This window comes from Coenobita brevimanus, chromosome 11 (assembly GCF_032717465.1).
Source record: "Coenobita brevimanus isolate Jiangsu-jjx chromosome 11, ASM3271746v2, whole genome shotgun sequence".
NCBI classification, from domain to species: Eukaryota; Metazoa; Arthropoda; class Malacostraca; order Decapoda; family Coenobitidae; genus Coenobita; species Coenobita brevimanus.
Window position 1 is genome coordinate 4,798,502 of NC_136964.1, and position 66,677 is coordinate 4,865,178.

General features: G+C 42.5%; 1 protein-coding gene across 1 annotated transcript; it reads left to right on the forward strand.

Annotated features, from left to right (window-relative positions):
• The first annotated feature begins 35,255 nt into the window (after positions 1–35,255).
• On the forward strand, positions 35,256–36,440 carry LOC145410750 (uncharacterized). The gene has a single exon (XM_080280856.1). The coding sequence runs from the start codon at positions 35,256–35,258 to the stop codon at positions 36,438–36,440; it is 1,185 nt and encodes a 394-aa protein (XP_080136982.1).
• Positions 36,441–66,677: the final 30,237 nt, after the last annotated feature.

Below are 66,677 nucleotides of genomic sequence, written 5' to 3' on the forward strand. Positions count from 1 at the left end.
AGGTATGTATATACGTATGTACGTACGTAAACAAAATATCTCATGAAGACAGGGCACAGTATCAATAAATGGCAGCATGTATAGTGCCCTTGGGTCTGATGTGATTCAGTTTGGATGAAGATCGATCAATGGTTAAAGACTGTCAAAGTACAGAAACCGGCAATTTCTCGTGAACGCGTGATTAATGTGGACCAAAATTGACACATACGTTGTGGATGAGTAGGGGAACAAGTGGCTAGATGTTAATGAGCAGTGATCAGAGGTCAAGGTCAAAGGTCATGGGTCAGGGTCAAAGTTCAGGGTGCGGTGTTATTTCTTGAATTTCAGGTTCATTTTGGATCAAAATACGTTCATGAATCATACAAAGCCGTCCATGCAATTTTAAAACTTCTATTTCCTCCAGGGAAAGAATTAGACAGGCTTGGCGAGCTGTTGGCATATTGAAATCTGTTTGGAATAATAATATGCTTTTTTTACATACTAAAGTGAAAATTTACAAGTCCATGGTTAGACCAATTTTAAATTATGGGCATGAGTCATGGTACAGTACAATTGCAACAGATCAGAAAGTATTAGGATTTGAGAATAAAATACTGAGAAGGATTCTTGGGGTAAAGTGGTTAGACAGAGTTACAAATGAAAGAGTAAGGGATATTAATAGAGTGGAACCAGTTAATGAATATGTGAGACTGTCTCGCTGGAAGTGGCTGGGGCACATGTACAGAAAAGAAGGCAGTTTAATACGGGATGTGACAGAATGGACTGCTAGAGGAAGAAGAGGTAGAGGTAGGCCGAGGGAAACCTGGTTGAGGACAATGAAAAGAGAACCAGGAGAGGAGTGTTGGTGGGACCTGAAGGAGATGGCAAGAGACAAATATTGGTGGAGTTCATCGAGGCCCTATGCATCCCGTGGGGTGCCACAGGAAATGATTGATTGATTGACTGATTGATTTCCTCCAGGAATGCCTGGCCAAAACACTGATATTATGGTACACAAGGGGTACAAATTATACCTACAGTACCCGAGCTCATCGCACCTATCATTCACCGTATCTTTGCATTCCCCTGTCCTAGCTCACCTTTCTAGCCACATACCTGGTACCTCCACCTCTGCCTCTCCCACCTCCCTACCGTAGCCCGTCCTGTCGTTAGTCCATCAACATACACAACAGCTCCCTCTTTATGGACACTCTGTATGCTGGTCCTGCCTCCGTCAAGAATTTAATATAGTGATGTAGCCCCGTCTGTCCCACTGGAGCCGGATAGGGACAGGTTATGCAGTAAGGAAATGACTAATATATCTCACAAGAATATGGTAGTTATATGTTTGAAATTATTGTTGTAATTTGTACACAGTGGTCATCGATGTGCAATATTTTTGAATTTATTATTACGGTCTGAAAGGCGACTTCGACACTCCAAATCCTATTTTATGTGCACTTTGAAACTTACACAATGAAAAAATAAAAGACTATAAGCAAGGACACTGATCCTTTTCTTTAACCAGAATTCTTAGAAAATAAAAAATCCATCTATCTATTCCCATACGCCTTAATCCCGAAAGGAGTGGCCACATAAAAATCACCTCCATGTAGCCCTGCTCCCCGACATTTCACTGCCCTCCCCAAGTTCACACACCTCTCTTTCATATACCTCTCCACAACATCCCTCCATCTCATCCTCGGCCTTCCCCTCCCTCTCCCCCCTCCACCTCACTCACATACACCCTTCTCGTTAATCTCTCGTACTCCATATTCTCTACATAGCCAAACCACCTCAGCATATTCTCTTAACGATTTCTATCACATCCATATCCACACCGCAACATTCCTTCTCTTCTTCATTTGTCAGTCGTCTCTCCATGTGACTCCACTTGCCCCTCTCAAATACTTATTTCCACTGCTCTCATTCTTGAATTGTGTTCATCCAACAAGGTCCAAGCTTCACTTCCAGACGTTAGAGTTGGTATCACAATACTGTCATGCAGCGACTTCTTTGCTTCCATTCTCACTTCCCTGTTTATCACTGCTTTCAAAGAACCAACAACCTTTCTTCCTTGTTGTACCCTTTCAAGCACTTCATCCTCCAAACTTCCATCCTTACTTATCACACTACCCAAGTACTTAAATGCACTCACTTTTTCCATTTCCTACTCATCCAACCTCACTGTACAGTGAGCAACAGTAGTCGTGTCGCGGTTTTGTCCGAAGATTAAATGTAACTCGTGAAACATTATGAACCGTCCGTATGACAGACAGTGGAATGTACCAGACGCTTAGCCCGTTAGCTTATGTTTTCGCCAAATTTCACGACACGATTATTGTTACTTACTGTACATTCGCTATCCTAGGCGCCCTCAAGTATGGCAGCCAACACCATCACCAGAGGATAGTTATACGCACTGACTCGCTTTCGGCTCTGCACGGCCTACGAGCGCGACACTTCACTGACTGTGAATCTGTTGACCTCAGTCATAACTGTGGCTGACTCCATTTCGCAGAGTGGAGGAGAGTTTTACCTCCACTGGCTGCCTGGCCACGTGGGAATCTCAGGCATCGCGCGAGCCGATGAAAACGCTTGTTCAGCAACCACCCTACCTGACATTACTTTCCCACTCAAGACGGGCCTCTCTCATCAAACACAGAGCAGGTGCCAGCATTTCCAGCCTCAGTCGATCAGAGAAAAGCGAGTTGCAGAGGGCTCACGCTCTGCAACATGGTATGCAAGAGCTACCACCTTCGAGCCCCTCTCCACCCCACCTTGCACACCGAACTCGCTCATCGTGCTCCTGTGTCACCTAAGGATGGGCTCACCTGCTTCTTTCAAATACTAGGGTGGAATCCTGAACCATGCCCCTGCTGTCACCAACTTGAAGAGTGGCCTCTCAATCTCTATTTGCTCCACTGCTCCGCCACAGTAGCCCTTCGCTCTGCTCTACGGGGCAGACTTGTCAGAAGAATCTCTCCCTTTGACACAGATGCCAAGATCGTAGCCCTATCCCCCATCTCAGCCCTCCTCGATGATGTTTCCCTTCCCCCTCGATAGCCATACCCCCCCCACCCCCCGCTAATTCAGCTATCATTCCACCCTGACAGGCTTCATTCTGCCCGTGTCCATACCAACAAACACAGATGGACGAATATAAACTGACTGTACATTCAGTGACTTCATTTCTCTCAAAGACCATAACTTTACTCTTCCCTACATTCACCTTCATATTCTGTTTCTTACACACTCTCCCAGACTCATTTACCACGCATTGCAGTTCCCTGTCGTCTTCACATACCAACACAGTATCATCTACAAACAACAGTACCGGGAGTTTCCAAACGCTGCCCTCTGTCATTAGGGCCGTTCCAACATCCACTGCCCTATCTTGTATCTTTTATAACCCCACCCACATAAAGACTAAACAGTCATTGGGACATGATACATTCCTGTCTCAACCCAATATTCATTTAGAAAAATTCACCCAGTTCACTATCCACACGCACTGCAGCCTTAGCACCTTCATATATATTCTTCACGGCATTCAACAACTTCCCATTTACTCCTTATATTCTTTTTTTTTCAATATTCCTTGTCTATCCATTCTGTCATGTGCTTTCTCCAAATCCATGAAGGCCGCATACAACTTCTTTCCCTTCTCTAGAAACTTTTCCACTAAAGACCTAAGGATAAGTATCTGATCTACACAACCTTTTCCGTTTCTAAAACCTCCCTGTTCTTCTCCAGCTAATTCCTCTGTTATTTTCCTAACTCTGTCAATAAGTATCCTACCATATACTTTTCCTATTACACTAAGAAGACAAATTTCCCTATAATTACCACGCACTTCATTTTCCCCTTTTCCTTTGTATAGGGAGATAAGTATACCTACCTTTCAGCCCTCCGGGACTCTACCTTCCTCCCAGGCAATTTGCACATCTTCCACATCCATTCTACTACTGTCTCTCTCCCATGCTTCAGCATTTCACCGCACACTCCATCAATTCTTGGGGCTTTCCTAATTTTGACTTTCTTCATTGCTGAACTACTTCCATCCTACTAATCACCTCCCTCCTTCTCCCAGCCATTCCCCAGCCACTTATACTTGCATTACTTTCATTCTCTATGTTTAACAGTCCTTAAAATGTTTTCCCCATCTGCTCACTTTTTCTCCCATCTCCACTGTCAATCTACCATTATTATCTTTCACTCCCCTATTAACTTCTTTATCACCCTGTCTAACTCTCTTTACCTCCTTCCAGAACATTTTCTTACATTCCTTCCACTTTACGCTCAAATTCCTTCCAAATTCCCTATCCACTCTCTTCTTACTCCCCTTTACTAATCTCTACCTCTCTCTTCCTCTCTACATATAACTCTCCCATCTCTCAACTTCTTCCATATCTTTGCTTCCCAACCATTCACTATATGCTCTCTCACTTTTTTTCTTTTTTTTTTATGCTACACCTTACCTCACCTCTTCAATCCACCATGCTGTTCCTTGCATCTGCTTACATCCTCTTTTAACTTATAAATTACTGCAGTTCATCGGACGGTCCCATCACCCTTTCCACCCTTCTGGGTGATGGGATATTGTTATGACTGATAAATTAATAGCTTTCTTGAGGGAGACCGGGATGATCACTGCGATGTGAGTTTTTTATTGTGCTTGTTATGGTTTTTATCAACTGAAAATATGTATGTAATGTATTATTTAATTGGGATTTACAGTTGACATATTTGAAATAGTTCTTGTTTCTGAAAGTTCTGTTTCTTATGTTGATGTCCCCCATATCAAACCATGTGCCTTGCCTGACGGTCACCAGCTGATGAGTGCAAGTGTGCAGTATAGAGAGGTACTGGGCACTTTCAATCGATGGTGTTTTGTTGAGTGAGGTATTCACTTTTTGTACATATTTACATGCTTTGCATCTCTTTGCATAAATTCTCTTTATTGGGCACTTTCAATCGATGGTGTTTTGTTGAGCGAGGTATTCACTTTTTGTACATACTGTATATACATGCTTTGCATCTCTTTGCATAAATTCTCTTAATTAGGTTCGATAGTTGATTACATGGAATAGTTCATGATCCCACTCGTTCCCTTCCATAATGTCCCCTATATTAATCCATGTGCTTCGGCTGACAGTCATCAGGTGATGAGTGCAAGTGTGTAATGACGGAAGGCATTACCCACCTGCAGTCGATGGTGTTCTGTTGGTTGAGCTCTGTTCTCCATTGGTGTAGGTTTAGCTGTTGGTATCTTGAGGCTTTAGTTTAGATTAACTGTTTGTTAAGATTATCGGTTTTTGGAGATTTTTAGTTTTTTTCCTTCATAAATTATCTGATATAAAAATATACAATAAATAATAAAATAAAAATGTTTTTAACAAATAATAAAATATCTATGTAGTAATTAAACTGAGAAAATAAATTTAAAAATTGTCTTAATGACCTGGGCTTTCGGCTCCAGTAGTCAATAGGCAAAAAGAAAGAAAGAAAAAAAAAAAAAGGTCAGGGTAGATTTAGTACAACTGCATTCTCATCCGGTGAACACAGTAGAATATTAAGTCGTGAAGGACGTGGCAAATCAGTGATTGCATACGTTTTAAATCCAAGAATGGTTATGAAACAGCCTTTGTGATTAGTGGTCAGAGTTGGCCTCCACGGTGCATAACGATGTATTGTGCAAATCCTACACAACTTATTTTTGAAATGGTGGGTGATAATAAAAATGAACAAGCTGGTATGCGACAATGGAGAAGTAGACTGTAGCACCAGTCGAGCAGGGCAGTACTCCCGAGGTGGATGGAAAGTTGATGGTAGGGAGTGCTGGAGCTCCCGTTTCATCAGCCCTCAGGACTAGTTCCTGACCATCCCCCTTTGCTGAACTTTTTCAGTGTCTCAGTTACACAGAGAGTAGGCCAGCATGCTCTCCAATACAAATTTCTCTATCTACACCAAACTACATGCACAGTACACACTACACTTCCTTTTCCAAAATTCAAAAAAATCATGGCGTCTCAACATTCAGCCTCGGAGTCCCCGGGGGGGGGGGACCATAAATGCCCCCACCTTCCGCCCCTCTCCCGGTGACAACTCGAAGTGCCTGGAACCACTGTCTGACTCTCTTCTTCTTCATTTCTGCAACATTCGCGGCCTTTCCTCTAACTTCGCTCTGTTGAGCACCACCTCTCCTTCTATAAACCTCACCTTCTTTTTCTAACTGAGACTCAGCTGTCTGAGGCAACTAACAGCAAACCCTTTTCTGTATCCTCCTACTTTCTCTATACTCATTTCAAAGCCAAAGGTGGCTGTTGTGTATATATATGCAACGACTTATCTTGCTCTCGTGTTCCTGAACTTGATTCTTCCGAATTCTCTACACTCTGGCTTCGGCTTTCCTGTCATTCTCAGACAAAATATATCTGTGCTGTTTACTTATCCCCTAATTCTACTGCCTATCAAAAATTCTTTGACTACCTTACTTCTACGATGAAACACATTCTATCCATTTCTCCTTTCTCTGAAATCTCCATTTTAGGAGATTTCAATGTTCACCACCACCTTTGGCTCTCCTCTCCTTTCACTTATCCACCTGGTGAACAAGCTTACATCTTTTCTATCCTTAATGACCTAGAGCAGCTTGTACAGCACCCTACCCGTATCCCAGACCGCCTTGGAGAGAGCTCCAACATACTTGATCTCTTCCTTACAACTAATCCTTCTGCTTACACTGTTAATCTTTTCTCTCCGATGGGCTCCTCCAATCACAACCTTATCACCTTAACCTGTCCTATCACTCCGGTACTGCCTGTGGACCCTCCAGGGAAACGCCGACCGTGGCATTTTGGAGCCGTGGGTTGGAAGGCCCTCAGGCAGTACTTCTTTAATTTTCCCTGCAATGATTATTGCTTCCATGGCCTGGAGCCATCTGAGTGTGCCTTGCGCATTACGGAGGTTATTCTCTCGGGCACGGAAGCATACATTCCTTTCTCATATCCTTTGACTAACGCAAGAAAGCCTTGATTTCATCACGCTTCTTCTAATGCTGTCCGCAGCAAGGAGAGGGCCTATAAAAGGTACCAGAGCCAACCCACCCCTGAATCACATCATCTTTACGTTTCTGCCCGGAATCATGCTAAGTCTGTTCTTCGCTCTGCTAAAAATAATTTCATCCATACTAAATGCTCTCAACTCTCCAACTCGAATTCTTTCCGCTCCTTCTGGCACCTTGCCAAAAATCTTTCTAACAACTTTACCTCATCATCCTTCCCCCCTCTTTTCTACTCTGATGGTTCTGTAGCTATTTCTTTTACTGATAAAGCAGATCTCTTCGCACAGATTCTCCAATTCCACCTTAGATGATTCCGGTGCTGTTCCTCCATCACTTCTCCCCTCTGACTTCCTCATGGCTGACATTAAAATTTCTTCAGCTGATGTATTTTCTGCCATCACTGGCCTCAATACTAACAAGGCATATGGGCCTGATGGAGTCCCTCCTGTTGTTATCAAGAACTGTGCTTCTGTGCTTACACTCTGCCTAGGCAAACTCTTTCGTCTTTGTCTGTCAACTTGTACCTTTCCTTCTTGCTGGATGTTTGCTCTCATTCAGCCAGTCCCAGAGAAGGGTGACCACTCACAACCCTCCAACTATCGTCCAATTGCTTTAACGTCCTGTATTTCAAAAGTTTTCGAGTCAATTCTCATTAGAAAAATTTTAAGGCATCTTTCCTATCACAACCTTCTTTCTGATCGTCAGTACTGGTTCCGTCAGGGACGCTCCACTGGCGATCTTCTCACCTACCTTTCAGACTCCTGGTTATCCTCCTTTCGGGACTTTGGCGAAACCTTTGCCATTGCATTTGATATCTCAAAGGCTTTCAATCGAGTCTGGCATAAATCGTTAATTTCCAAACTGCCCTCTTATGGTTTTTAACCTGCTATCTGTGCCTTCATCGCTAGCTTCCTTTCTGGTCGTTCTATAGCTGCTATTGTAGACGGCCATCGTTCTTCTTCTAGATCTATCAACAGTGGTGTTCCTCAGGGCTCTGTCCTATCACCAACTCTCTTCCTTTTATTCATCAGTGACCTTCTAAGATGTACATCTAACCCTATCCACTCATACACTGATGACCTCACCCTTCACCTTTCCATTCGGATCTCGCAACGTCCATATCAGCAGTTACTTCAACAAGCAAGAGATGAGGCTAAGGTACACCTAATGTCTGACTTGGCTCACATCTCTGACTGGGGTAAAAAATATTCTTGTTGTTTTTAATGCATCTAAAACTCAGTTCTTACACCTATCAACCCGTCAAAATCTTCCACAGGTATACCCATTAATGTTTAATAATACTCAGCTTAATCCGGCATCATCCTTGAACATGCTTGGGGTTTCATTCACTCGGGACTTATCTTGGAAAGATCCTATTACATCTCTTGTAAATCTGCTTCCAAGAGATTGGGTGTGCTAAGCCGACTCCGTTCTTTCTTTACCCCTACATAATTGTTGACTCTATACAAAGGTTTTATCCGCCCCTGTGTGGAGTACAACTCTCATGTGTGGGGAGGCTCCCCACATACAGCTCTTCTCAACAGGGTGGAGTCAAAGGCTTTTCGTCTCATTAACTCTCCTCTTCTTACTGACTCCCTTCAACCTCTGTCTCTTCACCGCACTGTTGCATCTTTATCTCTTTTCTATCGCTTCTTTAATGGTCACTGCTCCTCTGAACTGTCTGCATGCATTCCTCCACCTCTACGATGGGCGCGTAGCACCCGTCTAGCAGCAAACTCTCATCCCTTTTCTGTCCAACTCTCTAATGCAAGAGTTAACCGTTACTCCCAGTCCTTCATTTATGCAACAGGTCAACTCTGGAACTGTCTCCCTCTGTCTGTATTTCCTGCTGCCTATGATCTCCAGTCTTTCAAACGCAGTGTGTCCAGGCATCTCGAAATGAATGGATCTTGAATTTGGCTCTCTCTTGTATTTTGTTTTTCTCTTGGAGGGAACTGTTATTGCAGGCTCATGACCTTTAGTTCCTTCTTCCTCGCACACACAAAAAAAAATGCTGTAAGTGGTCCGTTGCAGCTCAACTTGTACACAAAAGGGAGGACCTTATCTAGTTAGAGTCTAAAAATACCTTCTCTTGCCTCTCTTTTGACACGAACTAAACCACCCACACAACAGAAATAACTCGAAACCTGCATAAACACAATGAACAAAAAACATAAATAAATAAATCATATGTTTTAAATGAAACCTCCCATATTATGTACTGATTTTGTTCGTAATACACACATTTAGTCATTTCAATCCATCTCAATACCTCGCCCCTCTGTGTTTTCACCGGCATGAAGACAGTCATTTTGCGAATTTTTTCGCTCTTCATTGCGAGGCACAGGATGGGTTTAGCAAACTAAAAGGTGAGGCAGATGTTCCTCTTCAATTTGGAAAGAAAAAGTCGATATTTGAAATTTGAATAAAGGATGCCGGGGCCGGCCAGTGTGTTCCAACAATTTCTGAACCCATGGCCACAGAAGGGCTAACTGGGACATTGCTAGCCAAAGAGTGCTTAGTTAGCACCAAAACCTTGCAGACACAACATAGGCTGGTCATTGTGTCCAAGTTTGATAGGAATAGGTTAATTCTGAAGGGTAGAAGTGTCTGCCACAATTAAAGAAGACTATTAGGGATGCTGAGGCCAATCTTCGCAGGATTGGCACTCGAAAACCAGATGAGAGAGGGGAAAAATGGATGGCACATTTCCTGTAGGGAATGACCTCAAGATAACGGCCAACGAAGTCAGAGCTTTCTACGCCCATCAGTAATGCTCAAAACGCGAAAAGTACGAAAAAGTGGGTTTTCGGCAATTGCTAGGCAACTACTCGTTGCCTAGCAACCAAAACTTTGCGGTCACAACTAAGACATAGGCTGGTCACTGTGTCCAAGTTTGGTCGGAATTGGTTAATTCTGATGGGTGCCTGCCACAATTACACAAGAATACAAGACTACAAGAAAGAAAACGGGACCGACAATAAGGGCAGCATGGAGCTGGCCAACTATACGTGACAGGCTGCATGAAGTGAATGAGAATGGAGATAGAGAATGGCGTAAAAGTCGTAGGATAAAGAATCATGATTATCATAGCCAATATAGTGTTATTATCCAACATAAAATATTTGCACTTTGAAAACATATTTTTTCATGTAAATGACTAATCACTAATGAGCGACGATTGTTGTGGACGTGACGAAGTCACGCAACATAACAACAGACAACTTCATTTGGTAACAGAAACATAAGGTATCTACTGGAACCCTGACTCTCAGAACATTTTATTTATTGTGCACAAAATGTAAAAGCACTCAATTAGGATAGATATTATGTGGTCTAAAACACACACACACACACACACACACACACACACACACACAACCTCGAAAGAGAGGTTGAATCTGTCCATGTTACAAGTAGCTCAGTTTCCAGACTACAGGTATTTGACGAATAAAATTGCTTGGCATTAACCACAATACACTTATCCCCCGATAATAATAGACTGATTGCTTTTGAAATCTTTAGTTTCATTTCAGTACTATTTGGCAGTAGCTATTACCAATTGATGAAACCATATCGCTGATACGAAGTTTGAAATAATATTCATGAACTTCAGTACTTTTATGAATATAAAAGGAATTAGTAAGTTTAACGAACAAATTTGCACATAAAAAACGTAAAACAAAATGATGAAAAGTTAATGAAATCTTTCATTACCATGCAGACATGAGTTTTGTTTCTACATGATGTAATTAGTATAACAGTGGTCGTGAGTGGAACTGGTCACAGAGAAAACATCAGTATTTTACTTATACAGTATATATATATATATATATATATATATATATATATATATATATATATATATATATATATATATAAGAATAGCTGAACATATAGGTATAAGAATAGCTGAATGTATAGGGAAGAGCTACAGAACAGGACGGTATTTGCACTCTTATAATGATTTTCAGGTGGTACTATTTTCAACAATGCAGTTGGAGGTTTACTGTGAGAAAAATTACTAACAGAATAGAAAAGTATAAACCTGAGTTTAATGTAGCCAATAATACTTAATGGATTCTTTGTTCGAACCTCTAGGTTGTTTTAGTTTGTTTGCTTCAGTTTGGAGTTTGGAGTTTAGTGTTCGAACAGACAGATTGTTGTTTTAGTTGTGGGTTTGAGTAGGTTGCTTTGGGTCTTCCCCGAGAGGTTCTTGGCATTTCTTTTTGAACTTTTATACGGGGAGGAGGGTTGTTTTTCATTTCTTTTCCTTAGTTTTATATTTTCAGTTAAGTCCTGCTTTCTTCTTTTTATCATGTCGGTGCTCACTATACCTGTAAAGGATAATTGTAGTACCTGATGATGGCCTGAGGAGCGCCGAAAATTCGAATTGATAATGTTTGGAAGAGTGTTCACCACATTCTTTTTATTACCGCTTTGGAAGTTGCGATGTCCAAGATCGCCTGCAGATGTCGTACTTGGTATATATATAAATACATGTAAATATATGTATATATGGAGAGAGAGAGAGAGAGAGAGAGACCCGATTTTGTGCATTTGTGTTATCCCATTCTTAGAAGTTTTTGCCAGTGTTTTTACTCAATGAGGTCGGAAATCCATGGCAATCCAAGTCATTTCCCCAACTGGCTATATACATCATAGGATAGGACAGAGCAATACTGTGAAACTACTGACAAACTGTAGATTTAATTGGATCATGCATCTGTTCACCTCTAAAGACCTATTTTACCCCAGGAATCTATTCTCACATTGATAAATTTTCCTCTATTTACCTACTTCCTCCTTGAACCTATCTAATCTCTATGAAGCCATTTTCCCATTGGTCTAATTTTGTTCATGGATTTCTCGTGGACCTATTCATCCCCTGGACCTAATTTCTCATGAAACTGTTTGCATACTGATATTGTTTCCTTTGAACATGTTCCTCTCTGCACGTACTTTTTCCATTGGATCGTATTCCCACATAGATCATCATACCCAATGAGCCTATTTTCACTGGGACAGATTTTCACCATGCACCTACTTTTGATGTCCTACGGAACTATATTCAGTCATGGACCCATTTTCTCTCTAAGAGGAAACACTGAACCTGCACATGGACCTACACTGTTCCCCTAACCTATTCTTACCAATTTAACCCATATTTCTATTAACCTATTTCCCCAGGGTTATAATCCCCATGAATCTCGTCCTACTACCCACCCATACAACCTACCCTGCCTGCTCACCCATCCATCTCACCCCATTCCCTGCACACCCACCTCACCCCAGCCACCTTGCTTGCCCTATTGGCCTTATCCTACCCATTCAGCCCACACCAACTGCCCACCAGCCCCATCCCTTCTGTCCACCCACTCCATCATTCCCGCCCAGCTACACACAATGCTGCCCCAGTTCACCCACCCATACCACTCACCTGCCTAGCCCACCCAAGCCACTAAACCAAACTCACTCTACCCACCCTGCCTTACCATACAACCAGCCCATCACCCCTGTGCACTGCGTCCAACCTAAAAACCCCATCCACCCCACCTATTCCAGAGGCTAATTACTTTTCAAACAAAGCTCTAGCAGTTAATTTATCTCAAGATTTTAGGTCGCTCCATTCAACTTTGTATTTCATAATTCACAGAGTTATCATCACACTATAACGCTGTGCAATTTGCAATAATTAGTGTTCTTGCTCGCTTGTAAAACGCAAAAAACGCGCTTCAAGCTGGTATGAGTTACATCAGGAAAATGTAAATCTGCCTATTCATCATCCAGTCCTTTTGTGCCGTACCAGGACCGAGGAAGTTTGGGGCGTGGTTACTCAGTTTACACAGTTAAGAGAAAAGTGAGGGAATAGGTGGTCAAGTGGTTGGAAATTAAGATAAAAGTTAGGAAATAAGTGGTTAAGTGGTTAGAAAAGATGGCTGCTGTTGTCACGGTTTTTTTTTATGAATATGCAATATTAAAGAATATTATTCAACAATACTTAAGAATAAGACAATGAATTGTCTTGTGAAAATCAAGCAATGATTACCCGGTACTTTATGCTACCTTACTTCGCCGATTCTCTAAGGACGAGAATTTATAAACTTTCTCAACAGTACACAGCAGAGACTAATTATTCACACGTGCTGTTTACTAGTACTGTTGGCCTCTGGAGAAAGTGACTCCACCTCTGACAATCAATAACTAATGCTATTAATGATAAGTTCTTGCTGATGCAATTAACTTCTAGTTGGCACAAAGGATTTGAGTTAATACAAAAGGACTGGCCTAAGTACCAGTTATGAATAATACAAAGCGTTTATGCAAGCTAGGAGCTGCAACTAGAATAAGCTTATGGAGAAATAAAACACGAGTTTACATTACATTAAGCTCAAGAAAAAGAACTGTTAAATTTATTGATTACAAAGAAATAAATTTATGTTGCATTTCAAAATGAATTCAAAATAAGGAGATCTCACTCACTCGCTCACTCAAGAGCTAACTCTAGGAAAACGAAAAGAAGTACTGGTCAGAAAAGTGGACAAAGAGGATGACTGGGCGTCGTTGATGAGGAAGGACGCTGCACACGCTGAGCCTCTCGCCAATCACGCTAGGTGGGAACAAAACGGCAGCGGCGGGAACTAGGCATCGTTGCTGAGGAAGGACACTGCCACACACACTACCTGCTTCCACGGCGCTCAAATCTTGACTGCTTTCAAATCGTGAGAAAGAGGCGAGTGTTGAGCACACTTGCTAGCGGCTAGAATGAGCGAAACATAATAAATCGCTCAGCGGAGGTGATAATGTCTCTCACAAAGACGATCACTTATGAAATAGTGAAAAATGTCCTGAAAACATTCTCGATCGGATGAATACGTGGCGGTTAAACTGAGTGATAAATACTGGGATTCCACTAGAATTCACGGCTTATTTAAATATAAAATCGCGGCGACTCATGACATTACGCCCCATGAAAATCAAATTTTTTTCTTCAGAAAAAAATCAATATAAATATATATAAATCCTAGCTCGGTTACACAAGATTCACTCTGTGGTGTGTGTGTGCTATCCTGCTACAGGAGAAAGTCACAGTCGCCAGTGAGCGAAAAAACCTCGTATTTACGTTAACAGAAGCAAGCTTGAGGGAAAAACTCCGTGACGACAGTGAAAAATCCTGTACTCAGGTCAAACTGAGCGAAAAGTTCGCTACATTTACATTAACAACTAATTGTTATGTAGCGTGATGTATGTAATAGACTGTGTAGGAGTGACAGTTGTGGTGTACTGTACCTACGTGTAAAATTACATAATGCAAATCAATAGTAAATGATGACGACGAGGCAGAAGAGAAGAGGCGGCAGCATGCGTCAGGGACGATCAGCTGTTCTGCATGGCAATGCCGCACCCGCCAGCTGCACCTGCGAAAACAATCAAGGTGGAGCATCAAAAGTGTCATTTCTCTCTCTCTGCCTAGCAATCAGTACTATGTTACAAAAAGTACACTATTTACATTATTAACCAGGAAACGTAGTCAAGGCGTTTCTGCAGGACATCAAACACTGACCCAGTTTACTGGTTAAACCCTAAACTTAATTAGCGAAAAGACGGGCATTTCTACAGGACATCAAATGCTGCAATTCACTAAATTAACCAGGGAACGTGGTCAAGAGCAAAAAGACTGGCGTTTCTGCAGGACATCAAACGCTGCAATTCGCTAGGGACCCAGTTTACTGGTTAAACTAACTTTACACTTACGATTAATGACAGGAAGCTGAGAATCGCTATGCAATCTCTGGCAGGTCACGTTTTAACACCCACCATGGGTGTGAACACTCGTGTGGATATTGTGCATTCTCTGGGAATCCTCAGAGAGGCCCACAGCTCAAGACGTTCCACAAGGTAATTCAAACACAGCCTCGGACTGTCCCTGCGGGGTTCTCAAACTTCCCCCTTAACTTACGGTACATATGTATGTACAGGCCCCGAACATGATGTGTCCTGTGGGGCCAACGGGCGAGACGTCAGGTCTGCACCCACTTCACCACTACCCTGTCTCTCAACTGACTCAGAGATTACAGGTGTGGATTCAAATGGCACAGGAAGGACATGTCCCTGATTAGTGGTACGTGGACACACATTGCAGGAACGCACAAAACTATCTATCTCTCGTCCCATCCCTGGCCAGAAAGAGTCAGCTCAGATACGGCCCTGGGTCTTCCTTTTGCCCAGGTGACCTCCTGAGGCTGAACAATGACCCCATTCCAACACTGCTTGGCGGTACTTAGCTGGAACGACGAACTGCAGTCGAACCTCACCCTGGGGTGTTCGTGACTCACGGTACAGCCGTCCTTGTTTACGAAGGAACTTGGCTTGACCTCCCTGTGAATACTTTATCACTCTACCCTTTTGTTTCTTTCACATGACAGCAAGTGTCGGGTCAGAATGTTGTTCTTGAACAACAACTTGGCTACACATCAGATCTTGCGGCGATTCAATGGTCACCGGGGAGACACAGTTTGGAGCCTCAGCCATGGCTCGTGTTACTGTAGCCGAAGTCTGAGTAGCGTCATCTTTGGTGCAACTATCCTTGGCACCTGGAATATTGCCTATGATAAGGTCAAAAAAAAGATTCTGGCATGACAACTGTGAGTGTCGTACCAGTGTAAAATGGAGATGCCACCTGGATATGTGCCTCAGGGAACAATCTCACTGATCCATCAGTAAGGTTAGCTTGGATCTGTCGACCTGTGTACTGCTCAGGCCGAACTAGACTCTGCCTGACAGAGCAACCTGAGGACCCATTGTCTCTCAGGACCTTCACAGGAATGTCTCCCACAAACCCTGGCTGAACATGGAAGGCACTGTCACCTGTGGGAGGGCCTGTGGAGGAAGCAGGTAGCCACTGATTAGGCTGCTGAATAAATGATGAGGAAAACATTGTGCCCTGAGAATTAGATACTTGAGGGGTCGTACTCACTGCCTGGGGAGATGGAGCATTGGCCATCTGTGGAGGGGGGTTCACTGTCGCTGTGAGACTAGAGAACTGTGGGGGAGTACCCGTACTGGTAGGGACGTGACCACCGTGCTGCTGCTGAGGAATGAGGGCTGCGTTCACCTCCTGCCTCCTATTCACTTGAGCTGGTGCTGAAAAGGACAGTCCCGACAGTCGGTTGCATGGCTGATACTGCTGCTGGTTAGGGTACCTGTTGTATCTCTTCCACTCAGGCTTCTGAGCATTTTGCCCCTGGTCCTTCCTCTGTGGTTTTGGACCTTGGCCATTATTCTGAGAATGGCCTTGTTGCTGGGGTTCAGTCTGAGACGGTTTCCCAGATTTATCAGCTTTCCTGTTCCAGGTATGCTGTTTGCGAGTTTGATACCCATATGCAGTGAAGAATGCATCAGCCTTCTTCACCATTTGGCTGGCATCTCTTACCTGGCAGATCTTAAGCTGAGCCATATCTTCAGTAGGCCATGATTTTTCTAGCTGCGTGCGCAGCATAATGTCAATTATCCCCTCATGCGTGGAAGGAATTTCATCTTTCTCCATCCACTCATCTAAGTAAGCAGTAAGCCGGTCAAGAAACTGAACGGCAGTCTCTTTATCCTGTAAATGCGCCCTCATGAACTGACTCTTGGCGTCGTCAACTGTGAGACCGTATGCTTTGACGAGTGCGGCCTTCATCATCTCATACATGAGATTGTCTCCACGAATTCTGTGGAGAATATCGAGGGCAGGGCCCTCAACAGGGTAAGAAACTGAAGCCATTTAGCTGCATCATCCAGCTGGTAAAGTTGAGCCATGTCTTCAAAACGAGCTATGTATGGCTCGATTCGCTCACCTTCCTTGATGTGTGGGGTCGCCATAACATGTGCAGGGATAGCGCTCGTGGAGCTTGGGCCAGCTGCACCAGATGTGTCTGAAGCCAAGGAATCTCGCTTGAGCTTCAGCATTTCAAGTTCATGTTTTTCGCGTGCTTCTCGCTCAGCACGTTCGTGTTCTCGTTCTGTCTCATTGTTCACGCTCGTATTCGCGTTGTTGTCGCTCGTGTTCACGTTCTCTCTCGCGTTCCTCGCATTGTTTTCGCTAGTGTTCACGTTCTCTTTTGCGTTCTTCACGAGCATCTTTCTCACGTTGTTGCTCGTAATTAAACCATGAGAGGACGTAGTATTGAATTTTTTCGGGGTCACTAAGCCCCATATCTCTAGCTTCCTGTACATGGGCGTTGGCAGCCATGATGCTAACTCAATCTAAGTGAACTAGCGACTCAGTACTGACTGCAATTTGCAGAGAAAGATACCAATAATCAAGAATAAAGAATATAGGCACAGGTTAATGGTGAACAAGTTTTATCTAATTAAACTGGTAAAGAAAATTAAAACAAACAACTGACTGTGAAAACTATTACGTAAATTAATAGAAGTGAGTTAATAATCACCAGTAAGATAGTGCCTATAGACTTTAATGATAAATACCTAAGTATGAGTGAGTGAGTATTATCTCGTTAAAAACTTTAGAACTAGGAGTTAATATCCTGGAATGAGGTCGCCAATTGTCACGGGGTTTTTATGAATATGCAATATTAAAGAATATTATTCAATAATACTTAAGAACAGGACAATGAATTGTCTTGTGAAACTCAAGCAATGATTACTTTATGGCGGCTTACTTCGCCGATTCTCTAAGGACGAGAATTTATAAACTTTCTCAACAGTACAAAGCAGAGACTAATTATTCACACGTGCTGTTTATTATACTGTTGGCCTCTGGAGAAAGTGACTCCACCCCTGACAATCAATAACTAATGCTATTAATGATAAACAAGTTCTTGCTGATGCAATTAACTCCTAGTTGGCACAAAGGATTTGAGTTAATACAAAAGGACTGGCCTAAGTACCAGTTATGAATAATACAAAGCGTTTATGCAAGCTAGGAGCTGCAACTAGAATAAGCTTATGGAGAAATAAAACACGAGTTTACATTACATTAAGCTCAAGAAAAAGAACTGTTAAATTTATTGATTACAAAGAAATAAATTTACGTTGCATTTCAAAATGAATTCAAAATAAGGAGATCGCACTCACTCGCTCACTCAAAAGCTAACTCTTAAACCTAGGAAAACGAAAAGAAATACTGGTCAGAAAAGTGGACAAAGCAGATGACTGGGCGTCGTTGATGAGGAAGGACGCTGCAGACGCTGAGCCTCTCGCCAATCACGCTAGGTGGGAACAAAACGGCAGCGGCGGGAACTAGGCATCGTTGCTGAGGAAGGACACTGCCACACACACTACCTGCTTCCACGGCTCTCAAATCTTGACTGCTTTCAAATCGTGAGAAAGAGGCGAGTGTCGAGCCGCACTTGCTAACGGCTAGAATGAGCGAAACATAATAAATCGCTCAGCGGAGGTGATAATGTCTCGCACAAAGACGATCACTAATGAAATAGTGAAAAATGTCCTGAAAACATTCCCGATCGGATGAATACGTGGCGGTTAAACTGAGTGATAAATACTGGGATTCCACTAGAATTCGTGGTTTCCCACCAAAGTTAATGTCACGAACTTATTTAAATATAAAATCGCGCCGATTCGTGACAGCTGTCCGAAAGGAAGCAAGTTCGACTTCAGACTGGGACAGACACCTTCGGACATGAAATAAAACCACCCTCACCATAACATGTACACCACTCATGAATAGCACAACTCCATTTTTCCTTATGAACGGTGGGTGTTAGGGGTGAATGGTGACGTGTGGCAAGGAGGTGGATTACTGTGCCTTAGACAAAAGACCCTCAACACGTCATAAATCGAACAAAAAAAAAAAAACATCGCTCACCAACAACGTACATTATGTGAGTTTTAAAAGCCATCCACTCTGTTCAGATTTAACTGGAACTTTTTAATAAACTAGAACTGTGGACGTCGATTTACTGGTTAACTGAATAAAACCCAAAGTTGTACATGGTTTTTTAAGCAATAGGAAATAATTTGGCATGTCAGTCCTGTAGCCGCACGTGAAGATTGCACCGCTTCGAGTCACTGAACGTTGGGCTTTGACTATGCCTTCTAAAGTACCTGTTACGGTGGCTAGTGTGTTATACTACTGCTTCATGTATTAAGCACACAGTTCATTACCATTGCATATTTCGCCACGTGGAGAGGATGGAGAGCGAGAGACTAACAAGGAGAGTATATGCGAGTGAGGTAGAGCGGGGAAGAGGAAGGGGGAGGCCGAGGATGAGATGGAGGGATGGAGTGGAGAGGTATATGAGAGAGGGGAGTGTGAGCTGAAAGCAAGGCAATGAGGTGGCATTAGACAGGGCGACATGGAGGTGATTTGTTTGTGACCACCCCTTACGGAATTAAGGCGTCTGGCAATAGATAGATAGATGGGTAATAGCACTTGGCTTTGATCTATGAGAATATCTCGTCAGTAATTTCTCCTTTCTCAGCTGTGACGGCAATGAAAAGCGAAGTGAGAATATGGTTGGATGCAAAGGATGGAAGGATGAACGGGTGAAGGCAGAAGTAGAGGGAGGGAGGGAGAGGGAAGGAGGAGGAAGAGAATTGTTGAGTGTGTGTGTGTGTGTGTGTGTGTGTGTGTGTGTGTGTGTGTGTGTGTGTGTGTTGTTACGGAACAGAGAAAGATAATGTACACTTTAAGTGAGAATACAAAAAAATCACTACTGTCCCGTAAAGTTCCAGGTTCAAAACAAAAGAGTTAGGTAAAATTACAAGTTAAAGTTTAATGCTCAAACTAACAACAAAACATTCAGGACTCATAAGGATAATGTAATGGCAAAAACAGGTCAAATATATGGTCAACAGCAACAGTCTCCATTAACATGAAATTAGCATGAGTAAATTTATCTAAGTCAGCCCTGATGAAATGAAAAACACCGGGTAATGCTCAGTTAATGCAAGATAAATAATTACAGATACAAACTATTATTACCACTGGCTGACAAAATGAATTCTATACAATTTACAAAAACTTTCCAGGCCTAAGAATTAACCTTACTCTATACAGTACAAGAAAAAAATGCAATAACACTTATACTCAAATCACACAGCTGCTAGATGGTTGGAGACTTCCTGAGAAATTCACAATAATAATAACTGTACAGGGGAGGACAGAGATGTGAACAAAATGAGGAGCAGATTTAAGTGGCAATGATGCAGAGACTGAGCTCATTATATAGGGGCCAGCAGAGCTTGATACAACTTGTAAGAAGGACGCGCAAATAAAGCCATGGGGACAAAGAGCTGAAAATCCTGCTCTGAACTCCAGAAATGACGACTTACTCTACTATAACGGTAGAAAGGGGGAACTGAGGCAAAACACGCTCGTGATGAAACATGCAGCATACTGTGCGTTAAAAGTACACAAAGGATGATGAAATCATAGGCTATGTAACATCTCCCCACAAAGAAAAAAGAAATTTACAAAGGAAATTTCTTATTACTCTAAAACAATCTGTATATGGCATTACAGAACATGCAAAAGTCTTTCCTAGTGTTACAAAACATGAGATCTCCCTAGCACGTTCAGTCATAGGTACTTGCCAGTATCCCTTTAACAAATCAAACTTACTTATGTACCTAGCCTTTCCGATCTTGTCTATGCAATCTTCCACACGAGGGAGAGGGTAAGTGTCTGTTTTGGTTATCTGATTAACACGCCTGTAGTCAATGCAAAGCCGCTGTGACCCACCTGGCTTAGGGACTAGAGTGACAGGAGAACTCCACTCGCTCTGACATGGCTCAATCATCTTGTGGTCCAACAGGTAGCCAAGCTCCTTCTGGATGAGAGGAACTTTCACTGGGTTCACAAGGTAAGGAGGCAATTTAATTGGCTTTGAGTCTCCAACATCGACATCATGCATCAACACAGTGGTTCTTCCTGGAGTAGCACGGAACACTTGCGGGTACTCCTGCAGTAATGCCGAAAACTCCTGCCTTTCCTCGGGAGGTAGATGAGAAAGCTTAGTCTGGAGATCATTCATGATATCAGGATTCTTCCCCAAACTATCACTCAGGCTCATGCTGCATGGGAGAGCTTCACTTGCAGACTCGGGTGGAACAGCTATAGTGCAGACTGGATTATTTTCGTCCCGCCTGTGATATAACTTTAGCATGTTGATGTGATATAGTTGCTTGTTCTTTCTATGATCTGGTGTGGCGATGACATAGTTGACATCACTGAGTTTCTTCTCCACGAAATAAGGACCACTAAACTTGGCTTGAAGAGGTTGCCCATGTACTGGTAGCAGAATCAAAACTTGATCTCCTGGCTGAAAGTGGCGTAACCTGGACTTCTTATCATACCAAATCTTCATCTTCTCCTGAGCAGCTCCTAAATTCTCTCTCGCCAGCTGTAAAGCAGTGGACAGCCATTCTTTGAACTTCATCACATACTCCAGCAGGTTGACGTCATCTTCCTCCGACAGCCAGCATTCCTTGAGTAGCTTAAGGGGTCCTCTTACTTCATGGCCAAACAGTAGTTCAAAAGGTGAGAAGCCCAGTGATTCATTTGGAGATTCTCTTGCGGCAAACACAACGAATGGAAGACCTTTATCCCAGTCTTTCTGATGTTCCAAACAGTATTTCTTGAGCATCGATTTGAGTGTTTGATGATATCTCTCCAACGCTTCTTGGGTCTGGGGAGGGTAAGCTGAAGACGTGATCTGGGTGATGCCCAACTCTTTCAGAGACTGCTTGAAAACATTCGACATGAAATTACTTCCCCGGTCTGACTGTACCTCCTTGGGCAGACCAAACTTTGTGAAGAACCCTAGCATTTCCTTAACCATGTTCTTTGCTGAGATATTTCTAAGTGGAATGGCTTCAGGATAACGAGTAGCCATATCAATCAGGGTCAACACATAAGAAAATCCTAAAGAAATCTTAGGAAGAGGGCCCACAATATCCACCAACACACGGGTGAATGGCGCCTCAAAAGGAGGAATGGGAACTAGAGGTGCAACCTTTTCGGTCTGATTTCACTTCCCCACAACTTGACAGGTGTGACAAGACTTACAATACCAGGAAACATCCCTGAAGATACCTGGCCAGTAGAAGTGTTTCAAAATGCGTGCCACAGTCTTCCTCACTCCAAGGTGTCCTGCCAAACTGGAATCATGAGCCACTCTAATGATATCCTGCCTACAAACACGAGGGATGACAACTTGATGTACAACCTCCCATTCATAGTCGGCTGATGCTGTTGGGGGTCTCCACTTCCTCATAAGTACTCCTGACTTTACATAATAACAAGTAGAAGCACCGGCTGACTCTTCTTCACTGTAAGCAGAGTTAGCTAGACCTTTCAACTCAGGGTCAGCAACCTGCAACTCAACCAACTCTTGACGAGACAAATTATCAACACTACGGGGTACTGCCTCATCTGGTGAGTGGTCCAAATTAGCAAGAAAAGTGTCAGCTAGGATAACATCATCATCATCATTATCCTCTAAATCACCAGTAACTTTAGACTTAGCCCTAGTGACAGCACATGCAGGGAACACATCAGGGACATCACAATCCTGGGACGCAGCCACTGGCTCACTAGACAACTGAGGAGCTGGACACACTTGACTTCCACCAATATCATTTCCAAGTAAGAAAGTTACACCTGACATTGGGAGTGTCTCAACCAACCCAACCATAACGGAACCATTAACAAAACCAGACTCTAAATTCACTCTGCACAGAGGGACAGAGAAGTAATTATTCCCTACACCTTGTAAGATTACAGTTTCATCAGAGGAATTAACATTAGAGCCTAGAACACTGGTCAGCATAAGGGATTGGCAAGCACCTGTGTCACGATATATTTTAACTGATTTCCTGTCATTACTGTCCAGAGGACTGACAAAACCATCAGACAGGAAATTAGCACATGAACTCTTGAGAGTGTCACCCACGTTACTGCTCAAAAGAGGAGCTCCATCATGAGAATTTAAGTTACCCCTCAAAGCAGGTTCAGTAACTCAGTTAAAGAATTCTGGGAACTCTCAAGGGTGGACACTAGACCAACTGACTGAATATTTAAAGACTCCTTTTTGTTCACATCACGCTGTCTCCTGAAACATTTCTCCGTAGTATGACCAAGCTTACTACAATAAGTACATTTACTTTTCTGAAATCTAGAGGTGAAGCTGGTATTTACTTCCTGAGAAACATCATCTTTATTCTCTTTCCTGTTACCTGTACTCTGAGTAGAGGCAACGTACTTACTCTCAGCTTCCCTTTTTCTCTAGAATATCTCTTGTGAGTGAGAACATATTCATCAGCTAAAACTGCAGCATCAGACAAATTATCTATTCTTTTCTCATCAAGATATAGGCTTACAGCTTTATAAATACACCTCTTGAAGTCCTCCAGCAAAATCATCTGCTTAAATTTACCAAAATCAGAATCCACATTCTTAGAATTTAACCACCGCTCTAACAGATCTTCTTTGATTTTTGCATACTCAACATGGGATTGCTTATCTTGCTTGTAAGTTGTCCTAAATTTTACTCTATAGGCTTCAGGAACAAGCTCATAGGCCTTAAGAATCAAGCTCTTAACTACATCATAATTATCAGATTGATCCTGAGGCAAAGATGCATAAGTTACTTGAGCTTTACCGGTGAGAACAGTTTGAAGGAGTACTGGCCAATACTGTTTGGGCCAATTAAAACCTGTAGCTACCCTCTCAAACAACTGAAAATACTTAGTTAAATCAGATTCATTAAAAGGAGGGACAAGTTTAACATTTTTAGCCACATCAAAATCATCAGAGCTAGATGATCCAGTTCCACCTTGTTTCATGCGATACTCATGGTCTGCCTGAATCCTAGCAAGTTCAATTTGTGCCTGAGCCTGTACCTGTGCCTCTTGAATACGAGCATTTGCTTCCTTAACATCAGCCTCCTTAGCACGTGCTTGAAATTCAGCTTCCTTCACACGAGCCTCCTGCAGGGCTAGCTGTAACTTAGCTAATTCAATCTGCGTTTGTTCATTTGGAGGAGTTACATTAAACAAGCTTTCATTAATCATGTCAACAATTTGATCTTTAGAATGATGAGAGCGAACAGCAATTCCCAATTGTTGAGCAACAAGCTTAAGTTCATTCTTTGTTCTGTTTTCTATATCACACACTGTTTGCACATTTGACAAAAAATCTTTGGCTTCATCAAGTGTCGAAATAGTAGACATCATGAATAAATCACAGTCACAAAATATCAAGCAATATCCTTATGAAAATATCCTGAATATCCTGATATGAGGTCGCCAAATTTATGTTACGGAACAGAGAAAGATAATGTACACTTTAAGTGAGAATACTAAAGAAATCACTACTGTCCCGTAAGGTTCCAGGTTCAAAACAAAAGAGTTAGTTTTACAAGTTAAAGTTTAATGCTCAAACTAACAACAAAACATTCAGGACTCATAAGGATAATGTAATGGCAAAAACAGGTCAAATATATGGTCAACTGCAACAGCCTCCATTAACACGAAATTAGCATGAGTAAATTTATCTAAGTCAGCCCTGATGAAATGAAAAACACCGGGTAATGCTCAGTTAATGCAAGATAAATAATTACAGATACAAACTATTATTACCACTGGCTGACAAAATGAATTCTACACACTTTACAAAAACTTTTCAGGCCTAAGAATTAACCTTATTCTATACAGTACAAGAAAAAAATGCAATAACACTTATACTCAAATCACACAGCTGCTAGATGGTTGGAGACTTCCTGAGAAATTCACAATAATAATAACTGTACAGGGGAGGACAGAGATGTGAACAAAATGAGGAGCAGATCTAAGTGGCAATGATGCAGAGACTGAGCTCATTATATAGGGGCCAGCAGAGCTTGATACAACTTGTAAGAAGGACGCGCAAATGAAGCCATGGGGACAAAGAGCTGAAAATCCTGCTCTGAACTCCAGAAATGACGACTTACTCTACTATAACGGTAGAAGGGGGGAACTGAGGCAGAACACGCTCGTGATCAAACATGCAGCATACTGTGCGTTAAAAGTACACAAAGGATGATGAAATCATAGGCTATGTAACAGTGTGTGAGAGAGAGAGAGAGAGAGAGAGAGAGAGAGAGAGAGAGAGAGAGAGAGAGAGAGAGAGAGACCTTTTTTTTTTTCCCAGTGACCACCCTCGTACCATCATTTTCCGTTTGAATATCAGCCATCTTCTCTTCAGTTATCTTCCTCCTATATCCCTTCCATTTTCTAACCTAGAGTCACTTCTTTCATATTCCCCATATCTCCTTTCTTTTTTCCTTATTTTCACCTTCACGTACTCTCATCCAGTTTTCTTTCCCCTCCTTCACCTTCCCTGACTCTCCATCACCTGTCAAAGTCTGTCACCTTCCATCGCTTCTCATCAACAACATATCATCTTCACTTCCCTGTGCTTTCTTATTCATCATCATCCTCCATTATATCATCCAGTCTTTAGCTCACTCTTTTTCAACTTCTGTCTCTACCCTAATTCACCTGCAATCATTCCTTCAGCACCTCATCTGCGCCTCATGATTGCCGTCAACAAACCCATCACTTCTGTCCTCCATTTTCTCCTCCAACATTCCTCTTTTTCCCTTCCCCCTCCCTCTTTCACTCCCCTCCTCGCCCCCTCACACATCATTAAAAAGTCAGCAACTTGTGTGTGAAACTACCTGGCGGAATCCTTAATTAGTGGGACCGGAGTCAGCCTGTGGTGGTGCTGGAGGCGGCTGTGGTGGTGTTTGTGGTGTAGCTTGTCGTGTGTGTGTGTGTGTGTGTGTGTGTGTGTGTGTGTGTGTGTGTGTGTTGGTAGTTGTTCTGGTAGTGGTGATGGTGTGCTTGTTATTACCCGTCCCCGCCCCGGAGAGGCTCGGGGACGGGTATTGTTTTCACTCGGTTGATCTGTCTGTTTGTCTCCCTTTCTGTCTATCTGTTAGCAACTTAGCGAGAAAACTACTGGTACGATTTTGATTAAAATTACAGGGATTATGGGCTATGACGTTCTGATCATCCGATTAAATTTCAGGCCAAACTGGGCCAAGGCCCAGGCTGTCGGACCGAAAAATGTTAAGAAAAAAAATACGTGTAAAATCTCGTTTTTTCACCATAACTCGTTTCAAATGCGTCATGCCGATATGAAACCAAAACCTAAAGATGCATCTTTCAAATCTGTATCCTATAAGATGCCTCATTACATCAGGGGGGTCACCCCCAAGTTAGCGGTAGGGGGGTCAGTGTCAGGTGGGTCGGGCCTAAAATTTCAAATGGGCATAAAATAGTCAGTTTTCACCCGATTTACTCCAAATTTGATATGTGAAATCTTTAACTAGATATCCTGTTGTGTTTATATGTCAGCACTAAAATGACTGCCGGGGACGGGTTTGCTGTGCCTTGGCACCGCTTTTTGTAAGTGTAGAGATGTTAGTGCTGAGGCTTAGTTCTGTGTGTGTGTGTGTGTGTGTGTGTGTGTGTTTCGTGATGTTACTGAGATGGAATTTTTTTGCTGGTCATAATGTTATTATTGATTGTTGCTGTTTTTCTTGTTATTGTGTGGTGGTAGCACTGGTGGTCGTTACACTCATGATGTCTGAATACATGCTAGTAAATACAGCTATATATGTGTATTGGGTGCTGGTAGCAGAACTAATATTTCGTGTTAATGACGGTGGTGAGGTAGATAGAAGCTACGGTCATGGTAAAAAGGAGGGTGTTGAGAGCTGCAAACATGGTGGAGGAATAGATGATGATACTAATGGCGGTGATGACTAGTAGGAGACTAAATTGAAGTTTACTAATTCAAGGATGGCATGGCCTCAATCCCTCATATTAAACAAGGACAGCAGGACATCCGGCTTTCATACAGAAATCAAGGACAGCAGGACCTCACCCCAACACACCAAAATTAGGACAGCAGGACCTCACCCCAACACACCAAAATAAGGACAGCAGGACCTCACCCCAACACACCAAAATAAGGACAGCAGGACCTCACCCCAACACACCAAAATAAGGACAGCAGGACCTCACCCCAACACACCAAAATAAGGACAGCAGGACCCCACCCCAACACACCAATATAAGGACAGCAGGACCCCACCCCAACACACCAAAATAAGGACAGCAGGACTTCATTCTAACACACCAAAGCAGTTAGATCAGGACTCGCCCCCGCATATCAGATTCTATATTGACAGAGATGATATAAAAACTCTGGTAAGGTAAAAATTCTCGTTATTATACTTATTAAAGTTTTTACCTCATCATCATATTCACCAAAAGATTAACTTTGGCAAAACCCAAGGTAACGTCACCTGATTTCATACCCTTAGATTAATTCTTTTGTGGTATGATCACAAGGGACGAAGTAATTGACCGAAAATTATCACGACTTTGATTCCCCTTTTCGTCACATACAGTTTTTTCATTGTGATATCACACTGGCAACGAGATATTATAGGTAACTAGGTGGTCAAATGATACTCATCCCATCCTAGCGGTTTGGACAGACAGAGAAAAGTGACTAGTCATATGTCTTATATCTTTTTTATTTAACCCATTGGAGCTTTCGTCAAATATGGTGCTATCATTCTTAAGTCGTTCATAGGTGATTGGTAAATGGGCTGCATTATCACTTGTTTATTACTGTCTCCCCTTGGGGCTAAGATACGAATAGATGTGTGTGTGTGTGTGTGTGTGTGTGTGTGTGTGTGTGTGTGTGTGTGTGTGTGTGTGTGTGTGTGGATGAGTAAATTGGGAGTGTGTCGGCCTGTCTCGGCTACCTCCCTATCTTTGGGGGAAGCAGCCTAGGTATATAGATAGAGAATTTTTTAACATTATAAATTAAGTAAATCTTCAGTGATACACATAATAAGTTTAGAGGTTGTATACCTATTACAAGGTTTTGTGTGAAGTTGTTTTAAGTAAATCGTACCCTATTTAATAAGTTGCCTTTGGGTCACACGTTTTAATGTATTACTGTATTATAAACTAATCAATGTAATACACGTCACCAACATAAAGCATTAAACTATAAATCTTATTTTCGGTGGTTATTCTTTGCTTACCTGTTCAGTATAACTGTGCCTATTATCTTGTACTTAAATTCCGCAAAATCTTTAAGATGAATTTAGTTTAGGCTAAGTATGAGGCAGATATTTTCAGTTCATTTGAGCGTGGAGTGGCACTGGAAGTCGACCTGTTTAATCCAGTCAGCTAATGCAAACATGTGCCCTACCACCTGTCACTTCATTGGAATTTTTGACGTAATTTATATTCATTTGGCCAATTTAGGGTTGTAACGGAGAGAAGTCATTGTGCCATCTAACTGCAATTATTTCAGCAAGAAATAAGTTTTTTTCTCCCATCATAGTTGGGTGCAAGAAATGACGTTTGGCCCGTCTAAAAAAAAAGTGCAAGACGTTTCAGAGTAGAAAATGTCTTACACTTGATATAACATAATTCATGGGTGCTGATTCTAAATATGCTGTATGACATTCTCTAGTTTTTTGTCTTTAACACAGGATAGCCCTCAAAAATGGTTACCATTTTAGCGATAATGGCATTGTTTTGGGAGGCTAATAAACATATATGACGAATACTATTTTATTTTAAATGGACCTTGGGAGAGGGTTGGTGATAGCCAATACCCTCTTCAGGCACAAAATGATCCACAGGTATACATGGCGAGTGATGAGAAGGGTGGGTGGTGAACTGAATGAAAAGAAGGCAATGATTATGTGTGTGTGGATGAAAGGATGCGAAAATGTGTAATGGATGCAAGAGCTTATAGAGGCTGTGGGAGTGGACTTTCTGACCACTACTTGGTGGTGGCCAGAATCAAAATCCAATTAGGATTCAGAAATAGAAGAAGGGAAGGACGGGAAGAAGGAGTATTTGTAAGGAGAGTGGAAAGGTTACAAGAGGATGAGAAAAAGGCAGAGTACAAGAGAGAAGTGGAGGAACGATTGGGCAAATATGAATTGGAGCAGATGGAGGACGTGGAAGGTGTCTGCAGGATATTTACAGAAGAAATATATGCAGCATGTGATGTGGTGTGTGGGATGAAGAGAAGACGGAGGGGTGTGCAAGGAACAGCGTGGTGGAATGAAGAGGTGAGACAAGCTCTGGCACAAAAGAAGAAAGCATACAGTGAATGGATGAGAAATTGGGGCGTGGAAGAAGTTGAGAGGCGGAAGAGAGAGTTATATATAGAAAGAAAGAAAGAGGTGAAAAGATTAGTAAGAGAGAGTAAGAAGAGAGCGGATGAGGAATTTGGAAGAAACTTGAGTGTAAAGTGGAGGGACTGTAAGAAAATGTTCTGGAAAGAGGTGAAAAGAGTAAGACAGGGTGGAAGTGAAGTTAGCAGGGGAGTGAAAGATAAAAATGGTAGATTGCTAGTGGAGAAGGGAGAAAAAGTGAGCAGATGGAGAGAACACTTTAAGGAATTGTTGAACGTAGAGGATGGAAGTAATGCGAGTATAAGTGGCTGGGGAATGGCTGGGAGAAGGAGGGAGGTGAGAAGACAGGAAGAAATCAGTAGGACAGAAGTTGTGGAAGCAATAAAGAAAGTTAAGTTGGGGAAAGCCCCAGGAATTGATGGAGTGTGTGGTGAAATGCTGAAGTATGGGGGAGAGATAGTAGTAGAATGGATGTGGAAAATGTGCAGATTGGCCTGGGAGGAAGGTAGAATCCCGGAGGATTGGAAGTCAGGTATAATTATTCCCTTGTACAAAGGAAAAGGGGAAAAAGAAGTGTGTGGTAATCATAGGGGCATCTGTCTTTTTAGTATAATGGGGAAAGTGTATGGTAAGATACTTATTGATAGAGTCAGAGAAAGAACAGAGGAATTAGTTGGAGAAGAACAGGGAGGCTTTGGGAAGGGAAGAGGTTGTGTAGATCAGATATTCATTCTTAGATCTTTAGTGGAAAAGTTTCTAGAGAAGGGAAAGAAGTTGTATGCGGCTTTCATGGATTTGGAGAAAGCATATGACAGGGTGGATAGACAAGGATTGTGGAAAATATTAAGAATATATGGAGTAGATGGGAAGTTGCTGAATGCTGTGAAGAGTATGTATGATGGTGCGAAGGCTGCAGTGCGTGTGGATGGTGAACTGAGTGAATTTTTCTCTTTGAAGGTTGGGTTGAAACAGGGATGTGTCATGTCTCCATGGTTGTTCAATCTGTACATGGATGGGGTAATAAAAGAGGTTCAAGGTAGGGTAATGGATGTTGGAGTGGCCCTGATGAGAGAGGGTAGTGTTTGGAAACTCCCTGTACTGTTGTTTGCAGATGATACTGTGTTGTTGAGTGAAGACGAAGGAAAGCTGCAAGGCTTGGTGGATGAGTTTGGGAAAGTGTGCAAGAAACTGAATCTAATGGTGAATGTAGGGAAAAGTAAAGTGATGGTCTTTGAGACATGTGAAGTCAGTGAATGTACAGCGAGGTTGGATTGTGAGAAATTGGAAAATGTGAATACGTTTAAGTATTTGGGTAGTGTGATGAGTAAGGATGGAGGTTTGGAGGGTGAAGTGTTTGAAAGGGTATAGCAGGGAAGAAAGGTTGCTGGTAGCAGGAAGTGAGCATGGAAGTGAAAAAGTTACTACATGACAGTATTGTGATACCAACTCTAACGTATGGTAGCGAAGCATGAACGTTGCTGGAAGGACACAAGTCAAGAGTGAGAGCAGTGGAAATGAGTTATTTAAGAGGAGCCTGTGGAGTCACATGGAGAGACAGGCTGACAAATGAGGATATAAAGGAGCATTGTGGTGTGGCTGTGGATGTGACAGGAAGCGATAGGAGGAATACACTGAGGTGGTTTGGCCATGTGGAGAGGACGGAGGATGAAAGACTGACGATGAGAGTGTATGTGAGTGAGGTGGAGGGGGGAGAGGGAGGGGAAGGCCGAGGATGAGATGGAGGGATGGGGTGGAGAGGTATATGTGAGAGGGGGGTGTGAGTTGGGAGCGGGGCAGTGAAATGGCGGGGGACAGGGCGACTTGGAGGCGATTTGTTTGTGGCCACGCCGAACGGGATTGAGGCGTCTGGCAATAGATAGATAGATAGATAGATAGACCTTGTATGTTTTTCTTTTCAGATATTAAACCTTTTTAGTGACAAAGACATTAGCAACATAATACTATATATGTAATGGGTATGATAAGCACAAATTTAATATGGTATTGTAATATATTTGACGACTGTTTCACTAGAACAGTTTTCATGTAATCTAAATTTTTTTTGTATTGTTATTAACACAGACCTTATCCGTTCCCAATACACTTACTAAAGCATTTCACCAGTGAATCCTGCGAGACCTCCAGAACCGAAATTTGAAAAAAAACTGTTCAACAGACTAGTTCACAGTTAACGAGGAACCTGATTTGCATGAGGTGCAAGCCAAATCCATGGATATGACAGTTTTCATGATAAGAACATATGATCCAGAGATTGGCTGGAATCATTTTAATCAAATGGCATGTGAAAGTGATGCGCATAAAACAATAGTTGGTTATATTGTTCTGAGCACTGCTTATGAATATGAAACTGTGGATACAGTTGTCAAAAGATGTCGGTACATCTTTGAAATGCATGTTGTTTTAACAGCAGATGAAACGAAAGACATTGGTCTGCAATTCCAATCATCAGGGCTTCATGAGCTGTCGACAGTAAATGTTTTGCTTGGAGAGATAACAACAGAAAGGGTCCTATCAGGGAAAGACTATGAGAAAGGTATGAGGGTTCACAAAACTACCTTTCGAGCCATGTGGGAGATCTTCATGCCACAGTTCCTGCAGTTTCTAGATGGGTACAGCAAAGAACTGAAACACAGAATACTTGAAGCTGACAGTGAAGACATTGCTGATAATCTCGTTTCCCCGTTCACCATTTCTCAGTTTCAGGAGGCAATGAGGGCATCTGAACTTGTAAAGGGTCAGAATGCAATTCATGACTTTTGGTTTACATACCTACACGTGGTGCCCGTGCCGACAGAGATGGCATCTGGGATCTCCATCTCACTTCCTTCAAGGAGATGCTCTTTTATTTCCACTGCACTGGGCATACAAACTATGCACAATAAGCCACAGTGTACTATACACAAATGCAAATGCTACCTCCAGAAGTTGAACAGGAATTAAAGAATGGAAACTTTGTTGTGTTGTTAAGATTGCAGAAATGGAGTTCATCTAAGTGTCCCCTGACCAAAGCCTAGAATGGTTAAATGCTGTTGGAAAAAGTGGCGGAGGAACTGACGGAATCACTAGAGGTCTGACTGCCCTGATCAGATGGGTCTTGTCCTTTAATCTGATGTATCAGATCTTAAAAGATAACAAAGAGATGTTTGGAATCGATCTTGGACATGCTACTGCTCACAAAGAGTCCAGCAAAGCAAGACGGAGATAAAATACACAGGCCAACCTAAGCTTTATCACGGGCATCAAGAATACTACTGCAGCAGGGTTACAGGGTTGACAAGGGTGTGGTACAGTACATGCCTCTTACAGCTGGTAAGACACCAGGGGTTTTATGTCTCCTCCTTTGATTCGAGCACTGACCAAAGACAGCATGACCTCATTCTGACACACCAGATGAAGGACAGACTGATCCCATTCCAGTACATATATCGATGCCACTGGTGGATCAAGGGCCCTTTTTAGAATACTTTTTTGTTGTTGTTGTAAAGAAATATAATTAATAATGCTGGTTTTGAAGGATGTCCAGTGGAGGAAGGATGAAGACATGATGTATTTTGTTTTGTATAACTGGTCATATAGTCAGCAAGGATATCTCTCAGCTAAGTCAATATGGTAGTCGGGGTGTGGTATGCCTATATATCTTAGTGGGTGAATAGAAGAAGGGGGGCAAATCCTATCAGTTACTAGGGCAAATCTGATCAATTATTAACAGCATGAAATACAGGATTTGATTCAGCTGCACAGAAAAATCCATTGCTAAACTGTTTAAGATACTAACTGCGTCTTCATCAGTTGTAAAAAAAAAGCTGGAGCTCGCAGACACTGGGACAGGAACAGTGAACAAAGAAAATATAAGTACTGTATACCTATTTAGACGGTTGCAGTTTCCCAGCTGTCAAGGAGGCATATGCAGTAAATAAGCTGCCACTAGCGCCGCCTGCCATGCCCCTCCCCCACCTCGTTCCTCTTCCCTCTCCCTCTTTCACCCTTCCTCACCCTCCTACAGCGTATCTTATTTTCCTCCTTTGCTACCGCAGTTCCCTCGCTTCCCCAGCCGCTCTCGCAACTTAATCGATTCTTCCATAGCTCTTCCCCGTATTTACCCTCTTCCTCACACACCACTCTCCACTCTCTTCCTCTTCTCCATCACTCCCGCCACCATTCTACATTGTTCCCAGCTTCTTTCCTTCCACCACCACCACATCCTTTTCCTAATATATCCACCACTCCTCTGCTTTTCCCTCCTCCCTCAACAATGCACGCGTGTGACGAAGGGCTGGTGGGCTGAAACTTGTGTAACTATTCCCATCACTACCAAGTTTAATTATTCTTCCGCCGGGGCAGCTCAGAGGGACAGGTTTACAGCAGACAACTTCCCATTCACACAGGCAACTTCTCCCATACACTTAACTTCCCACAAACAGAACAATACCATCCAGTGCCAAAAACATTAACTCAGTCGCTTATAATGGCCTGGGAAAGGAGCATAAGCACTGTACACTCTTTTATACCCTAATTTTTATGCATGGTGGCGGTGGTGACAGCAACACAGAGGCGGTGGTATGACGCCTGATGGTGAGGATGAGGGCGATGATAGCCGAAATGGAGACGCTGGGCGAGAGTAGATTGAAGGAGGTAGGAGTGAGGTGCAGGAACGCTTGCTTATCGTTGTTGCATGTGAAATGAATTGACTGATCATGAAGCAGTGAATTAAGGGGTGTGAATTTTCAGGCTTTCAACGAACTTAATCCTCTTGTACGGTTTTCTTTTATTATTTACCAGTCAGTCGTTTTCTTTATCTTCATTCCATATTTACCGTATTACTGATGGCTTACTCTCCTACTAAGGATTTCAGGGGCAGTGTCCAACTGTTTTTTTTAAATAACGTCTCAACAAAGCGTCGGACAAGGATTTAACTTTGGCAGTGCATGTTTGAGACCCCGACCTAATTTGTAAAATTATGCTTTTGTACCAAATGTGTATGATTAAGGCATTTATAGGAGTAAATGTAGGGTAAACTTAGCTAAAATCGTCAGAGGCATGTAGCGAGGCTAGCTTCGGTCACGATACAAGCCCCGCCCACAATTCGGAACGTGACGTCGGTGTGACGTAGTAGTAATCACCGACGCAAGTGGCAGTTCTGTCTTTATGTAAGCTGCTTCAGATTCAATGCCTCAGGGTTACTCATATTTCTGAGCTGCGGCTGATTTTTAGAGTGACTGTACATCCCTCCAGACTCCCTATTAGTACATAGTATATGCATCGCCCTCTTACACATATTGTGACGTCAATATGACTTATTCACTTCTGAAGAGTAGTAATCACTGCCTGAGCCGGCACCGCTGGGCGAGGTGATGTGGCGGCCGCCGACAGGCGAGACGTTACCAAACCGAAACTTCAGCGATGGCGAGCATCTCTTATTGTCCTAGAGGTTGCAAGACTGCTTTTGTGCTGCGGCTTTTCGCGGTATACAACCGCGAAAGGGTCCGCATGAGGAATTTGATAAGTTTGAACAGGTACTTTGAAAACAAAAATTGATAAAAAATAAAATAATATGGCGAAATTCATTTGTTGACTGCCAAGGGGTGGTGAACCAGACTACTATAATGAAATATGTTCACCATTCACAGATCGAAATGTAATTGTTCTGCATGATACTGTGATTTCCATGCCATAACAAGCACAATTATTACCTTGTACTTGTCAAAGGACCTGTCAGCTCAAAAGATGATGATAAAAACCTCTTTGCCTTACCACTGTGAATTAGTCTTACTTGGCAAGGCCGTGCTTACAGAATGAAATGCATTTCTGTAATACATATACGAGTATATATATATATATATATATATATATATATATATATATATATATATATATATATATATATATATATACTGTATATATATTTGCGTACATTTTCATCATCATGCGGCAAATGTTACATACATATTGGCCTTTCTCTACACAGACCTCACGAGCGTGTTGCGCACGTTGTGGGTATGACGGCGACGGCGGTGAGGAAGGTCGTGGATCGCGAAACCACGCTTCAGTCTAAGACACCGGCATCACTTCCAGCACCGCCTGTCTTTGATAATTTTACTGTGGGCACCATTCGCCGGTTTATCCACGCCAAGTTCGCTGCCAAAAGAGTGTTTTCGGTTGGCAACCTGACGCAGGAATTGAAGACGGCTGGCATCATCCCAGATGTAACCTCGGAGACGTCGGTGTGGCTGCTCCTGCACGACATGGGATTCCGCTACAAGACATCACAGCGGAAGGTGTATGTTAGGAAAGAATCCCTGGACGTTGTGTGCCGCCGGATCGCCGCTCTCCGGGCCCTGCGGCACCACCGGGAAGAAGGGAGGCAGGTGGTGTACGTTGATGAAACATGGTTTACCACCAGGATGAATCACAGCAGGGAATGGGTGGACACAACTCAGGATAAAAGCAGCGATATGTACAGTCGTCAGGTACCGCCTGGTGAAGGTGAACGTTTCGTGGTGGTCGCAGCTGGCACGGCCAATGGCTTCGTTGAGGGTTCGTTCCTCTGCTACACAGCCAAGAACACCAGCGGCGACTACCACGGAGAGATGACAGGCGAGCTCTTCATCCGATGGCTGACGTCGCAACTCCTGCCATCGCTTACCGAGCCGTCGGTCCTGGTGATGGACAACGCACCTTACCACAGCCAACTGACTGAGAATAGTCGCTGTCCCACCACAGCAACCAAGAAAGGTGACCTAATCACCTGGTTGGAGCAACACAGGCTCCCCATCCCACCTGGCGCCACACGACCTGAGCTGCTGCTCGTCTGCCAGCAGAACCGACCAACGCCCCAGTACAAGGTGGACAACATCATAAGTGAGTGGGGCCATGAGGTTGTCCGCCTTCCACCTGCCCACCCAGTGCTCAATGCCATCGAGCAGGTGTGGGGTTGCATGAAGCGACACGTACGCTCCTCCCTGCAACGCTTCACCAGGGTCGACCGGCAGGCCAGACTGGCTGAAGCCAGACTGTGTGCCACCCAGGAGGTGTGGGGAGCTGCTGTCCGACAATCTCGAGACTTCGAGGTCGGATACTGGACATCAGACAATATCCACGATGCTGTGGGACCCATCATCATTGACCTTGCCAGCGATGACGAAGACATAGAAGACCTCAGCCTGGATAGTGATGATGAATAAAGGTTGTGCTGAGCATGATATTTACATCATTGTATACCTTTGATGTCTCCACCTCTTATCGCCGACTACTATAATGCATGTCTCTGTCACTGATTTATAACCTGGGTTTTGGGTGATTTCCAGCCGGGAACTCAAGCCGCATTAGGAATTTAATATATTTCCTTTTAAATCATGCCAATCAATCACATTGAAAATGCTACTTTTCAGTTTTATTTTATTATAAACAAATATATTCTTTTAAAGATGATAGTGGGCGTTCACAATGAACAAGTTTAATAAACCACTGCTCTATGTTACATGCACCGAGCATGTAGCAATGGCCGTATTGTCCACGTAAATGATAAGTAATTTCCTCCAAGTAAACCTTTTTTTCGCAAACATTCTTCTCATATAAGGACCATACTGAATCGGTAGTAGGGGTGAAATATTACTTCGGTGTGTGTGTGTGTGTGTGTGTGTGTGTGTGTGTGTGTGTGAGAGAGAGAGAGAGAGAGAGAGAGAAAATACAGTATGTGGGGGGGGGTGTTAGAAAGATAGAACTGCCACTTGCGTCGGTGATTACTACTACCTCACACCGACGTCACGTTCCGAATTGTGGGCGGGGCTTGTATCGTGACCGAAGCTAGCCTCGCTACATGCCTCTGACGATTTTAGCTAAGTTTACCCTACATTTACTCTTATAAATGCCTTAATCATACACATTTGGTACAAAAGCATAATTTTACAAATTAGGTCGGGGTCTCAAACATGCACTGCCAAAGTTAAATCCTTGTCCGACGCTTTGTTGAGACGTTATTTAAAAAAAACAGTTGGACACTGCCCCTGAAATCCTTAGTAAATACTATCAACCAAAACAATACCTTCCTCACATTAAATTTTCCATCTAGTCTCCTATCCCTCATGCTGTGACACATTCGTTTTTCTTTGTTTTCTCTGCTGCTCACCATGTCTGTCTTGGCTTTTCACTCCATATACTCAGTTATTCCTTTCATTTTTCTAATTAATCTGCCAGTTTACAAAACATTTTTGTCATCACAAGCTCATGTGATTTTTTCTTATATATATATATATATATATATATATATATATATATATATATATATATATATATATATATATATATTGCCGAAAGCCCACGTACCTGTTTTTAAATAAAAGCCATCTCGAGGGCCAATCAAATAGAGATGCCTGGACACCCTTTGTTTGAAAGTCTGGGTGTGATAGGAAGAAGGAAACACAGAAGAAGGAAGACAGTTCCTGAGCAAAACCTACTGACTGAGACTGTGGGATAACTCTTGCGATATAGAGCTGGGCGTAAAAGAAGAGTTCTGCAGGCCCGCTGAAATGGTGCGCGGATGTGTTCAGACAGATCGTGGTGAAAAGAACATTAACAAATTAAAATTAAGGATATTATGATGCACGCCTCCACATTCTTCCTTCAGCCTGTCCCTCCCTAGATAAGTGTTTAGTAATTAGGTTTCTATGCGCTCTCTCTCTCTCTCTCTCTCTCTCTCTCTCTCTCTCTCTCTCTCTCTCTCTCTCTCGCCTTAATCAGCATCTCTGCCTCTCCCACACCACCAATCCTGAGGTAATCACACCAGCGAGGCCTCCGTAATGACATCCCATCTTCACCTCCCTTGCCCTAATTATTTCGCTATCTCTTAGTCTCAGTCTTTCTAGCTAAATATTTTTCCTTTATATGCATCAGTATTTTTGTTACCATTCATTTAACTTGTTCTATCTATTATTCTAGCTGACTGTAATTCCTTCATCTTTTCTTTCATTCCTTTTCCTCACTTTATCGTGTAATTTGTCACAGAAACGTCAGTCGGAATGAAGGCTACGTGTTGTGTGCATCAAGTGAACCTCGGAGAGCGTTCTGGAGGGTTCACTTCTACTTCTGGTCTTTTTGCCCTTATCCCGTCCAGCTCTTGCCCCCACCTCTGCCCTCTCTTGCCCACATCCCTATCCACTTTGCCCACACATCTTCCCCCCCTCTCTCTCACACTCCTGCTCTCTCTCTCTCTCTCTCTTGCCCACATCCCTATCACTTTTGCCCACACATCTTCCCCCCCCCCTCTCTCACAAACACTCCTACTCTCTCTTTTGCCCACATCCCTAACGCTTTTTGGCCACACATCTTCCCCCTCTCTCTCTCACACTTCTGCTCTCTCTCTTGCCCACATCCCTATCCACTTTGCCCACATATCTTTCCCCTCGTTCCCATACACCTGCGCTCTCTCTTACCCAGACTCTTACATTCCTGATCCAACCCACCCTTTCCCTTTCCCAACCCAGAGTCAAGCTTAAGACCCGTCCCGTTACACTCTTCTCTCTCTGTGTTACACCCACTTATTTCTACATTACCTGCCTTCAGAGTTCTCCATCACCACATTTTTATTGGGGTTTTGACTATCCATTTATGCATAATCCTCCCTCTCAATCTCTCCACTTCCAATCCCGTTTTTCCACGTAATTCTTATCCCTAGTCTGAGCAAATCTTCCAAAATCTTACTTCTAATCTCCATCTGCACATGCCCTCCCATCTTCATAAGCTATAGTCCCTTTCTTTAGCAGGTCTTGTCACTCCACTTACCATCCACACCACATCAGTTCCTCTTCTCCCCCTTTCCCCCTTTCCCCCTTTCCCCCTTTCCCCCTTTCCCTCTTTCTCTCCATACAACCAGCATCCCTTCACTTCCTTTTGTAATATCATCTCCTCCCGTTTACCCACAACCCTAATTACATTTCTTCGCTGTCATCACTTCCAACTCTAACGCCTCAGTTCATGTCTTCCTTCTTTATCTTCCCTCCCTTCTCTCCCTGTCTCCCATTTTCACCCTCCATTCATTTAGCTTATCTTTCCACCTGTCTCCTTTAATCTTAACTCATTTTCTTCACTCCCTATTGAAATTCTTATTATCCCTCAATTTTCCTCACATTTCAAGCAACCGTTCCCCTCCCTCACATTTCCTCTGAGTCCCAACACATCTCTTTGCCTCACCTTCCATATCATTTTCTTCCTACTCACAACTTCTGCCTACCCAAGCCTCCCATTTCATGATAAACTCTTTCTTAGTTTTTCCTTTGAGCTAAAAATATAAATCTGAAAAATATAGTCCAGAGAAGAACAAATCCAGATCTATCGTGTGTTAATGGGAGTGGCAGAGGCGTGATTGAGAGAAGAAGGGAAAGATAGAAGGAAAGAGGAAGATGGAAAGGGACAAGGTTGCACGAGTACAGGGAATGGGGATGAGAGAAAAGGAGGAAGAGGGATGGGAGATGTTGGGATAGAGTAGAAAGAATAATAGAGAAGCGTGGACAGAATGACCAGACAGGTAATGGGGGAGCAAAATGTATCGAGGGAGAGTGAAAAAAGGATGAATGGGAGAAAAGGTGAAGGAGCATGAGCGAGTGAAGAACAGAAGGAGTTAAAAAAAAAAAGAGGATGGAACATGATGGCTAATTCATAGAGAGAGAGAGAGAGAGAGAGAGAGAGAGAGAGAGACCTGTATCCTTCCTGTCCTCCGGTAAACGAGTCGTATTCTCCATCACCTGTCACCTCACATATTTCAGGTTGTCGACTGGGATACTTTTGGCGGCCGTGATGAAGAAGGTAAATGATTTTGGGTGCAGTTCAGCGGAAGCCATTTAGATGTGGTGTTTTTTTTTTTTTTTTTTTTTTTTTTAATAACAGAACGGAGGAAGGAAAAACAAATGGAGAAAAAAAAAAAATCCATACACCAGATTACTGGTGTCTTCTGTTCATAAAATATCTGTAACAGTTAGACTTGAACAGTTGTGGGTTGAAATTTGGAGGAAAACAACTCTGGGGAAGCGAGTTCCAGAGAGATGCAGTTCGGGGAATGAAAGAATTCTGATAGGCAGAAGTTCTGCAATATGGTTGAGTGACATTCCAGTCATGAGCGCTACCAGATGCCCATGTAGCACGAGGGAAGGCATGGAGAGGTGGCACCATGGACGCAACTTCGTCTGAGCATTTACCAAAAAAATATCTGTAAAATAATGCAAGGGAGGCAACATTCCTTCTTACTTGCAGGGGAGGTAGTTTATATGTAATGGCAGGGTTGTTAATGATTCTAACAGCTTTATTCTGAATTTTGTCTAGTTGCCTTAATGCAACCTCTCCACAACCATTCCACAAGGGTGAGCAATATTCAAGCTGAGAGCGCACATGACTCTTATAAATTATAGCTAACTGCTCATCGGCGAAGAAGTTACGGACTCTGTACAATAATCCAAGTTTCTTTGAGGCGGTTTTAGCAAGTGATCTGACATGAGAGGTCCAGCTGAGGGCACTGTTGAGTGAGACACCAAGAATTTCAATACTTTTGGAGATGGGAATATTAGTAGCACTGAAGGTAATGTACGAGTCTGGCAATATCTGTCTATTGGTAAACTGTATATATTTAGTTTTACTAGCATTAAAAGAGACAAGGTTGTTTTGTCCCCATTCACTGATTGTAGATAGATCTTCATTTATGGAGACGGCTGTATTGAGTTGAGAGGTAGAGATATTAGACTTTGTAAATGGATGTCTGAGTGTGAATGAACTATGTAGTGTTGAGTCATCTGCATATGAGTGAATGGGATTGTGAGTGACAGATAAGAGATCATTAATATGAACCAGAAATAGGGTTGGTGCCAGAACTGATCCCTGCGGCACGCCGGCGTTAACTGATTGGAAATTCGAATGTACATCATCTACTTTTACTCTTATTTTCCTGTCACTAAGATAAGAAGAAATCAAAGGAACAAAAGACGTTAGTCCATAGCAAGGGAGTTTGGACAGCAGGGAACGGTGCCATACTCTGTCGAAAGCTTTAGAGATATCAAGAGCTACTGCATGAGTTTCTCCAAAAAGATCTATTGATTGATGGATGGTATGAGTTAAGAGATTGAGTATGTCAATGGTGGATCTTTCGTGGCGAAAACCGTATTGTCTATCATTAATTAAGTTGTTGGATTCAAGATGTTTAACAATATGCTTATTAATTAAAGTTTCAAATACCTTACCAAGAGAAGATGTGATAGCTATTGGTCTGTAATTGGAGGGGTCAGATGAACTTCCTTTCTTTGGAACTGGGTGGATATTGGCTTCTTTCCATGAATTTGGGAATAAAGAAGTACGTATGCATAGTCTGAATAATTTAGCTAGGACAGAGGCAAGTTCAGGGGAACACTTTTTCAAAACAATTGGCGGAATTCCATCTGGACCTGGAGCTTTGTTGGTAGGTAAATTGTCTAGGATGGATTTTACAAATCTTGTCTGTATTTTAAGTGGGGCAATTTCGGGAGAATCAAGTTCCAGTACTGAGACATTCTGGCTGGTATCATCCATGGTAGAGTTTCTTGCAAAGGTACTAGCAAAGATATCTGCTTTCCCACGTGGGTCATTTGTAATATTGCCATCTGAAGATTTTAGTGGGGGAATGGAAGATGACTTGTTAAAGTTATTATTGAAAGAATTAAGAGTTGACCAGAATATTCTATTGTCATTAGGGTTGTTAAGTAGTTTTGATGCTTGCTTTTGAAGAAAGTTTGATTTAGATAGATTTAATACAGCTTTTGCATGATTTCTAGCAATTTTAAATTGGGAGAGTGATTCATGTGTTTTTGATTTTAAGTAAGAGTTATATGCTAATGACTTTTGGGCTGTTGCTCTGGCACAATTGCCATCAAACCATTTTGGAGAGTTTGATCTTTTAGTGAATTGTTGACTTGGTATGAATAAATCCATACCAGCTAGTATTAAGTCACAAATGTGGGACTGGGTAGAATTGGGATCACTAGAGAAGAAAGACTGCCATGGAACATCAGCAAGATAATTTCTAAATCCATCCCAGTCTGCCCTGTCAAAGTGCCATCGGGTCACCCTGACAGGTTCGGAATGGGGAGGTGTAGGAGGGTTAACTAATGAGGCTTTGATGAGATTGTGGTCAGAGGATCCAAGTGGTGACAGTACCTCTATCCTGTATTGATCTGGATTATTTGTCAAGAATAAATCCAAGAGATGGTTGGATGTATAGATATAAATATAGGTATCATCAACCAAACTATTAAATTTGTGGATGACAGAGTTAGAATTAATGCCTCAACAATCACGAAAATGGAAGAATTATGTAGGGCTTGTGTAAATGAGGGGAGTGGTCTGGCTAGTGGTAGTATCCTTCAACATGAATAAGTGTAAAATGATACACATCAGTCATGCAAGTTCAGAAGCAAGCCAGCATTTGTTAGGTGGTGCAATCATAACTACTGAACGAAGAAAGACTCAGATGTACTAATCAACAATGACCCCAGGTTCTCCACACAAAGCACTGAAGTAGGGAAGAAAAAACAGAGGCTCTAGGTTACATAGAGAGGTTCGAGAGGTGCAAAAACAAGTAAATAGTTCTCTCTCAGTAAGATTCTTTTGTATAGCCGATTCTTGACTATATTTTGGCTTTCTGACAGCTGAGCAAGAAGGAGAATAATGCGAGACTTGAATCACGGCACGAGATACTAAACTGATCATCTCCATCAGAGACATGTGATACCGAAAAATGGAGCACTGAGTTTTCTTTTTTTTTTTCTTTTGAGAGAGAGAGAGAGAGAGAGAGAGAGAGAGAGAGAGAGAGAGAGAGAGATGATTGCGATGAAAGTTGTTTTCACTAACCTCCATGCTTTTGAAAACATTGATTGCCAGCATATATTCTGTATAAACATCAACTTACTTAAGAATCAGGGATGAAAACTTAGAGTGTTTCCGCCATGACGCATTAGGCTATTTCTTTCCAAACAAGATCATCAATACAAGGAAACTGCAATCATCACAGGTAATCCACAGTTCCCTGACAGAGCAAAACAAAGCTAGGTTGGACAATGTTTTACACGGCTAAACGTAGTGGTAGATTGAACGTTTCCTCCTTTCCTGTAAAGTTTTCTTCCCCGACTTTTTCCCCCGGGTTGGGTACACTTCCTTTTCCACGATCTACAGATGGAGGAGAAGGGTGGGGAGGGTCTTAATCCTTTACGTACTTTCCTCTCATTAAGTAGAAATGTGTACTTGGCAACTTAATTCTTAGTACCGCCTTTCAATAGCTGATCGTAAGACCCACTGAGGAACTGTTTGCCCTTGTAACTCTCTCTCTCTCTCTCTCTCTCTCTCTCTCTCTCTCTCTCTCTCACACACACACACACACACACACACACACACACACACAACTTCGCGGCACCCAATTATCATGTCTGCTAAACTTTTTACATACAAGGACTGTACGTGTAGCGAAGCCAGCGAGGAACTAGCCTAATTCGAATCCCATTTTCTGTGCGTGTGGCCAAACTATTAAATTTTGCAGATTTATAGAAGATTGAATATGGGAAGTCAGGGCGATGCGGGCAGATGATGGAGTTTAATCCCGTGTGTATTGCTGTTCCAAATTCCTGATATCACTAGGTTGGACGATACAAGAAGCAGTCAATGATATCGGTACTGAGGTGGTAAAGATGAGTAATTCCCTTCACCTTATGAAGTTTATATATAGAGATAGATAGGTAGATAGACTGATTGATTGATAGGTAGGTAGGTAGGTATCTAGAGAGACAGATAGATAGATAAATAGATTGATAGATAGATTGATAGATCGATAGACAGATCAATGGATATATAGGTAGATAGATAGGTGGGTAGATAGATATAGATAGATGGACAGATAGATAGACAGATAGATAGACAGGTAGACAGATATAACTGTTCAATTAAAACATAAACCCTTTAAAGTATTTCGTCTATGTTAGAGGTACAATCCAACACTCTTCAATAGCTTTGTCAATTTTCGCATATGGTAGCTATTGTTTATATACTCCGTTTATCAGCCTGCCTCATCTCCACACTGGCTGATCAGAATCGAGCTCAGAGGGGTTACAGACACACACAGAACGCCTCCAAGGTACCTCACCAAAACACTCCCTGTATCTTCACAATGTACCTCAATCTACAAGACGACCTGGAGGCGATTTGTTTTGTGGCCACGGGATCAAGGCGTCTGGCAATAGATAGATACAAGACGACTACGCATCATTTTAACATCGTCATGACCTGAATCAGCCAGTCTCTTACAAACTGAATATCCTCTACTACATAAGACTTCCTAAGCTGAAGAAATCGTGTGGCGCAGCTATAATGCAACTGACAATTATAGAGTCGTACTGAAAGGAGTTACGGAAATTACTACTTGCCCCTTCAGTATAAAAGGCTTAGGGCGTCATGTATTTTTCTGAAATTATTATAGAGGCGCAGTAAAAACGCTGAGATATTTACGATCCGAATTAATGGCATAAATAAAATAGGTTTGTGGCATTAAAAAAAATATCAGATGTCAGGGGCAGCTGCGTCAGTGGTGCTGGGGGCCATTAATTATTCTTTTGGTAGAACTGCAAGCAATGAGTAATTTTGCTCCCCTCCTGTGATTAATGGCATTTTAATCACTAACTCAGCTAAAGTTAAAACCCAGAGGGAGAGAGGGCGGGAATGGAGAGAGCTGGGATGCATGAAAGTACAGGGGAAGACGGAAAGACAGGCGAGATGAGAACACATTTCGCTGAGATATAGGCGGTGCGAAACAAGGATGAGCCGATGGACGAGGATCTGCCAAGAAATAACAGGAAAAAAAAAAATATGAGACAGGAAGCGAAGGAAAGAAGTGTGTGATGCAGGGACCATACACACCTATTACTTCACATCTGCTCTAAAAAAGATAAATACAGCTATATGTAATCGTCTGGTAGTGGCAAAGAATTAGAAATGACAGGTGCGCTATTAATTTACTTACATGGCCATATTTTAATACTTCCATGATTATATTTTAACTGATAGCCATGAATAACAAGCCTGGAAATCCCTAGCGGAGGTAGTGAAAGACTTGCTGGTGATGATGGGTCGTGAGATATTGAGCATAGTGATGAGCAGGGTAGTGAACATCGTGGGAGAGAGAGTAAGGCAAAAGTATAATGATGAAGGTAGAAGTAGAAATGTAGTGGAGCGAGGGCAGGCAACATTGAGGCTGGTCTTCTCTGAGAGGCTTCCAGTGATTCCCCTGAGAAGATGCAAAGGGGACCCGGAATAATTATATTGTTCTCGAGTCTTTCTCACTCTCACTTTTTCTTACGACGTTATTCTTTCCGTTTTATCTGTTCTATCACATTCTCATTCGTCTCTCTCTCTCTCTCTCTCTCTCTCTCTCTCTCTCTCTCTCTCTCTCTCTCTCTCTCTCTCTCTCTCTCTCTCTCTCTCTCTCTCTCTCTCTCTCTCTCTCTCTCTCTCTCTCTCTCTCTCTCTTTCTCTCTCTCCATAGAAATATCATGTGGCATTGTAATATACACGGACCTCAAATGATAATTATTTGTTCCATAGAGTCAAATTTCCAAGTTATGTGCCTCCGTCTGGGGCTTTCTTTCTTTCTTTTTTTTTTTTTTTCTTTTTTTTTTCAAGTCGATGGAACATTTGATTGTCTTAGCATTACTAATATTACCTGCCGCGTGATAGGAGTTGAATTACTAAGGTTTATGGAGTTGTATTCTTACCGACATATGTGGCAGAGGAAAATCAATTAAAACAATGATAATCCATACACCAGATTACAGGTGTCGTCCCTTCATAAAAAAATCCACAACAGTTCGACTTGAACTGCTGTAGGCTGAAGTCTGGGGGAAACTATACTTGGGAAGCGAGTTCCAATGAGATGCAGTTAAGGGGATTAACAGAATTCTGATAGACAAAAGTTCTGCAATACGGCAGTGTTACAGTCCAGTCATGTGAGCTACCAGATGCCTGTGTAGCTTGGGGGAAAGCATGGAGCGGTGGCACAATGGATGCAACTTCGTCTGAGCATTTGCCTTAACAGAATCTGTAAAATCATTCTTACTTGCAGGGGAGGTAGTTCATTTGTAAGAGCAGGATTACTGGTAAATCATATGCTTTGTTCCGAAATTTGCCCAGTTATTTTAGTGCAACCTCTCCACATCCACTCCACAAGGGTGAACAATATTCCAGCTGAGAGTGCTCATGACTCTAGTAAATTATAGCTAAATACTCGTCAGGGAAGAAATTATGGTTTATATTTTATGTTTTATAATCCAAGTTTCCTTGAAGTGGGTATAGCAATTGATCTAATATGACAGGTCCAACTGCGTGTGTTAGGTGAAACACAGAGAATTTCAGTACTTTTAGAAATAGGAATATTAATAGCAATGAACATTATATAAGAATGTCTGTTAGTAACTGTATAAACTGTATTTTGTTTTCCTAGCATTAAATGAGGCAATGTTATTATGTCCCCGTTTCGTGATCTTAGCAAGTCTTGATTTATGGAGATTGTTGAAGTGAGTTGGGAGTTAGAGGTATTAAATTTTGTGAATTGGTGTTTAAGTGTGAAGGAAATGTGAAGCACTGAGTCATCTGCATAACATAATGATGAGTAAATGTGATTAGGGGTGATTGACAAGACATCGTTAATATGATATAGAGATAAGTTTGGAGACAAGACTGATCCTTGTGGTACGCCGGCATTAAATTCGTTCGTTTTTACCTATTTTCACTTCTTCGCCCAATCATTTTTCCACCTTGCATCATTCTTCCCCGACTCTCTGCTTCATCTTTCGTCCCTCTGCTTCCCTTCTTCGTATATTTTTGTCTTACTTTTCTTCCTTTGTCATTCCTCCTTTAATTTTTTTTTACCACTTCCCTCTTTTACTTCTCCTTCGCTCACTTTGTCCTTCCCCAGCCTGTTTCTCTTTTCCTTTTTCCCGGGACCAACATTATCTGCAGAGGGAAATGTTCGAATCTATAACACTGAAATGTCAATCACCCGTCAGTGAGTCCATTATCCTTGCCTGAAAAATAAACCAGTTCCTCCCGGTCTGACCCCCTGTGCCTCGCTCTGCCTCTGTCTGCATATCTGTACCCACACATTCTATTCCCTGCATCCCTCATTCTCTGACCCTTCTTTATATTCCCTGCCTCGCCATGTTTCGCTCCCTTTCTAATGTTTATGTTGTTCCCATCACAATTTTCGGTTTCTTCCTCATTTCTCTAATTCACTCCTCTTTTCATGCTCACCCCTGTCACTCTCCGCCTCTCCAGCCACACTATCTGGTCTTCCTCTTGCCTTATCGATCACTCAAACACAATAATACTCTTTCACTTTGCAGCCTCAGTCCTCACTAACTCAATTGGCCACATTTTTCTTCTCCAGTCACCGCCTGACATGCCTTCCAGCACGTCCTTAATTTAACTCTTGAAATGTCATCAGTGTACAGTTAATCTCCACTCCGATCGTGCCCAAGTTGTGTGCCCAGAATAGCGGTCACTCTTGGGGAGTTTGACGGTAATGTTGCCAAGGTTTAGACTGGTCCTTTCTGTTCAAATGTTAGGGCAGAGAAAAGAATGGTGCCAAGGGATGTATGGAGAGGGATGAGGGATGAGAAGAAATTAACGAGAAGAGAATATCGGCGTGATGGGAAGAAGAGGGGAAGGGGAAACTTAAAAGAAGGGGAAGAGAAGACGATAGAAATATTAAACATGGGAAGAAGACAGGGTAGGTTTGACTCAGTGGACAGTGGGTGATTGTACTTCGACAGTGAAGGAAACGGCAAGGACAGGTGATGGAGGGGCAAGACTGTGTTGTGAGTGGCGAACAGGGTAGATTGTGCATTGGTACAGGAGGCGTGGAACAAGTATTTGCTATGAAAAGGCTTGTGAGAAGAAATATTAGGCGTTTATGGCTCTGGAAGTGGCTTACGACGAAATAAACAGAGAAGGACTGTGGAAGGCTTTGTACGTATAAGGTGTAGATGGTAAACTATTCAGCGTGGCTAAGAACTTTTTCAAAGTTAGTGAAGCATGCGCAAAGATAAGCGGGCATCTTGGTGAATGATTAAAGATCAATGTTAGTCTGAGACAATGTTGTATGATATCCTCATGTTGTGCAGTATGTATCGTATTTACACAATGTTATGAGAGACATAAAATCACGAGTAGTGGAGAGAGGGATGACGCTGGTAATGCATGGTGAAGGACGCAGAATTACAAATTAGACGTATGCAAATGATGCAATGCTGCTTGCAAATAGCGGAAAAGAGCCTGGTATACTGGAGTAGAATTTGTATATGCTTGTGAGCACCGAGCCTTGAAAGTAAATGTACTTAAGTGTAAAGTTATGGTTACCGAGAAAGATGGGGACTCCGAATGTGATGTTATAGTTATGTAGAAAGACCTGACTTGCTGAGAGCTTAAATACCTCGATACAGCGACGGAAAAAAAGAGGTAAATGTGCAAAAGAAAAGGTAAAAAGAGTTACATAGGAAGGAAAGTGACTGGTGCTATTAAAACCTTCACAAAAGTAGAGGTCTGAGTGTAAAGGCTGCGAGAGACTTGCATGAAGGAGTTTTGCTGCCTACCCCAAAATACGGATGTGAGACTATGGTGCTGCATGAGAAAAATAAAAAAAAAGTCAAGCGTATGAGCAGCAGAGATCGGACTGTTGAGGAATGTGTGTGGAGTGCGGTTTGATTTATGTAAACAGGAAGATGTTCAAACATCTTTATCGCATCGGTAGATAGATAGATAGATAGATAGATACAGATAGAAATAGAGACATAGGTAAATGAGCAGATATATATACATACATACATACAGATACATAGAAAGGTATTCACAAAAGCATAAACAGAAATCACCTTGGCTAGTCATAGAGAGAGAGAGAGAGAGAGAGAGAAAGAGAGAGAGAGAGAGAGAGAGAGAGAGAGAGAGAGAGAGAGAGAGAGAGAGAGAGAGAGAGAGAGAGAGAATATGCTTGATCGTGTAGCTGCTGATGAAATATGGGAAAAAACAGTTGAGATGGAAAGAAGAGTGGTTAAAGAACTGAATGAATGCATGAGGCAGACATAAGGAGTTGAGTGAGACTTGTGGTAGGAAGGAAGAGAGTTTTATGATGATGTAATAAATAGGTGAAAAGAGCTGGAAAGGAGAGCAACACGTGAAATAAAATACATTCTCTCTCCCTCTCTCTCTCTCTCTCTCTCTCTCTCTCTCTCTTTCTGTGCTCCTCCCCTCAAACCTACATCCTCCTTCACTTCATCTTTTTTTTTCCTTTTTTTATTCCATTCTATCAGTCCTTTTCAGTTCTTCTTCCCTTCCTTCTATATCTCCTGTTACAGTGTCTCTTTCTTCCTCACCTCCCTTTCTTCCTAACAATCTATCTTCTACCAATACCCTGTCCTCACATTACATTTTTCTTTTTCGTTTAGCACACTCTCCTTTCTTCCTAACTTTATCCCTCCCTCCTCTGTATTTTCAGTCTGTCATTTACTCACGTACCTGTTTTTTTCCACCCATCTCATTTCGTTGCTTAGTTCTCATTCCCTAATGTATCCTTCATGCTGTGTTTTTCTGTTACTTAAAATCTTTCCACTACCACTGTCTTCCCTTTTTCTTTATCACTACGTGTATTATCAAGCTTGGCCTCCTCATACCCGTTTCTACTCTTCCCCTCTTGTTAAATTTCTTTGCCTTTACTCCCTTTCTCTCTTTTCATCTACCGCTTTCTGTCCCGACTCTCATCTTGCTGCCCTTCCTACTCCCTCTTCCCTGCCTCCCTCCTGCCGTCCCCGCCTACTCTTTCCTTATACTTCTGGAGGCCATTGAGTGTTTATGATGCAACAAATTATCCTAAACGATATCATTTCTCTTCTCCCTCCTTCCCTTCAGCACACTCCACTTCCTCCATCCCTACCTTCCTCCAGCCCATACTCCTTCCCCCTTCTTCCTTCGCTTCCTTTCACTCTTACCCTCCTCTACAACCTTCTTCCCTCTCTCCAGTCCCCACTTCATCTATAATTTTCCCCAAACTCTCTTTTCCTTCACCACCTCCACTTAATTCTGAATCTTAATCCCAACATCTCATTTTTCCCATAGTCCTCATACTGATCACCTTTTCTTCCTTCTTCCTCCTGTTCCCTCATATTATCTCCAGTTCTTTTGTCCGTCTTCCCTTCTACAACTTGTCCATTGTTCTCACACTATATCTTTGTATCCCTTACGATTTCTTTTTATCCTCGTTTACAACGCATGTTACCTCTTACTTTTATCTTCCTCATTTACGGTACCTCTCCATTTATTTGTTTATTGCACTGTCTTTCTCTTTCTTCCTCTTGGTTTCTTTTTCAGTGTATTTTCATTTTATACCTGTGCTTTCTCTACCTATCATGTCTTCCATCCTTTTCTGCATTATAATCCTCTTCCAACCCTTACTCCCTACTCCTGCCTCCCTTCCCCCCCCTCCCTTTCTCGCCCTCTCTCTCTCTCTCTCTCACACACACACACACACACACACACACACACACACACACACACACACACACACACACACACACACACACACACATCATACTGTTCATTATTTTCTAACTTATCTAATTCTCAGTCAAACTTTGTCCCTTTGCATCTCAACCTTCCTCACGTTTCCCTCATTCATGGTCATAATTTTCCCTATATTATTCTCTCTACGCTTATTCTTATTATCTCACTATCTATCTATCTATAGCCCGACGCCCTAATCCTGCAAAGGGTGGCCGCAGACAAAACTCCTCCAAGTCGCTCTGTCACCCACCGTTTGACTACCCTTCCCCCAACTCACCCCCCCTCCCTCATATACCTCTCAACTCCATCCCTCCACCTCATCCTCGGTCTACCCCTCCCTCTCCCTCCCCCCACCTCACCTACATACACCCTCTTAGTCAGTCCTTCATTCTCCATTCTTTTCACATGTCCAAACCACCTCAGTGCATTTCTCCTAATCTTCTCAACCACATCCACATCCACCCCACAGCGTTCCTTCACTTCTTCATTCGTCAACCTGTCCCTCCATGTCACTCCACATGCTCCTCTCAAGTAACTCATTTCCACTGCTCTCACTCTTGACTTGTTCCCCTCTTGCAAGGTCCACGCCTCGCTTCCATACGTCAGGGTAGGGATCACAATACTATCATGCAGTGTCTTTTTAACTTCCATACTCACCTCCCTATTTCTCATCATTGCTTTCAGTGTACAACAACCTTCCTTCCCTGCTGTACCCTTTCACGCACTTCATCCCCCAAAGTTCCATCCTTACTAATCACACTACCCAAGTACTTGAATGCACTCACATTCTCCATATCCTCACCATCCAACCTCACTGCACACTCTGTGACTTCATTCCTCTCAAACACCATAACTTTACTTTTGTTTATATTAACTTTCAGCTTCCTCCTCCTACACACTGTCCCAAATTCATTCACCAAACCTTGCAACTCCCATTCATCTTCACTGTATCATCAGCAAACAGCAACACCGGAATCTTCCAAATCTCACCCTCATTCATTAGAGCCACCCCCACATCCACTGCCCTACCTTGCACCTCCTTTACAACCCCATCCATGTATATATTAAACAGCCATGGAGACATCACACAACCCTGTTTCAGTCCCACATTGAGATCAAAGAACTCACTCAGCTCACCATCCACTCTCACCGTAGCCCTAGCTCCCTCGTACATACTCTTCACAGCACTCAACAATTTCCCCCCCACTCCATATATTCTTAATACCTTCCACATACCATGCCTATCTATTCTGTCATAATCTTTCTCCAAGTCCATGAAGGCAGCATACACTTTCCTTCCCTTCTCTAGATACTTCTCCGCTAAACATCTTAGAACAAATATCTGATCTACACACTCTTTTCCCTTCTAAATCCCCCTTGTTCTTCTCCAACTAGCTCCTCTGTCATATGCCTAACCCTATCAATGAGTATTCTACCATATATTTTACCAGTCACACTAAAAAGGCAAATACCCCTATGGTTACCACATACTTCCCTCTCCTCTGTTCCTTTATATAAAGGAACAATTATACCTGATTTCCAGTCCTCTGGAACCCTTCCCTCTTCCCAAGCCAATCTACACAACTTCCATATCCACTCCACAACAATCTCACCCCCATACCTCAGCATTTCACCACACACTCCATTAATTCCTGGGGCCTTTCCCAACTTAATCTTCTTCATTGCTTCCACTACTTCCGTCCTACTGATCTCTTCCTCCCTCCTCTCATCTCTTCTTCTCCCAGCCATTCCCCAACCACTTATACTCGCACTGCTCTCACTCTCTACATTCAACAAATCCTCAAAGTGCTCCTTCCATCTCCTCAATTTCTCTCTCTTCTCCACTTACAATGCACTAAATTATCGATTATTCTTCTCTGTTCTCCGTGGGCTGCTTCTCCTCTTCACCAATTTCTGCCTCTTTTATTGATATAATTTTGTATTTTTGCACTTCCTTTTTCATAGACTTCTTTCCTCTTTTTCTTTTCGTCATTATGGTACTGGATCTTTCATCTTTTTCTACACAAGTTCCGTCTGTGCATCAACAGTGCCTCCTTCCTTCCTTCATCCCTCTCTCTCTTCCTTCACCCCTCACTTCCTTCATCTCTCCCTTCCTTCAGCCCTCTCTCCCTTCCTTCAGCCCTCTCTCCCTTCCTTCAGCCCTCTCTCCCTTCCTTCATCCCTCTCTCCCTTCCTTCATCCCTCCCTCCCTTCATCTCTCTCTTCCTTCATCCGTCTCTTCCTTCATGCCTCCCTTCTTCCTTCATCCCTCTCTTCGTTAATCCCTCTCTCCCTTCCTTCATCTTTCTCTTTCTTTTTCCCTCCCTTCATTCAGCCCTTTCTCCCTTCCTTCAGAACTCTCTTCCTTCATCCCTGTCTCTCCTCCTTCATCCCTCTCTCTCTTCCTTCATCCCTCTATTCCTTCCTCACTCCCTTTCTTCATCCCTCTCTCCCTTCCTTCATCCCTCTCTCTCTTCCTTCATCCCTCCCTTCCTGCATCCCTCTCTCCCTTCCTTCATCCCTCTCTCGCTTCATCCCTCTCTCCCTTTATCCCCCTCTTCCTTCATCCGTCCCTTTTACATCCCTTCCTTCCTTCATCCCTCTCTCCACCCCTCTCTTCCTTCATCCAGAACATAAAACAATAGCCTATAACACTTATACAAGGACCAAAACCAAAGACGCCTTTAACTATTATTGAAATACCAGAAACCATGCCACAACTATTATCAATCTTTCTAAATCACACTTTCTACATAGACAGGCTAAAAAACTACTGAACAACCCAAACGATAAAAAAATATTTTGGTCAATCCTTAATGCATGCAAAACTAACTTCACTACCACCTCTTCCATTTCACCGTTACAGTCCCCCAATGGAAATCTAGTAACTGACCCACTTGGAAAAGCCAACCTTCTTGTTGACCTTTTTTCAACAAACTCAATTCTAAATACAGAAAATCACAATATTCCTGTACTTGATTTTGATTCCCCTCAAATGCCTCCTTTCATGATTCACACCAGATACGTACAAGCCGTATTACAGAATCTCTCAGCAGACAAAGTCACTGGTCCAGATGAAATTCCTTCAATAGTACTTAAACATTGCTCCTCAGCGTTGGCTCCTGTATTGGCAAAATTTTTCCGCTTATGCATCCGTACCTCAAGTTTTCCAGCCTCTTGGAAAGAAGCAAATATCCATCCCGTTCCTAAAAAGGAGGCAACTTCTGATCCATCAAACTATAGACCAATTGCAATAACTTCCGTCCTCGGTAAAGTTTTTGAGACACTAATAAACAAACACATAATCAAACATCTAGAAATCAATAAATTAATCAATGATCGGCAATATGGGTTTAGACAAGAACGTTCAACTGTAGACATTCTTTGCCTCCTTACCCATCAGATTAACAAAACAATAGACCAACATGGTGAAACACACACAATAGCACGTGATATATGAAAAGCATTTGACAGAGTATGGCACCGGGCCTTATTGTCTAAGATGTCACACTATGGCCTTGCATCACTGGTTCCTCAGTTTTCTTCTTACCTTCATAATAGAAAAATACGGGTCATGGTAGATGCAGTTTATTCCCAGTTTCATTCCATAAATGCTGGCTTACCTCAGGGATCACTTTTGGCCCCAACCCTCTTTCTCATTCGTATATATGACCTCCTACCTTTCACTCACAACCCAATACACTCTTATGCTGATGACTCGACCCTTCATAGTTCTTTCACATTTAGTACCTCCATGACACAATTTGATATTACAATTTCCCAGATAAACACAGCAATTTCTCTGAACCAGGGCCTTTCTAAAATTAATCAATGGGGACAAAAAATCTGGTCTCGTTTAATGCTCAGAAAACTGAATATATAAATTTCTCCAACAAAAAGAATCTCTCAGACTCTCCAATAATTTTAAATGATGTCAATATCCCCATATCCACTACAGTTGATATTCTAGGTGTTGCTCCAAAACCCAACCTAAGCTGGACAGCTTATGTTTAATACCTTGATAAAAATGCTTCCAATAAGTTGGGACTTATGTACAGAGTTCGTGAGTTCTTCACTGACGAGCAGATGGCCACAATATGCAAAAATCATGTGCGTTCTCAGATCGAATACTGTTCACCACTGTGGAGTGGATGTGGTGCGGTTGCATTGAGTCACTTGGACAAAATCCAAAATAAAGGATTAGATTAATAAATAATCCTGCCATTACGTAGGACCTTCCTCCATTATCAGTTCGTACAGATGTTGCTTCCTTAGCATTATTTTATGGATATTTTTACCGTAAGTACTATGACGAACTGGCTTCAATTGTTCCTCCCCTTCACATTTTCTCCCGAAATACTCGGCCAGCTGGGAGCACACATGAACTCACATTCTCTCCCCCGCAATGCAGAACATCTGCTTATCAAAATTCATTTATCCCCAGAACTACTACTTCCTGGAATTCACTTCCTGGGAGTTGTTTCCCACAAACATTAAATCCACTTCAATTTTAATCTAGTTGTTATAAATATTTTATGAATGGAGGATGCCTTTAGGCAAATGAATTTATTTTTTTCCTTTGTTTTTCCTTCCTCTATCATTATCTATATAAAAAAAATCCCTCTCTCTCTTCCTTCATCCCTCGCTTCCTTCATCCCTCCCATCCTTCATCCCTCTCTTCCTTCATCCCTCCCTTCCTTCATCCCTCCCTTCCTTCATCCCTCCCTTCCTTCATCCCTCTCATCCTTCATCCCTCTCATCCTTCATCCCTCGCTTCCTTCATCCCTCGCTTCCTTCATCCCTCGCTTCCTTCATCCCTCGCTTCCTTCATGCCTCTCTTCCTTCATGCCTCTCTTCCTTCCTCCCTCCCTTCCTTCATCCCTCTCATCCTTCATCCCTCTCATCCTTCATCCCTCCCTTCCTTCATCCCTCTCATCCTTCATCCCTCTCATCCTTCATCCCTCTCTTCCTTCATCCCCCTCTTCCTTCATCCCTCCCTTCCTTCCTTCCTTCCTTCCTTCATCTCTCTCTTTCTTCATTCCTCTCTTCCTTTATCCCTCTGTTCCTTCATCCCGTCCTTCCTTCATCCTTCTCTCCCACAAACTCTCAGCTTCATAAATCCATAGACCATTATGATAAAATGTCATCTGCATAGAACTCTCTGAATAATATGGGCTTGAATCAGAGAGAGAGAGAGAGAGAGAGAGATCTTAACATTATGGGTTTGAATGAGACAGACAGACAGAGAGACAGACAGACAGACAGACAGACAAACTGAGTGACTGACAGTGAGAGAGAGAGAGAGAGAGAGAGAGAGAGAGAGAGAGACAGACAGACAGACAGACAGACAGACACAGACAGACACAGACAGAGACAGACAGAGACAGACAGAGACAAAGAGACCTATAATAAATCGGAGAAGTATTATATGCAAGGAGATACCAATCATTGCCTCATGTTTGATTCTTACATGAAAATATAGGAAAGAATTACAGAACAAATATGTAAGGAGACCAGGGGAACAATACTCCGTCTCGTAACCAGGTGCTCTCTCTCTCTCTCTCTCCACATCATTCCCCCTCCTCACCGCCACACATCAAACCTTTTCCTCCTTTACTTCATCTTTCATTTTTTTTAGTTCTGTTATTACAAGTCGTTTCCTTCTTCCCCACTTCCTCCCTTCCCCTCTGTTTCCTTGTCTCTGTCTTTCTCCCCTCTCTTTCTCCCTCGCCATTCGTGTTTCCCTCTGCCTCGTCCTTACATTGACTCCATTTATTCCTTTCATACCCTTCTCCCTTCCTCCCAGCTCTCATCCTCCCTCCTCCGTATTTTAAGTTTGATTTTTTTTAACGTCCGACTGTTTCCACCTTTCTCATTTCGCTGCCTACAGTTCCTTTCCCTACAGTATCTTTCGTGGTTTTATTTTTCTGTTTCTCCAGTTCTTTTCACTACCTATTCCGATTTCTGTTTACCATTGTGTCTGTTTTCTACCTCCACCTTCTCTCTTCTGTTTCTCTCACCTTTGCTCATTTTTTCGATTCTCCTGCCATCATTCCGTCTCTCCCCTTCCTCCTACCGTCTTCATTTGTAACTCTCGTCCTCCTGCCGTTCCTTGTCTCTCTTCCCTGCCTCTCTCCTCTCCTCCCCTCCTCCTCCTTTCCTATCCTTCTGTAAGGCACTGGGAGTTTATGGTGCAACAAATTACCCTTGACGCTGTCATTTCTCCCCTCCTTCCCTCTCTCCCCTTCAGCTCATTCCGCCTTCTTCTTCCCTACTGCCCTCCCCTTCAGCCCACTCCACTTTCCCCTTCCCTGCTGCCCTCCCCTTCAGCACACTCCACTTCCTTCTTCCCTACTCTCCCCTTCAACACACTCCACTTCCTACTTCGCTACAGCCCCTTCCTTCAGCGCACTCCATTTCCTCCTTCCCTACTGCCCTCCCCTTCAGCTCACTCCACTTCCTCCCACCCTACTGCCCACCCCTTCTGCCCACTCCAATTCCTCCCCATTGCCCTCCCCTTCAGCACACCCCACTTCCTCCCTCCCTCCCCCCTTCTCGTCCTAGCACCCTCACCCTCCCCTACAGCCTTAATCTCTTTGTCCTATCTTCCATTCTTCCACTACACTCACTTTTCCTTCACTACCTTCCGCCCACCTCTCTTTCTCAGTCCATGTCTCTCATTCATATACCTCTTATTCCTCATTCTGACCACCCTTTCCCAACCAGGTCTCTCTCTCCCCACACATCTCCCGTTCTTTTGTCTGTCTCTCCTTCCCAACTGCTATTCGTCTATTTCCCTCAGACACTGTCCCTTGCTTCCTTTTTTCCCCATGTACAAATTCTGTTGCCTCAGTCTTTACTCTTCCGCTTTTACTCTATCTCTCCCTTAATTTATCGCGCTGTCTTCCCCTTCCTTCCTTATCATTTTCAGTCTTATCGCCCGTCTTTAGCAAGGCGAGGCGATATAGTTTTTGTCTGCGGTCGTGTGTGTGTGTGTGTGTGTGTGTGTGTGTGTGTGTGTGTGTGTGTGTGTGTGTGTGTGTGTGTGTGTGTGTGTATGTGTGTGTGTGTGTGTGTGTGTGCATTGCCAAAATATCTCGAAAATTTGTGGACGAATTTTCACCATTCAGGAAACAGTGAATGTGTAAAAGTCTATTAATTTTGGTGAGTTGATCAAAGACGACCAAATACCAGTCGTCATATACTCTTTTAATACTGACTGGGTGTTTTGTGATTTGCAGCAACTGAACTCCGTAAAGGTTTGTAAGTTTTCTTTAACGTACCTAGCAGCGTATGTCGGCAAGTGATTAGTATTTGGCCCCCGAATGCTTTTCTTTAATTTTCAGTGCATTTCATTTGTACCTGTGCTTCCTGTACCTTCCTTGTCTTAATTCGGTTCCACCCTCTATACCTTACGTCTCCTTCAGCTTTTACTCATTATACACGAATATCTCTCTCTCTCTCTCTCTCTCTCTCTGGTGATTTCTGTAGTAATTAGCATGGATGGAAAATATGTAATGTTCATATATTTTCATAGTGTAAGAAATAAAGAATAAAAGGTTTATAGAAAATCAGCGTTTAGCACAGTAAGGGATAAAGGCACCAAGTTATAATAGTGAAGGTAAAGCACAATGATTTTTAAAACCTGTGATTTTCAGTGAGGGAGTATTTATGTTAGTAAGTATATTTTTTTTTATAGATAATGAATGGAGGAAGTAAAAACAAAGGAAAAAAAATAAGTCCATTTGCCTAAAGGCATCCTCCATTCATAAAATATTTAAAACAACTGAATTTGAATTGAAGTGGATTTAATGTTTGTGGGAAGCAACTCCCAGGAAGTGAATTCCAGAGAGTAGTAATTTTGGGAATAAGTGAATTTTGATAAGCAGAGGTTCTGCATTGCGGGGGAGAGAGTGTGAATTCATGTGTGCTCCCAGCTGGCCGAGTATTTCAGGAGAAAATGTGAAGGGGAGGCACAATTGAAGCCAGTTCGTCAGAGTACTTACGGTAAAAAAATCGATAAAATAATGCTAAAGAAGCAACATCTGTACGAACTGATAACGGAGGAAGGTCCTGAGTAATGGCAGGATTATTGATTAATCTAATGGCTTTATTTTGAATTTTGTCCAACTGCCTCAATGTAACCGCTCCGCTTCCACTCCACAGTGATGAACAGTATCTGAGAACGCACATGACTTTTGTATATTGTGGCCGTCTGCTCGTCAGTGAAGAACTCACGAACTCTGTACATAAGTCCTAATTTTTTGTAAGCATTTTTAGTGAGGGATTTAACATAAGCTGTCCAGCTTAGGTTGGGGTTTAGAGTAACACCTAGGATATCAACTGTTGTGGATATGGGAATATAGACATCAATTAAAATTATGTGAGAGTCTGAAGGATTCTTTCTGTTGGAGAAATTAATATATTTAGTTTTCTGAGCATTAAATGAGACCAGATTTGTTTGTCCTCATTCATTAATTTTAGAAAGGTCCTGGTTCAGAGAAATTGCTGTGTATGTTTGGGAATTTATAATATCAAATTGTGTAAAGGAGGTACTAAATGTGAAAGAACTATGAAGGGTCGAGTTATCAGTATAAGAGTGTACTGGGTTGTGAGTGACAGATAGGAGGTCATATATATGAATGAGAAAGAGGGTTGGGGCCAAAAGTGATCCCTGAGGTAAGCCAGCATTTATAGAATGAAACTGAGAATAAATTCCATCTACCATGACCCGTACTTTTCTATTATGAAGGTAAGAAGAAATTAGAGGAATCCGTGATGCAAGGCCATAGTGTGACATCATAGACAATAAGGCCCGGTGCCATACTCTGTCAAATACTTTTGATATATAAAGTCCTATTGTGTGTGTTTCACCATGTTGGTCTATTGTTTTGTTAATCTGATGGGTAAGAAGGCAAAGAATCTCTACAGTTGAACGTTCTTGTCTAAACCCATATTGCCGATCATTGATTAATTTATTGATTTCTAGATGTTTGATTATGTGTTTGTTTATTAGTGTCTCAAAAACTTTACCGAGGACGGAAGTTATTGCAATTGGTCTATAGTTTGATGGATCAGAAGTTGCCTCTTTTTTAGGAACGGGATGGATATTCGCTTCTTTCCAAGAGGCTGGAAAACTTGAGGTACGGATGCATAAGCGGAAAAATTTTGCTAATACAGGAGCCAACACTGAGGAGCAATTTCTAAGTACTATTGAAGGAATTTCATCTGGACCAGTGACTTTGTCTGCTGAGAGATTCTGTAATACACCTTGTACGTATCTGGTGTGAATCATGAAAGGAGGTATTTGAGGGGAATCAAAATCAAGTACTGTACATGAATATTGTGATTTTCTGTATTTAGAATTGAGTTTGTTGAAAAAATGTCAACAAGAAGGTTGGCTTTTCCAAGTGGGTCACTTACTAGATTTCCATTGGGGGACTGTAACGGTGAAATGGAAGAGGTGGTAGTGAAGTTAGTTTTGCATGCATTAAGGATTGACCAAAATATTTTGTTATCATTTGGGTTGTTCAGTAGTTTGTTAGCCTGTCTATGTAGAAAGTTTGGTTTAGAAAGATTGATAATAGTTTTGGCATGGTTTCTGGTATTTTTATAATAGTTAAAGGCGTCTTTGGTTTTGGTCCTTGTATAAGTGTTATAGGCTATTGTTTTATATTCTGTTTCTCTAGCACAATTGGGGTCAAACCATTTAGAAGAATTATATCTTTTTCTGTAACTATGATGGGGAATGAGTGTTTCCATATCGACTTTAATGAAATCCTGTATGTGGCCCAATGTGGAATTTGCATCATGGGAGAAAAAGGAGGTCCAAGGAACATCCATGAAAAAATTATGGAGTTCCTCCCACTCTGCCCTATCGTAGTGCCATTTAATCACCACGACAGGTTCAGAGCAGGAGGGTGTGGTAGGTGTTGAACTGGTGGCTTGTATCAGACAATGATCCGAGGATCCGAGGGGGGACTTCACTTCGACATTATAATTATTTGAATTGGTTATTAGAAACAAGTCCAATGGGTGGGGATTTTGATTGGCGTTGTCTGGTACACGGGTGGGTTGACTGACTGACTGGGTGAGATTAAATGAGTCTGCAAATAGCTCACATTCAAGACCAGAGTCATCTGTTCTGGCTGAATAAGTGAGGCATTCGACATTATGGACATTAAAATCACCCAGAATAGCAATTTCTGATGCAGTATTAATGTTGAGGACACTTAGTTGTGAAGACAAAGAGTCAAATAAACTCGGCTCTGAAGGGGCATTAGAGGAACGATAAACACAACAGAAATACTTAATTTCACCAAAAGAATTTAATTGGTATATGGAATAGTAGAAGTAAGGACAATTAAATTTAGTAATCTCCTCAAGGACAATTTCTGATTTAGCAAGGCAACATACATTTCCTTTGGGTCTGAAATTTTGAATCAAGATATAACCAGGAAAATTAAATCTAGCTAAATCAGAGGTGGAGCTTATTTGTGTCTCTGCCAAAAATAGCTGATCAGGGGATTCAAACTGGAGGAAATTTTGAACAAAGCTGATGTTGGAGTGAAGTCCCCTAATATTTCAAAAGAATATTTTACTGCACTGGAGAGCATATTTAGGGCGCCGCAACACTGGCGGTGGCACAGTCGCTTGATGACGACCGGGAGGGCCCTGTGCAGACAACCCAGCCCTGCCGGTGGTGGTCACTCGAGAAACCACCGCACTGATTCCCAGTATAGCAGCAGCCATGGGTCTTTTTATGGGGAGGAGAACAGGGATGTGTTGTGGAATGGGTATGATATGTAATGACAAGATCGGTGTTTTATGGAGAGAGGATAGCTGGTTTAAGGTAATGTAATATAATGTGGATGTGTGTGTGGTGTAAAGAGGGCAGCCTGATGCCATCCGCTGTGTGAGGCAGAAAGATGTGTAACCAGCTACCAAGGCCTAGCAGAGAAAATGAATCCAGGCTATTCCCTGAGTCTCCCGTAACCTTGGCGGTCGTACTTCCCTGGGCGGGGCTGCCTACCCTTACTGCTCATAAACCCCTACACACCATCGGGCATAGTGTCAGTATGGAATGGCTGGATAGTGAACGTAAATGTAGACACCATACGTACAAGTTGGCTGAAAAATTCTTCATGACTGGGGAAATGGTTGGCGAGGCAGCGCAGCGAGAGGGAGCTGTGGGTACCAAGCGCCTGAACACGACTCAGTGCGCAGGCGGAAGTTATCTCTATTTTTCACGCTCTAGCTCATCAATTACCTGTATTCTTCACGCTCCAGCTCATCAATTACCTGTATTCTTCACGCTCCAGCTCATCAATTACCTGTATTCTTCACGCTCCAGCTCATCAATTACCTGTATTCTTCACGCTCTAGCTCATCAATTACCTGTATTCTTCACGCTCCAGCTCATCAATTACCTGTATTCTTCACGCTCCAGCTCATCAATTACCTGTATTCTTCACGCTCCAGCTCATCAATCACTTCACCACATGGCCCGGGGAAAGTTGCACTGGAAGGAGAAAGAGTTGGTGAGTACTTTGGTGGGTAACAGGGGTGTTCTACGTGTTGCATGACCAAAAATAGACAATACCAGCATTTTTACTCTTAAGGAGATGTGTGGGAGAGGGAGGGGAAGAGAGGGAGGGGGAGGCCGAGGATGAGATGGAGGGATGGAGAGAAGAGTTATATGAGAGAGGGGGATGTGAGCTGGGAGCAAGGCAGTGAAATGGTGTTAATGTTGTTGGACAGGGCGACATGGAGGCGATTTGTTTGTGGCCGCCTCTTACGGGATTGAGGAGTCTGGCAATAAATAGAGATGGGGCAAGTAGTTTAAACCCTCCCAGGGACGTGGATTAATGAGTTGTATGACCAGGTACGGACTTTACGCCAGAAATTTTCACCAAGCCACTCGAAATAGGGGTAGTGCCATAGGAGTGGAAATAGGGGAAGTGCCATAGGAGTAGAAATGTGGAAGTGCCATAGGAGTGGAAGTAGGGAAGTGCCATAGGAGTGGAAGTGGAAGTGGAATATGCAGAGAATTACCGTTAAGTTAACCTAACATCAGTTATAGTCAAATTGTTAGAACGAATCATTGTAGACAGGATCGTTGAACACTTGGAAAATCACAACACCTGGAAAAATCACAACACCGGGAAAAATCACACCTGGAAAATCACACTTGGGAAATCACTGCCTTATTATGAACATCCAGCATGGATTCAGATGACAGACCATGCCTTACCAACGCGCTTGATTTTTCCACAAAATTCTGAATGAATATGAGAGGAATAAAACAGCAGACATCATTAAGCTTTCAAAACACATTCATCAAAGTGCCTCACATCAGATTAAAGGCAAAAGTGCATGAATTCAGCATTTATATGGAGGTTACTCTCTAGACAACTCAGTCCCCTGATAGATGTAACTCTAGCTTGAACCTTTTTATTGCTCTACGTCTTTACTATGTGTAGGTAACCAGAAGTGCACAGTGTACTGCAGATTTGGCCGTATTAATGAGTTATAGAGTGTAAGAACAATCCCTTTATTCCTAAAATGAAACTGCCTCTGGATGTAGTCTAGCTATTTGGGGGCTTTTCTTTCGATGCACTGTTTGGACACCTTTGCGATACTACTGGTCAGTACATTTAAGTCCTTTTTCAGTTCAGTAATCTTTTTTTTTTTCTTTTCAGATGAACAGAGGAAGGACAAACAAATAAAAGAAATCCATACGCCAGATTACAAGTGTCGTCTGTAGCATAAACGATCTATAAAAATTGGATTTCAATTCCTGTAGGTTGAAGTTCTGGGAATAAGGGAATTCTGAAAGCCAAAGGTTCTGCAGTATGATAGTGCGGCAGTCAAGTCATGCGAGCTACTAGATGTCCGTGTGACACGAGGGAAGGCATGGAGAGATAGCACAATGGATGCAACTTTGTCTGAGCATTTGCCATAAAAGTATCTGTAAAATAATGCAAGGGAGGCAACATTCCTTCTTACTTGTTAGGGAGGTAGTTAATTCAAATTTGCTGATATTGTTTATTGCTTGGTTCTGAATTTTGTCCAGTTGTTTTAGTGCATCCTCTTCACATCCACTCCACAGCAGTGAGGAATATTCAAGCTGATAGCGCACATGACTCTTGTGAATTATAGTTAACAGCTTGACAATGGAGAAGTTGTGGATTCTGTACAACACTCTGTTTTTATGAGTTGGTTTTAGTAAGTGATCTAACATCAGAGGTCCAACTTATGGTGTTGCTAATCCAGAAGCAGAGAATTTCAGTACTTTCAGAGATACGCATATTGGTTGCACTGGGGTTAGGAATCAGCAAATATCTATATATTAGTAAACTGGCTGTATTTGTTTTTTTCTAGCATTAATTGAGATAATGTTATTCTAGACTCATTCACTGATGTTGGGTGAGTCTTGATTTAAGGAGATTGCCGTGCTGAGTTGGGAGTAAGAGCTATACAAATTTGTGAATGGATATATAAGTGTGAAGCAATTGTGAAGCGTTGAATTATCTGCATATAAGTGAGGAGATTATAGACAGAGGTCATTAATATAAGTGAAGAACAGTGTTGGAGCCAGTACTGATTCATATAGCATGCCAGCATTAACTGAGTGGAAACTGGATTATACATCATCTACCTTTACTCTTATCTATCTGTTGCTGATATATGAGGAAATCAGTGTGACAAAAGATACTAGTTCATAGCAAGGGAGCTTGGATAACAGGGAACGGTGTCTCAGTGCAAAAAACTTTACATTATCAAGGGTTACTGCGTGAGTTTCTCCATGTTGGCCAATTGACTGGTGGATGATATGAATAAAGATATTGAGAGTATCAAAATTGGCTCTTTCATGGTGAAAACCATACTGTCTGTTACTAATTAAGTTGTTGGACTCAAGATATTTAACAATGTGCATACTAATGACAATCTCAAATACTTTTCCAAGAGAAGATGTGATAGGTATTGTTCTGTAATGACAGGGATCAGACGAACTTCCTTCATTTAGAATTGGGTAGATTTTGGCTTCTTTCCAAGAATTTAGTAATGAAAAATGTACGTTTCCATAGACTGAATAATTAAGGTGGAACAGGATCAAGTTCTGGGGAAAATTTTTTTCAACATGATTGGAGGAAGTACTCCTGGACCTAGAGCTTTGTTGGCTGGTAAATTTTCTGTAATAGATATGTATCTACTCTGTATCTCCCCAACAGCGAATAGTCTCATCCAGGATATGCATGGCCAACTCTTGCATTTCTCAAAGTTAAATGATATTTGTCACGTCTCAGACCATTCCTCCAGCCTACACAAGTCTGCCTAGAGTTTTTCAATGCCTTCAAGACTTCTCATTTTTGCTTTAAGTTTGATGTTATCTGCAAACTTTGATTTCACACTTAAAAGACGAACATCTATGTTATTGATGTCTATATGATAAACAGGAGTCGATCGAGGACTGACTCTTGAGGAACTCCAAAAATGAATAATGCCCAGACAGAAGAAATTCCATGGAACACTATTCGCTGTTTCCTATCTGTTAGCCAGTTTTCGAGTGTAACCTCCTTATCAATGCTGAGTTCATGCACTTTTGCCATTAGTCTGAGGTGATGTGGTCCGGTAACAGTAGTTCTGGTGTGGCTGTGGTATGGTGACAATGGTGTTGGTGTGGCTGTGGTATGGTAACAGTGGTGTTGGTGTGGCTGTGGTGTGGTGACAGTGGTGTTGGTGTGGCTGTGGTGTGGTGACAGTAGTGTTGGTGTGGGTGTGGTATGGTAACAGTGGTGTTGGTGTGGCTGTGGTGTGGTGACAGTAGTGTTGGTGTGGCTGTGGTATGGTAACAGTGGTGTTGGTGTGGCTGTGGTGTGGTGACAGTAGTGTTGGTGTGGTGACAATAGTGTTGGTGTGGCTGTGGTGTGGTGACAGTAGTGTTGGTGTGGCTGTGGTGTGGTGACAGTAGTGTTGGTGTGGCTGTGGTGTGGTAACAGTGGTGTTGGTGTGGGTGTGGTGTGGTGACGGTAGTGTTGGTGTGGGTGTGGTGTGGTGACAGTAGTGTTGCTGTGGGTGTGGTGTGGTGACAGTAGTGTTGGTGTGGGTGTGGTATGGTAACAGTGGTGTTGGTGTGGCTGTGGTATGGTGACAGTAGTGTTGGTGAGGCTGTGGTGTGGTGACAGTGGTGTTGGTGTGGCTGTGGTGTGGTGACAGTAGTGTTGGTGTGGGTGTGGTGTGGTGACAGTGGTGTTGGTGTGGGTGTGGTATGGTGACAGTAGTGTTGGTGTGGGTGTGGTATGGTAACAGTGGTGTTGGTGTGGCTGTGGTATGGTGACAGTAGTGTTGGTGTGGGTGTGGTGTGGTGACAGTGGTGTTGGTGTGGCTGTGGTGTGGTGACAGTAGTGTTGGTGTGGGTGTGGTATGGTAACAGTGGTGTTGGTGTGGGTGTGGTGTGGTGACGGTAGTGTTGGTGTGGGTGTGGTGTGGTGACGGTAGTGTTGGTGTGGGTGTGGTGTGGTGACAGTAGTGTTGGTGTGGGTGTGGTATGGTAACAGTGGTGTTGGTGTGGGTGTGGTGTGGTGACGGTAGTGTTGGTGTGGCTGTGGTGTGGTGACAGTAGTGTTGGTGTGGGTGTGGTGTGGTGACAGTGGTGTTGGTGTGGCTGTGGTGTGGTAACAGTGGTGTTGGTGTGGGTGTGGTGTGGTGACAGTAGTGTTGGTGTGGGTGTGGTGTGGTAACAATGGTGTTGGTGTGGCTGTGGTATGGTGACAGTAGTGTTGGTGTGGGTGTGGTGTGGTAACAGTGGTGTTGGT

Excerpts from the sequence above, each read along its gene's own strand:
- LOC145410750 (XM_080280856.1), top strand. The coding sequence starts at position 35,256 with ATGACGGCGACGGCGGTGAGGAAGGTCGTGGATCGCGAAACCACGCTT.